Raw genomic sequence first — 72,089 nt, 5'->3', positions numbered from 1 at the left:
TAGGAAAGACTTGGCACAAGCTTTATAATTCTCTATGATTCTATGAACAAAAAATCATCTTTCATGGGTAAGATCAATATGATATATTAGTACATTTTGGGTCAGAATATTGCACTACAGATGTATATACAAGGGGAATGTTGCTTCATTACAAATAGACAAATTGATAATTATAAGGCTATTCTTTAGCTTCTCCATCCTTAAGACTTTTCTCCTTCATTTGTCATCACTAGTTTCCTCTTAGGGGTTTTCTTTCATTGCTCAAAGAACTTAATTACCTGAGGCACTCTTTTCTCCTTAGGCTTTAGGGGAGATGGACTGAATTTCAATGGGGAAAGCTTAGGCATGCCCTTCATTTTGTGCCCCTTTTGTTTGGACCTTGGAGACTTCTTTTTCTTGGTGGTTGCCATTTTCTTGCCTTTGCCCTTTGTTGTTGCCTGTCCTTTGGAATTTTTAGCTGGGAGAGGTTAATCTGGGTCCTCTGATGTAATTGCCCTATCCAAAACTAGTTCAATACACCTCTCTCATATCCACCACATGTATGCCTTAGGGTAGTCTCTACACTATAACAAAGCATACAAGTTATTTGAATTAGCAAGAGACTTTCACTATAAAAAGGATAAAGCACAGGAGACTTACATTCACCCCCTCTACATTCAGTAACTTTGAATCTATTATCCTTGAAGCATTTGAAACAACTCTCCAGCCACAATTATGTACATCATTTTGCAATGGGACCTCTTTAAGCAGAAACTTGAAAGGTCTCTGAGGATCATCAATGCTTTCAAAGCTAGTGTCCAAGTGGGTAGTAACAAGTCTAGCAGCACTGCACATATTAACTTATTAGCAAATATTATAAACTTTATCCAATAAAGATAAAATAAAGAGTGTTTATTGACAATACATCTTTGATTGGCCATGGATTCCTGAAAGAGAATTCATAAAAATGACCTCTCTTATAGGAATATCGATATAGATTAGGCTCCAGTGACCTCTGCAAACCACATCACAAGTGAGCAATAATAACCCTAAAGACAAATCATCAAGAGTTAGAATGTTGAAGAAAGTACCTTTCAATATATGGAAAAAAAATGTGATGGTTTGTGACACTATTGAAGTCCTTAAAAAACCTTGCACTATTTGAATCAGATTTTGAAAACAAATCCATTGAGAGAAGTGGATCAATAACAAATATACTCTTAGCAATATTAATGCTAAGAGAAGCAACATATGCCCTATATACAAAGTAAAGATTGAATAAGATAATGAGTACAATATAAGGACCCTTGGAAAATTTCATTATAAATAAAGAGAAGCAAAAGACCTTACCTCAAACAATAATAAACTATTGAATCTGTAAGTTAAGTATCATTTTTCTCAAATAGGATCTTATCCTCTGGAGAAATGCTGAGGTAGTCTTTTTTCTCATGACTAACAGAAACATTCACGACCATTTGGCCATACATTTTCCCCATCCTCTCATAGTTCACTAGGCCAAGAGTGAAAATCTTTCTCTAGTAGATCAAATCCTCATTTTCTATTGCCTCTTTCCTTTTCTCCTCCATGACAAATTCTTGCTCACTTGCCACCCTTGTAGCATACAAATGTGTAACCTCTTCAATCTTGGGTGCTGGTGGCTCTTTCTGCTTTCTCTTAGGTGGAACATTGAGGATTTCAAATGCCTTTTGATCAGTCTCGATGGAAGAGGCTTCAAAACTTGATCAGTCGATGGAAGAGGCTTCAAACCTATATCTAAGTCTGCTAACCATACTAAAGTCTTTATTCATTAATGTAATTCGATGTGCATGGGTAGCTGCAATATAAGCATAATTCATAAAATCTATCAAAAAATCCTTTGCTGCCACTTGCAAGCATAGGAGGGCAGACAACTGCCATTTCTTGTTGAGGCCATCCACAGAAGCAACAAGGGACAACCTATCAAATATCTCCTTGACCAGTCTAAAAAATGCAGCCTTAGGAATGAGGTGTCTAGTTGACTTTTGAGCTTTCCTCATCTTTGCAAAACACCTCTGCATGTAAAACCATCTTGACTTTCTCTTTTTCCTCATAGGGGCTTCCTTGGCAGGCTGAGATTGAGGAGAAGCTGAGGGCTCAAACTCACCAAATGACTTGTTCTCTGAGGGAAATTCACATGAACTACCAGCTGGTGTAATAGGGATAACAATTTCTTCAACTGTCTCCTCAACAGTTAGCTCAGCACCTTCTTTAGATGATTTATTCACCAATATCTTCCTTGCAGTTTGTTTTGTCCTTACCATTGAAACCAACACGGTGCGATCAGGAAGCTGAATACAAAGGCGACTTGATTCTCTTGCGTGATATGAAAGTCAAAATAATGCTTGGCCCAATACAACGAGATAGCGCTGATGTGAGGTCTACACTTTAACCTTATCGCTTCGTATCGGAGCCGCAACGATGCTGTCCCTTGAACCCTTTATCCCTACTTCTTATTTCCAATATAACGCAATACATAAAATGACACCCTGCATTGACATTATCGCTTCGTATTAGCCCTTGGACCTGTCTTCCTTCCCTTGCAAAAAAATGCCTGATACAATGTGATTTGGCAAATTTGATTTCCCCCTTTCCTCTATTGCTTTGTATTGGGGGACTTACTACAAACCAAGAGTGAATGAGTAGCACAAATATACGGCAATACTATCGGTCGTACGTAGTCATGACGTAAGGTTTTGTTGTACGAACGGCAGTGGTGACGTAAGTTTTGAATTCGCACTCCCGCCAAATGAGAAGTGCTTATATACTTGGGTTGCTTATATCCACATGTCACATTCTCATTCGCCCCGATATTAGGGTTTTTTTGGAAAGTTCCTTCTTCCCCCTTGTACCTATTTAAGCCCACTCAAAAAATTTCACTCCTTTTTCCTCCCCATTTCCTCATGTGCCAAATTTATTCCTCTCTCCTCAGCTCCTTTCCCTTCCTTATCATAGATGTCTGTCTACATCTCCGTCCCCTTATGGCTTAATCACAGATGCCTGTCCGTCCATAATTCCATTCCCCCGACGTCATCAACTACATCGCCCCCACATTCTGTACTCGTCCATAAATTACGTCCAATTTCATTCCCAACCCACTGTAGAACGTTCCATGCACGCCTGAGCAAATTCCCAAAGTCCATCCCTAGGTTTTTATCTTTCTGTTCTCATATTCACGTCTCCACGCGTATTCACGTCTCCACTCGCAAGGTTTTTTTCACATGCAAGTCTTATCACATGTGAGTCTTATCCCATGTTAGGTTTTTTTCTCTTCACTCGCAAGGTTTTTTCTCTCCACTCGCGTCGTCCACAACCAAAACAACGCGATAGGTATTAAAGCAAGGCTTTTGTTTCTCTCCACTTGCGTCGTATCAGAAAGACCCTTTACCACATCGTAATCACGTCTCCACTCGCATCGACCTCCACCAAAACAATCACTCACGTCATCCTCCACTCGCATCATCCTCCATTCGCGTCAACCTCCACTGAAATAACATGATAGAGTATATAGGAGGGCTTTTATTTCTCTCCACTTGCATTGTATTGGAAATACTTTGCTTGAGGTTTTTATTTTTCTTGCAATATTCTCTCATGCATGTGTCTTTGTTTTGCATTGTGTGTGTAGAATCCCAACCAACTTCTGAACTAGAACAACGCGATGGAGGAGTTTTGAGGCTGGTAAATGCTTCTACTCGTGTCATAAAAATTGATCTTCCAACATGAAGTGAGGGTTGTACTTCAAGAGATCTATACATTTATATTCGCTTTGTATAGGCAAGTAGTTTTCAGAGATATTGATTCAAGATATCAGGAACCGAAATGTCACACGTATATGCCTCCACATCTATAAAGGGGAAAAGAGATCTTGATCCCACAATGACAAAGGAGTCAGTTACTTACAATGTTTCAATAGCATCTCATATGTCAGTACAGGTGAAGGTTCAAGGAAGGCTTCAAAGAGGCTTCAAAGTCTCGTGTGAGGTCCCAAGGCTTTCTCAAATTATAGATGTTATAGCCTCTCGGAAGCTCTTGGATTTTCTCATAGAAAATAATATTGACCTTACATTCTATCCAATAGCTAGGGAGATTTTCAATCCAGAGTGGGATCTTGATCAAGTTCTTAATTTCTCAAAGGACTTTTGCAATGAAGATTTTGCAGAGTTTGAAGAGTTGGCATATCCTGTTGTTCAATTGGATTCCAAGGAGTATGTTCACACCCCTATTGGAAGGTGAGGCACTGAGAAGTCCTTGTTTACCAAGAAATGTGGTTATCATTCTTTTGATAGATTTTATGCAGCTGAGTTATGCTCTTTACACCCAAAAAAATGCAGGCTTATGCTTAAGTCTACTGCATTCATTGTATTTGCCCTTGTGAAATTGTAATGAAGAAGACCTAAGAGAGAGAATGAAAGAAGGAAGAAGATTGCAGAAGAGAGAGAAAAAGAGAGAAGATGAGAGAGAAAGACTAGGAAAAGAGAGAGAAAGAGGGGAGAGAGAGGGGGAAGCCATGGGAGCTGAGGGTGAAGGTGAGGACACAGATTTGTATTTATCAAATGGTCCCCTAATCAGGTCCTTCTACACTTAAACACCCCATCAGTGTAGCTGGGTATTCGCATGTGCTAACCCCGTGTAAGACCATCTAATCCCATTCTTTACATTCCATCCCGACCCGGAATGTTTTTGCCCTCAAAAACAAAAAGAGGATGTATTGGTATGGCTGGGTGGGGGGAGGGGGGTGAAATCTTGTGGAACGATGGCCTATGAGCATGTATGCAGTGTGAGCATGAGGGAAGAAGGTAAGTCAGTACAAGGATAGGCACCAATTCCAAACAAGAAGGGCTAGACAACACCGGATAGCACGCTGTCCCAAACAGGCATGTAGTGGAAAATTGATCATAACTTGCCATGGGCAACTCCAAATGAGACGTTTCGCATGTCAAAACGGAGCTCATTGAGGGTACTTTCAGCCCAGGTAGGTCATACATGGGTGCAATTAATGCAAGCCCAAAACTGTTCAAAAACATATGGTTGTCTACTACAAAACAGGCCCAAATCGAGTTGTTCTTCAGCCAAGGTTGCCGCCTCAAGGTGAGGGGACTGCACCAGGGGAGTGCTGATGTAGATAGAGCTTTTTTCAACCCCCGGGATCAAATGGATAACCTTCATGGTAAGCTTCACCAGCATACAAGTCATCCATGCAAGCGTGGGTCTCTGCACTACCACCGGGGTCAAATGGAAAGTGGTTATCCTTTCCCTGCATTGGGTTACCATCCACAAGTAAAGCTATAATGGTCATACCACTAGCTGTTGCATCGAGTCTGCCATAAGCATCATATGATTAAGCTCGGTCTGCACTTTTGGATGCTATCAATAACACATGGGGTTGTATAAGCTGAAAAGTGTATTGCATCAACCCTTATATGTGACATGTGTACAGACTGAAGGGTCTCCTGAAAGGACATGTTTTCTTGATCCGTAATATGAGCATGATCTTTAAGATCTACATGATCTTCTTTCTTGAATGAAAGTTTGTCTTGCTTTGGACCCACATCAAAATGGTCTTCATCAAGATCTATCCTATCCTTGGCATAATGATATTCAAATACAAATAGGAGTTTTGCATTCTGTGCTCTACATTAGTCTTGATGATCACAAGATATCGGCTTAGCACATCGATAGCATAAGCCCGCAGCATGCAGTTCCCGTATCGTATCACTAGTAAGGTGTCTAATACATTTAGCCTTAGATAGCAATCTACACACATGTTCATCACCATTGGTCAACTCAGTAATAGTTTTGACATGTTGCTCATAGTCATCTTGCTGCTCATGTGCAACATATGGCTGCCCATGACCATAATGCTCATGCTGTCCATATGGAGGGTCATACCAATGTGGCTACTGCTCGTAATGATACTCATGTTGTCCATACTGCATATGGTGATAATATGATGGAACCTAGAACGGGCCGGCACTGGCTCGTGCACTAGCCGGATCTCTATCTCACGCACTCAACAACCCCACGGCCTCGCGGCCAGGAGCGTTGATGACACATACATTGCCTTCCTAAATGTCTTGCGTTTGTATTACGTCGTTTGTAGTCCACTCTTCTCTCACCCACTACTCCTCAGAGGGAGTTCCTTACACATTGCCTAACGGCACGAAGCACAGACATAGGGGGTCCTCCAATGGCTGAATGCTGCCACTCCTCTGCGACTCTCCTACACCTTGGGGATTGGCCTCTCAATGCATCGCTCAACATATAAACATTCCATACAAAATCCACTCAAGGTACCATTTAATCGTATACAGGAATGTACCATTGTCCTTACTTCTCTTTTCCCTAGACCCCATGACTAGCCTATGGCTTAGGGTGTCCTGTCTCTCACTCAACGTGGGTCAAGGTCCTAATGAAAGCAATTGCTGTGCATCCAGGATTTCTGATACCTTTAAATATTTCCATGATTTATGCACAGTGTGGATGCTAAGTGCTCAAACAATTAAAAAATCAATATTGTGCACATATGGAAAACATCCTTTCAATGATTTCCAACTACCGTTCTTATGCGGCGTTGCACGAACCTAGCACCGAGGAAACCCTCGTGCTACTAGGCTCTTATTTTATAACTATTCACCGACCTATATGTCATGCAAACAAAAACAACAATCTTTTCATCATTTGACTCCACATTTAGACACACTTTAACCACTCTACCCTCCCATCGATCAAATGTTGCATTGTGGTATGGATTTATAGGGCATTTTGCCATCATTTTATGTGTAAAAAGCGGGAAAAACACACTAGAACAAGAAGGTGGGGATGAACTGAGGCAAATCCTCATGCTTCAGTCCCCACAAACATTCACAAACATTGTTCTTAATTTTCATTAATTTTCCGCACCCAAAATGCATTTTCCCCCTATTTTTAGTGATTTTTCTCTATTTTCCTTGTATTTTTCCTTATTTTCTGCATTACTTAATCACTGAAAATTCAAAATAGGTTATGGGCTGTGGCCCTTAGTTCCTTCTTGTAGCAAAATGAAAATTTAGTTGGTGTTCCTATTCATTTTCCCATTTTTATGCCCAAAAACATCATTTTCCCTTGATTTTCCATATTTTACATGTTTTAGTGTATTATTTTGAACCACAAGATGCATATTTTTCTGATTTTCTGATTATGATCAACAAGTACTCATGGAAAACAGCAACATAAACAATTTTTAGCCCACATGAACAACATTTTATCAATCAAAAGCCATGAAATCTCAAATTTCCTTTGAAAAAATTGAATTACCGCTTATTTGCGTGTTTCGGGTTTCATGTCCATGGCTGCAAATCTGAAAATCAGCAGCACTTCATGCTCAACACGATCACAAATCACCATTTCCAGCCCGTGGAGCAATCCGATCCATGCCGGACAAGCCTCCATCATTCTTTCTTCTTCCTTCCTCTTCCCACATGAATTCCCCCTTAGAAGAGAGAGAGGGAGGAGAGAGAAAGACTAGATTTCTATCTCAGCATTCAGGCCATCAATTGAGGAGCGAAGGGCGGTGATAAGATCAGCATACAGAGGGGAATGAGGGGTCAATGTCTGTTGAGTAGGTTGTTTGCAGGCTGCATGAGGCACCATCATCCATCAAGCGCATTTTTCGGCCGTTGAAGGCGCCTTCTTCCCCACGTTTTTCCTCATCTTCTCTCTCCACGATTGCTACATTTTTTGCTTCATAAAATTTGGGCCCCAACCTTCCCCAAAGGTCATGACCGTTTGGCCACTCCAATGTCCACCTCTTCAAATCTTGCCCAACTTCTTGGCCATTTTTCCGTCCGGGCTCGGAATTGAGCTCTGAAAAATCATGGGCGTCCGGCTTAGCATCCCGCATTGGCCAGTAGCTCGTGTCAACCCGCACGACTGTCTAAAAAATTATGAAAAATCAACAAATGTCACTCGGGCACCTTTAAAGCACTTTGGTGCTTAAAATCGTCCTAGATCGAGCCGCCGCCTTTGACGTTGCATATTTTTCCCTTGATATTCATAATTTTTAGCTATTTTTAAGCACTTCCCAGCACCTAAATTCCGCTCTTATTGGCGACCACGGGATAGGGCGACTCAGCCCGTCGAATCCACGAACATATCTGCACATAAACAACCAAAGAAGCATCAAGCTGATACAAAACAAATATATAATAAAACTCAGCACAATGCTCCCCCTACCCCTGGACAGAACCAAGGCATGACATCCACAAGGAGTAGGCCTAGCATCATCTAATAGAAGATCCAAAGCGAGTCACTAACCAACTGCTCCAACATAGCCACACTAAAAAAACCTATCAAAGAGGTTGCCCTAAGTGGTAGACTGAACTACTTACCAACTAAAGACAATACAACTAGGAGTTCCTACAAGGCGAGGACTCCTATAGCCTGATCAAGGAGTATTTTTTTTCAGTACATTTCTTCTTTTAGGGTTTTATTTTATCAACATACTTGGGCATGTAAAAAGGAGGGAGCTGAGCGTAGTGACCCAAGGAGAACAGGGCATCGGCCTCAGGACCTGTCTCGGCACCCAAGAACCTACCAAGCCCTCGCAAGGCGACACTTAATCCTTTTCTAACGCTCACTTTTATTTTCGCTCCAACCTTCCTTGTTTTGTTAATTTTTTTCAGCAAGAAGCCACCCCTAGGAAGACAAGGTGTCGGCACCGGGTCTGACTCGTCCCCAGGAACCTACCAGGCCTCTGCAAGGCAATGAGCAACTGCTTATATATTATCATTTCTTTTCTTTTCTTTAATAGGGGTTAGAACCCCTTTTTACACACCTTCGTATTTATAGTCATCTTGTAGGATGTTCAGGATTTCTTGGCATCATCATTTTTATCTTCTGGCAGGCTTCTCTAACTGCCTCGCTACTAACAAGAACTCCTAGAACGGCTGCCTAGCAGGCTAGCAGAACAGGGCCACTGGACTTCCTTCTAAAACAGGTCTTTCAATGCCTGACAATGTCTTTACAGGAGGCAATGACTACTCCGACCTCCCTCAAACATACTTAGCCTAAACCTGGGACTTCATGCCTTGGTTGCCGGTCCCCAACAAAAATGTATCCCCTCGATAAGCACAAATACACATATAACAGGAAAGAAAGGTACTCGCAAAGGAGAGGTATCACCTGGATTGGCCACAAGAAGCTTCCATCGCAGCAAAGGCTCCTCCAGGCTCCACCAAATTCCACGAATCACGAAACCTGTCCAGCACAATACTCAAAACAAAAACCCAATTAAACGCACCCGCACTAGACAGGGAAATGGCCCTCTTGGCCTAATGAAATCAAACATGACTTTGCTACAAAACTGAATCAGCCCTCTTGGCCTAATGAAATCAAACAATACTACACATAACATCCTCCTGGAAACAACTATGAAAGACATCAAAGCATACCATTCCCAGGGGAACAGAGGCTCGTAGCCCTAAACTAGGTGCATTAAATTATGACCCATCCCTCCTGCGTATATCGCAAGAGGTGTTCGCATCACATGTCGTCTAATCAGTCTGTGGGTCCAAGTTAATAAAGGCAGATGAGTCTCGCCTACCCTCTGCATCACCCAGATCAACCATCATCTGCCAAAGAGGGCATGTTCAGAAAGCATACCCCACAACCGACCAGGCCCTGTCTCACCATCAATAGATATATCGGGACAAGGGCCATAATTAAAGAAGAGGTCTTATTCATACGCAAAATTAGCCAAAGAATCGGCAAACTGATTCCAATTTCGTGGAATTAGCTGAAAAGACACTCTATCAAATTCGTCTAGCAGGGCTATGGCAGTATGATGGTACATGCAAAGGATGGGGTTTCGTACCATGTATGTCCCATTGAGTTGATTTAAAACCAACTGAGAGTCCCCTTTCACCAACAACTGGCGGATACCACCCTTCTTTGCAATATTCAAACCCATTATCAGGGCTTTGTATTCTGCCATGTTATTGGTAAAATTCACCCCGAGATAAGCAGCTAACTTCATGACAATGCGTCGTCGGGGTCCTCGGATGACAACTCCTACACTTCCTTTTTTACATGCACCCCTGGACGCCCCATCAAAGTACAAGGTGTACGTCCATAAAGGGTTTACATATCCCGCCATCCTGAACTCTAATCGTAATTATGGTAATCAAAATTCAGCATATTCAACGGGTGGACTGTAGGCTCCATCCCTCCATCATCATTGAATCCAACAGGGATGCTCATCAAAATTTGTAGGCAGTGATGGCAGAAGACCTTGATCTCCCAAATAAATGTCCCGCCTTCTTGCTCAGTCACCTTATATCCTCTGCTCCACCAAATGAGCTTTCCCTGATGATACCTCTGTTCTAAATATGGGTGTTCTAAATAAGGGATCAGACGACCCATCAATCTCTATCATGATTTCCTTGCAGATGTTTGATCGATCTCGCCTAGACCTGCAAGGCAGTCATAGTATTAGTGCAATCAAAAATAATAAGGTTTAATCTTATTAAGATTAACCTTATTTTTAAATTCTATCCCCTCAAGGTCAGCTAACAAGACTGTGGATTTATTCTTTCCTATTCTAACGATCCTATAGGGCCCGTCCCATTTGGGCTCTAGCTTGCCTGGAAATAATTCGCGTCGTGCGTCATAATACAGAACAAGCTGTCCTTTCTTGAAAGTGTATTTCTTGGCTTTGAGGTCGTGTAACTGCTTCATTCGGCGCTTCGCCACTTCTTGGTGCAATAAGCTCTGCAGCTTAAGCTCATCTAAATGTGCCAATGTCGTCAAGCGCTCAAAAAGTGTGTCTTCATCACTCAAAGAATGATTGATGGCAAACCGAATAGTCGGCAGCTCAATCTCTAAAGGCAAGACACACTCCTCCCCATATACTAACTTGAACGGGGTATGGCCAGTGGCTCGTTTGAAAGTCGTATTATAGGCCCACACTGCCACGTATAACTTTTTATCCCAATCCCGTTTCTTTTCCGACACAATTTTGGACAGAATGCCCACAAGCTGCTTGTTGGTGCTTTCAACTTGCCCATTGGCTTGCGGATTATATGGGGTTGTCTTGTTATGCTTGATTTGCCATATCTCTGTCAAACCTTTGATCACCTTATTCAGGAAATGGGTTCCGCGGTCCGACACTAATTCTTTCGACGGACCAAAGCGGCATATTATCTGCTCTAAAAGGAAACTAGCAGTTTCTTTAGCATCATCCTTTCTTGTTGCACGTGCTTCTGACCACTTTGTGAAGTAGTCAGTTGCTACAATGATATACCTCTTTTGCGTAGTTGACGATGGAGCAATAGGACCCACAAAGTCTATTCCCCACTTCTCAAATAGAAGTATCGCCATAATAGGGGTAAGTGGTCATTTCCTATTCTCTCGACTATCATGTCATTGGCAAATATCGCATCTCTTAACATACGCAAACGCATCCTGGAAGATGGCAGGCCACCTGCTCTTAAAGCCTTTTGTGCTGTAGGCCGTCCAGCAAAATGGCCACCGCAAGCAGAATCATGGCACTCTTCCAAAATGAATGGCACCTCGTCAGGCATCACACATCGGCGATAGATGTCATCAACCCCTTGCCGATATAATGTACCTGCGATCAAGGCAAACTTTAACGCTTGCTGCTTAATTTTCATTCTCTCAGCTTTAGATAATTCGGATCCCGCCTCTCCCGTTGATAAATAATGCGTTATTGCAGCATACCAGGAGGGAATAGATGCCGTATCTATTTTAAATAACAACTCCATGTCACTACCTTCAGCCACAGATTCTTTCGGCTCCCTAAAGTCCACAAGACATTCCACGATGCCTTGCAACCTTGGTAGCTTACTCCTGATTTCATAATCAAATTCCTGCAAAGTGATTAACCACTTCGCTAGACGATCAGGCGGCTGTAGCTTATTCATCAATAGTCGAAGTCCCTCCGCCTTCGTATAAAGCACGACTTTCTCATAGAGAATATAATGCCTGAATTTCTTGGTCCCAAAGACCATTGCTAAACACAATTTCTCCATGTAAGTATAATTGATTTCGGATACTCCCAGCTTTCGGCTAGCAAAAGCAATCGGGTGGTACTTCTCTTCCCAAATTTGGGCTAAACAGCAGCTGATACTATACATGGTGGCTGTCAAATATTTAGAACACCTCACCTCTTTTAGGTGCTTTTAAAACGGGAGCTCTTGCTAGCTCTTGTTTCACATCCTCGAATGCTACCTTACAAGGGTCACCCCATACAAACGAACAGCTAAAGGACAATAAATTTGTAAGCGGCAACGTTCTTTCTACCAAGGCGTTTATGAATCTACGGTAATAACCAACCGAAGACAGAAAGCTATGAACTTCTTTCGGAGTGCGTGGTGGACCCATGGCAACTATAACTTTGACCTTCTCGGGGTCTGTCGCAATTCCAACCGAACTGACCACATGACCCAACAATAGCCCATAAGGTACTCCAAAAACACACTTCCGTGGGTTTAGGGCGATGCAAAATTGTCTACAACGCTCAAAGCATTTTCTTAAAATGATCAACTGCCTTTCTCTCACGGTGGCGGCCCCTAAGTCATCAATAAACACCTTCAACTCTTTAGGGGATATGTCACCGAATGTCTTATCTGTTGTTCGTTGCCACGAACCAGGCGCATTGCATAAACCAAAGGCCATCACATGGTACGCAAAAGTACCAAATACAGTAATAAAAGTTGTTTTCAACTTGTCCTCTTCTACAATTGACATCTGGTTGTATCCTGCAAAGCAATCCATGAACGAATATATTTCCCTACCCGCTAATTGATCCAAAATCTGGTCAATAAATGGCAACGGGTAGTAGTCCTTAACTGTCTGCTTATTCAGCTCCCTAAAGTCTACACATAATCGAATTTGATTATTCTTCTTCTTTCTTATCACAACTGGCGAACACCATTCCGTGTGTTGCACAGGAAAAATCAAACCCGCTTTCCGAAGCTTTTGTAACTCTTCAAACAGCCCGTCCCTCAGTTCGAAAGGTATACGCCTTACTTTCTGTCGTACAGGACGACTGCCCTCTTTCAAAGGAATTGTATGAACAGCAAGACTAGGAGGAATGCCTCTCAGCTCATCATAACTCCAGGCAAAGATATCACGGAATTCCTGGATCAGGGCCACATAGTCCTCCCTTTCTGCTGTGCTGAGCATAGAACCTAATTTGATTGGCCGTGAATCATCAGGCGTACCAAGGTCTAGCTCGATAACATCTGCATCTCTTATACGATCTTGGCCCTCTATCGGCTCATTCAAAGTGATCTGATAGATGTCTTCCGTGGTGGATCCCTCTTTGGACTCATCACTCGATGATGTCTCACTGGCATATAAATCTTCTAATGTCTCCAATTCTGTAGAGGATAGACGAGCTCTCTCACTCTGCCGAGACTCAGGATAAGCATCAACCACCATACGCTGGGCACCTCTGCCGAATATTAGTCGACCGGCTAGTATATCTACTTGGCAGTCCGCTTGCAAGATCCAAGGTCGTCCGAGTAATACTTGGTAACTTGGACGGCCTGCAAAACGAATCACCCTAAAGTCCAACAGGCATTCTACATTTGCAACAGCGACATGGACCTTAGTAATGCAGCCTTCCGGCTGTCTCAAACTATCATCTGCCATTCTGAGAATTGTGGAGGTATCTTTCTGGATCGCAAGACCCAACCTTTCCATCAGTTCAGAACTCATAATGTTAACCGATGATCCCATGTCGACAATGGCATAATCTACTAATATCCCATCGACATAGGCTGCAACCCTTGGGCAATGCTTCTCAGCATGCTCGAACCAGTCATCACCCACTCGCGCAATACCCAAAGGTTCTACGATATACCCGGTACGTAGGATCTTTCTAAATTCCTTGCGTACTCCTGGGGAAAGCTTAATAAGCTGTAGGAGATTCACATCCGGCTTGACTTCACAGAGAGAGCTCGCCAAATCGAATTCATGATAGTTAGATAGAGCTCGCTTTTCATGCCAAACCATCCGCTCTTTAGGTCGCTGAACCGGCTTTATTACCTCTTTTTTAACTTTCACCTTCTTCTTTGGTGGTTCCCTATCGGCTTTACTTTCTACGGGCTTCAAAGGTCCCCCTTCCATGGCAGGATCCAAAACTTGCGTTCCTTTGTCGCCTTGTTTAGGGTTTCCGTCGACAGGCTTATCCTTGTCGGCTTCTCTACCCTTTTGACCTCTTGTAAGAACAGCTCGTAGATTAGAGGTTTTAGCATCATTAACGCATACAGCCTCAATCAAACTAACCCCACTACCACTTGGTAGCTCCTCCACTGTAGTCTTTGGTCGTTGAAGTATTTGTTTAGGCCCATCTTCTCGCTGGGAATCATTTCCTTGCGCACGATGATTAACAGGCCCTGGCTGCCGACTACCTCGCTGGAGGGAACTGATCTTACTCCAGCAAGTAGCTGCTAAATGGCCGGATTTTCCACAAATGTCGCACATTGGGCAATTTCTTGGATAGTGTTGCCCACCACACCATTTGCAACTAAACCTCGAAGGTGCACCCTCATCTGGGTATCTACTTCCTATCAAATTTTGTTGCTTTTTGAGGAAGTTGACATCAACGGCTATTTGCCAATACTGCTCCGTAATCATGTCGGTATAATGCTTCATCATGTCCTTAACCTCACCAAGAACATTGGAAGCACTCGACTCATAGCCTTGGTCATTACCGTGTCGTTCCATCGGCCTAACAATTCGATTAGGCACTGGTTGTTGAGCCACAGGCATGGTATTAGAATTGACCGCCTGACCTCCACCATTTGGAGCCATTTGACTGCCCGTAGGCATCGACATACTAGGGGGAGCGGGTAATAAAGGGACATTCTGCATCATGTTCCCTCTCCCATTAGGGTTAGCCATCGCTATCCCTTGGCCACTACTGCCATTGGCCATCGCCACATTGTTTCCCAATACTAAACCCATATTCGAATTGCCTCGAGAAGCATAGGCTGCTTGTAGTCGGGATTCCACTTCTTGTGCTCTTGTAATGGCAGTATCTATATCCCCCAAGGGGACACTACTCAACTGCAATTGGATATTAAAGTCCAAACCATGTAGGAAATATTGCAATTGGGCAGCTGCGGGGATAGGAATAGAGGTGTCCAACTTACGGAAAACTTCTTTTATTTTCTTCGCATAAGCATGAATATCCTCGTGTGGTTCTTGGCGGGTCACGTTGAGTACACGCAACCAATATTGCCCACCCCTTTCAGGGGAAAACTCCCTTCAAAAAGCTCCATAAAATGCATCAATATTCAATATGGTTCCGGCTTCTAAACCATGATACCATATGGCAGCTCTTCCTTTGAGAGTCATGTTGAAGAACATCATTAAATGTCCTTCTTCTTGAATGCGACAGTTAAACATCAGCTTTTGAAACTCCCTAATGTGGAGTTCCGCATCTTCCTCAACTAGCCCATTCAAAATGGGTAGCGGGTAACCTAGAGCCGGCAAATCCGTCATTCCTGCTGGAATTGCAATAGGTTGTGCCATGACGAGGGTTGGATTTGCACTAGGAATAGGGGACGGTGGGGTTACACCTCCCGCACTTGATATAGACTGGCTTATGGCAGAAAGGGGAGCACTAGAGCTTCCACCTTCTCTTGACTTACTGCTTGTGGCCCCTAGACCACTAGATCCACTCCCTCGTAAGGGTTCAACACCGCTATGCTTAGGGGAATATCTCCTAAAAATTTCAGCACGTCGCCTAGCTCTTTCGTCTCTTTCTTGCTTTTGGATTTCTGCTAGACGATGCTTATCGATAAATAACGGATCAATTATAGTATCCTTTGGCATAAACTGCTAGTTGGTCCCTAGACAACCAAGATTCGAGGACCGCCACTTTTAAGCGGCTCCTGGCAGACGCACCACTGATGGAACCTAGAACGGGCCGGCACTGGCTCGTGCACTAGCCGGATCTCTATCTCACGCGTTCAACAACCCCACGGCCTTGCGGCCAGGAGCGTTGATGACACATACATTGCCTTCCTAAATGTCTTGCGTTTGTATTACGTCATTTGTAGTCCACTCTTCTCTCACCCACTACTCCTCAGAGGGAGTTCCTTACACATTGCCTAACGGCACGAAGCACAGACATAGGGGGTCCTCCAACGGCTGAATGCCACCACCCCTCTGCGACTCTCCTACACCTTGGGGATTGGCCCCTCGATGCGTCGCTCAACATATAAACATTCCGTACAAAATCCACTCAAGGTACCATTTAATCATATACAGGAATGTACCATTGTCCTTACTTCTCTTTTCCCTAGACCCCATGACTAGCCTATGGCTTAGGGTGTCCTGTCTCTCACTCAACGTGGGTCAAGGTCCTAATGAAAGCAATTGCTGTGCATCCAGGATTTCTGATACCTTTAAATATTTCCATGATTTATGCACAGTGTGGATGCTAAGTGCTCAAACAATTAAAAAATCAATATTGTGCACATATGGAAAACATCCTTTCAATGATTTCCAACTACCGTTCTTATGCGGCGTTGCACGAACCTAGCACCGAGGAAACCCTCGTGCTACTAGGCTCTTATTTTATAACTATTCACCGACCTATATGTCATGCAAACAAAAACAACAATCTTTTCATCATTTGACTCCACATTTAGACACACTTTAACCACTCTACCCTCCCATCGATCAAATGTTGCATTGTGGTATGGATTTATAGGGCATTTTGCCATCATTTTATGTGTAAAAAGCGGGAAAAACACACTAGAACAAGAAGGTGGGGATGAACTGAGGCAAATCCTCATGCTTCAGTCCCCACAAACATTCACAAACATTGTTCTTAATTTTCATTAATTTTCCGCACCCAAAATGCATTTTCCCCCTATTTTTAGTGATTTTTCTCTATTTTCCTTGTATTTTTCCTTATTTTCTGCATTACTTAATCACTGAAAATTCAAAATAGGTTATGGGCTGTGGCCCTTAGTTCCTTCTTGCAGCAAAATGAAAATTTAGTTGGTGTTCCTATTCATTTTCCCATTTTTATGCCCAAAAACATCATTTTCCCTTGATTTTCCATATTTTACGTGTTTTAGTGTATTATTTTGAACCAGAAGATGCATATTTTTCTGATTTTTTGATTATGATCAACAAGTACTCATGGAAAACAGCAACATAAACAATTTTTAGCCCACATGAACAACATTTTATCAATCAAAAGCCATGAAATCTCAAATTTCCTTTGAAAAAATTGAATTACCGCTTATTTGCGTGTTTCGGGTTTCATGTCCATGGCTGCAAATCTGAAAATCAGTAGCACTTCATGCTTAGCACGATCACAAATCACCATTTCCAGCCCGTGGAGCAATCCGATCCATGCCGGACAAGCCTCCATCATTCTTTCTTCTTCCTTCCTCTTCCCACATGAATTCCCCCTTAGAAGAGAGAGAAGGAGGAGAGAGAAAGACTAGATTTCTATCTCAGCATTCAGGCCATCAATTGAGGAGCGAAGGGCGGCGATAAGATCAGCATACAGAGGGGAATGAGGGGCCAATGTCTGTTGAGTAGGTTGTTTGCAGGCTGCATGAGGCACCATCATCCATCAAGCGCATTTTTCGACCGTTGAAGGTGCCTTCTTCCCCACGTTTTTCCTCATCTTCTCTCTCCATGATTGCTACATTTTTTGCTTCATAAAATTTGGGCCCCAACCTTCCCCAAAGGTCATGACCATTTGGCCACTCCAATGTCCACCTCTTCAAATCTTGCCCAACTTCTTGGCCATTTTTCCGTCCGAGCTCGGAATTGAGCTCTGAAAAATCCTGGGCGTTCGGCTTAGCATCCTGCATTGGCCAGTAGCTCGTGTCAACCCGCACGACTGTCTGAAAAATTATGAAAAATCAACAAGTGTCGCTCGGGCACCTTTAAAGCACTTTGGCGCTTAAAATCGTCCTAGATCGAGCCGCCGCCTTTGACGTTGCATATTTTTCCCTTGATATTCATAATTTTTAGCTATTTTTAAGCACTTCTTGGCACCTAAATTCCGCTCTCATAATAGCCCTGTTGCTCATGTATATCTATTTGCTACTGACTATTACCAAAACTTTGGCCATATTGTTGCCCATAAACATGCTGCCCAAGATTGCATGATGACTGTCCAACATGACTACAATGGTGTCCTTGCATCCTAGGTTGACCATAAATATGATGAGTGGCAAGTCCATGAGCATAGGTATCAGCATGATGCTGGTCATAATCACTGGCTTGCTGCTCATGCATTGCATAAGAATCTCCATATGCATGCTATTGATCAATGTTATATGAGCTACCATATACATGTCCATGATCATGACTTGCATAAGAACTATGTTGCTACATGAAGCAGTGCTTGTAAGCGTAATCATGATGTCCATTACCATGTGCATGCTGCCCATGTGCACCTACATTAGGGCCTTACTGCCCAAAACTGCCATGTGCATGCTGCCCATTGCCATGTGGATGCTTCCCACGTGCACCTGTATCAGGACCTTATTGCCCAAAATTTGCATTTAGCCGTTGCATATAGCTTCCACTATGGGGGAGGTGCTGTCAATTGCCATGTGCATGCTGCCCAAAACTGCCATGTGCATGCTGCCCATTGCCATGTGCATGTTGCCCATGTCCACCTGTATTAGGGCCTTGTTGCCCAAAATTTACATTTTACCTTTGCATATAGCTTCCACTACGGGGGAGGTGCTATCCCAAGGATGGGTTAGAAGGGTTCATCACGGGTGAGGGGAGGACGGGCTCATCATGTCACATAGAGGGATTTCCTAGCTCATAGGTGCTATGGGGAAAACCATAGGTGCTACCAAAACCTTGCTGGCCATGTCCCATCTCCAAGGGGGGAAGGCGATTGGTCTCACGAGGAGGACCATGCTCCTTGGGCTGAGCCGAGGAGGGTGAGTGGGTGGAGGGTGCCCATGCGCTCTACAAGTAAGTCCACCTTAGCCATCATCTCGCTATGATGCTGATCTTGGCGGTTTTCCACCTCCCTATGGTGGTGTTCCATCTCTCGATGTCGCTCATCATGATGGGTCTCATGTTGACATAGTGTGTCATTAAGCATAGCAAAATGGTCCATCTTGGGGGCCTCTTCTTCAAGCATGTCTTCACAATCCTCTTTGGCAGAGTTAGGATCATTCATAGATGCATATGAATCTCTAATATTGTGCTGGAAGTCCTCCTAGGTCTTGGCTTTACCCTTATGACCTGCCATACTAGGTGCAGTCTACCGGACCCCTCGTCACAAAAACTACAATATCTCGAGCTAGGAGCTCCGATCATCAAGCTGGAAGTCCTCCTAGGTCTTGGCTTTACCCTTATGACCTGCCATACTAGGTGCAGTCCACCGGACCCCTTGTCACAAAAACTACAATATTTCGAGCTAGGGAGCTCCGATCATCGAGCCTCTTGATTTGAAATGGAGCCCTTGATCCCCTCTACGAGACCATGCAAAAATATTTCTCACACTAAATATGCAAAATTTTCTGTAATTGACTTTTCAGAGCTGAGACACATGATATACCTATCTCCCACTGAACACATCCACCATACATCCATCAAGTCATACATGTTCTCTGCCAATACATGTGCATTTAGCCATCATACATCCACCAAGTCATACATTTTCTCTACAATACGTGTGTATACATCCATCATACATCCATCAAGTCATACATTTGTTGTCCATACATATCCAATCTGCTTGGATGTCAATGATTGGGGCTCAGGCCACCAATTTAGAGTACCGATACCTCCACATCTGTGCGAATGAGATCATCCATGGGGTAGAGTTCAAAGATTACCCTTCCCTTGCAGGTGACACCCTTCTTGTTGCAGACATGTCCTCCAATTTATACTCCAAGCATGTGGATGTGTCCAAATTTGGCCTGAGAGCACAGAACACATTGGTTCTTCTGGTGTAACTATTGTGATTGTTTGCAAGGACCTTTTGGGTAAGGTTCATCATATAACTCTTGTAATGCTAGACTACAAGATCCATGCAGACAAAAATACTTTGTACAACACACTGCCATGCTTTGGCATCTATGTTTGTGGCCTTGTGTTTGATGATCTGTTGGCCAAGGGAGGCCTAGAGGCAGCAGAGAAGTGCAATATTGAGAAGGCTAAGCTTATGGAGCAATGTAAACAATCTAAATATTGCAATATTCTGGAATGTGATAGAGGTGAGAGAAAGTGCCATGTTCCAAGTGTGCTTATGAAGCTTTTCCAAGAGTCTGTCTTCTGTTTGCAGCCTCAGGGAGACTTCTACGCCCATCACTCAATCTTTGATTCCATGATTGCTAGTGTATTCCTATCCTATTCCATGTGCACTCTGCTTATACTCAGTATGTGTGGCACCTCCCACAGAATCACAAAAAGTACTCGGTCTTTATACCAGAAGATGATATTAGGAGTGGCAAGGCGAACAGTGAGGATATTTTGCTGAAGTTCTCTCCTACTCAGATACAAGAAATAAGAGAGGTAGTCATTAAGTTGATACCTGGACTAGTGTATGTAGATCCACGCCAACGACTCCCACATTTCAAGGATGCATTTGATCTCACAAGCTTCTTCATTCTTCACAAACTTCTTCTTCTTCTTCTGGAGTGTGAATAGTTACATTTTCAGGAAAAGGAATAGCAGGCCCTTGTTTGCCCTTCGGATCCCAATCCAACATAATCCTAACCTTGATACCCAGCACTCCCTATCTAAGTAAAACATGACGAACAACAGAATCAATGTAGAGATTAACTGGGTGACCGGATGCAATCATGTACCCATGCTTAAACTTCATGGACTTAGCTCTCTGAGCTTTGAGTTTGCCACTGACAATGACCTCACAGCCCTTAGCACCACTTTGCATAATGAATCTCAAAACTCCATAGCAGGCCCTTTGAATGGCAAGTCCACCCAAAAGCTTGTACCACAATGACTCAGCTTGGGCAATCGCACAAAGCCCATGGTTGTTGACCTTCTCAGCATAAAGCTCCACAGTTCCTTCATGGAAATTGAACCTCTTCTGAACTACAAAAGTCAGTTCTCCGATTCTACGTCCTTTCTCATCGAGAACATTCTGAGTCTGGTGGCACGGATGATGATCTTTGTGTACATGGGAGTGACGCGGACCTTGATGCCCGAGTATCCATCTTCTTGGGACCTTCACACCCTCAACTAGTGCATACGGTAGGTCACAGTTGATGATCTACTAGCTATGCACACATGCAACCTGCTGTGCCTCCCAAAGAATTATCAAATGAAGTACTACTTCTACCACATATTTTCATGGCCGTAGCTCTTGTACGTGGCAGAGGATTATAACAAGAAGATTGTTGGATATGTCCTCGCCAAGATGGAGGAAGAATCCTTAGAATGCCATGGCCATATCACTTCATTGGCCGTGCTGCGGACTCACCGCAAGCTTGGCCTGGTGACCAAGCTGATGAATGCCGAACAACGAGCTATGCAGGAAGTGTTTGGGGCAGAGTATGTCTCTCTGCATGTGCAGAAGAGCAACTAAGTCGCCTTCCATATTTACACAGAAACCTTAGGGTACAAGATCCATGATGTGGAGGCTAAACGAATTGCCATTTTTATCCCCTTGCCTCCAATCTATCCAAGCCTCGTTCCATAGCTTATTTGGTCTTCAAGAAAGCTGCCATCCCCCTGCAGTACTCCATCACTGCTCCTCACAACTCCTGTTGTCCATACTGTACCTATCTGACTAGTTTTTTTATAAAAAAAATAGAACTAGATGTGAGAAAAGAGAAAGAAGAAAGGACCAAATACCTATGCTCTGATACCAACTGTAATGAAGGAGACCTAGGAGAGAGAAGGAGAGAAGGAAGAAGACTACAGAAGAGAGCAAAGGAGAGAGAAATACTAGGAGAAGAGAGAGAAAGAAAGGAAAAGAGAGAGAAAGAGAGAGAAAGAGAGAGAAAGAGGGGAGAGAGAGAGAGAGAGAGGAAGCCATGGGAGCTGAGGGTGAAGGTGAGGAGACATATTTGTATTTATCAAATAGTCCCCTAATCAGGTCCTTGTACACCTTAAATATCCCATCAGTGTAACCAGGTATTCGCATGTGCTAACCCCGTGTTAATCCCGTGTAAGACCCTCTAATCCCATTATTTACAGAAATACCCTCTTAAATATGATGAAAAGCATGAAGAAACCTTAAAATTATCTAGTTGTTGCCTTCTTAAAGTGATAGTTGATGAAGTTGATGTTGAGGAGCAACTAGACACCTAGATGGAAGCACTAGTTTCAAAGGACCTGGATGTTGCTAAATTTAAAGTAGAGATTGTAATTGAAGAAACCACTATAGAGGTTGATGAGCCATCTGATAGTCCTTCAAGCCTTATTGTTCCATCTTTGCCTACTTTCCCAATTAAAGACAAGCGATACATATTATTGTCTGATCTCCAAGCTCTTTTCAATTTGAGAGAAGATTATTGCTTGGCAATTATTGCAAAGGCATGTGTAGATGCAAAAGGCATGGTGGATGTTGAAAATGAGTCCAAGGAGGACTTACTTAAATTAGATACTCAAATATTTGATGATATGTTTATAAATGCATCAAATGCTTTATCCTTATGTTTAAGCAAGGTTAAAGATGTTGAGAGAGAGTTACTAGCTTCTGACAAAGAGTTTGACCAATTTCAAGAGAAGCTTGGAATCTCCAATTTTGGAAGGGAGGAGTCAGAATATGTAAAGGAGATCAAGGATATCAAGGAGACATCAATCAACTTATGGAATCCAAGCAAACTTGAGAGTGATGAAAATCAAATGGTAATGCATTCTTTTGTTTTTGTGGAATCACATACATATTTTCGTTTTTTTCATTCTGACTATTGCTTTTACAGTTGGAGATTGCAGATGAGGATAATTTCTTGGGAAGAGCCAAAGGATCGAGAGTTGGTGGTAGTTCCCTAAAGGATGTTTCACTTGGGCATTACATATCGAGGATTGATCCCAATATTCTGTTGGTTTTGCATAGCATTTTCTTAGAGGAGGCCTCATGGCCAATTGTCTGTGTTAAAGCACTTACAAGGCTTATTGGATACTCGGGTTTGCAATAAAATGCGCACAAAGTTATGTTTTTGGAAAAGACAGTAGCCGAATATTTGGTTATGGTCCCAGCTGGATACTTCATTGCATACTCATCTTATGTTTTAGCAGCAAACAAAATAGATATCAAATCCATAGCTAGATATAAGAGAAGAAAGTTTTTACGTTATAGAGGACAAATGCCCGAGGAGGAAGAGGATGTAAACGCTCTTAAAAGCTAGCCATGTATATAACATTTTGAAAATAGTATCGGTATTTTAGATTCCACCGTATTTATTATGTTATTTGAAGTTGTCTTCGAAAAAACCAATTGAATAACTCTTGAAGAGCATTGGTTTTTGTTGCTCCTCCTCCATGTCTAATGCTCCAAAAGAAACACATTTGTGCTTGGTGGTGAGATTTCTCCATACTTTGGCTACTGTACGTTGCTAGGGGCCCTTGCTCTTCCACAAAAAAGGCCCATGAATAAGAAGAATATGATGTGACAACCCAACATGAAATAATCAATTTAAATCATTAAACCTTGTTTTTAAAAGAAAAAGGTTCAAATTTATGTCCATCTTACCAAGTAGAAAGTAATATCCTTTTCTCCCCAAGCTTCCTTGATTGCTTGAACAAGATTCACAATTGACTCCAACACTCCTACAATGCATTCATTTGTTTACTAGTATGATTTCTTACATAGAGACATTTGCTAATACCTCTCTTGTTTTCCCTGAGGCTTTTGGATCCTTTCTTAGGTGAACTTGACCTCCATGAAAACCCATTTTTGATAGTAAAGCCTCACATTTATCAATACAGTCATCTGACAAAGATATTGGGTTTATTGAATACGCATAGTCAAGATGCAATCTGAGTAACTTATCAATTATTCTAATCTCTGCATGTAATGTACAAATATGAATGTTCCTTAGAGACATTGGGAGAATAGGATCCCATAAGCCATCCACGTTTTTGAACTTACTCAAATCTATAGAGTTTCGAGTCGGGGCTCTTCTTGCTAGTCGCAAAGTACTCCATTCTTAGGATCCCAAACTCTGTTGAGATTCAGCAATCACACTCACTAAACAGCCTCTTTGTATGGAGCTTCAGGGCCAAGGACATGCAGGCTAACCTATCCCATATGCACAGTGGTGCCTACTGCAGTTTCCTACTTTCCTATAAAGCATTGTACTTGCTTCCTTTTCTTAATGCAATGATAGTACTCTTTTCTTTTCAGTGAAGTGTCAATGTCATTGCCCACATACACACAAGATTGTGTTTATGAGTCCAAGTATCAATCTTGGAACCTAATTCACTTGTGTAACAAAGAGTGTCTTTGTCTTCTCCATCATGAGTCCACACTTCTCCTTCCATCCACCATAACTCACTGCCATGCTCTAGATCCCGCATGTTTCTCAACATGGTATCAGAGCCCAGTCGGGCATGGCTCAGCTCAGCTTAGCTCTCCTCTGCCCTCTCTCAGCTCATGTTAATCTCTGGTCAGCTTAGTTCCATCCCATGACTTCATCTCCCAACTCTACCCTCACTTAAGCTTCCATGGCAGCCATAGCCAGCAACACCCTATCAGATTGAGCTACTTATATCTCACTCCACAGGTCAAATCTCTTGGAGCTTCCTTCTGGAAAAGTATTCTCCAACTCAGAAAGCTTCCCTGTATCACATCAATCCATGACATTTGGCTATCTGAAGCTCAGCATTGTGAAAATTCCTAGTCACTGCCATAGTCTTCAACTGTGACCTGCAGGACATACCCTCCATGGAGCCTTTATATCTCTCTCTGTAGAGCATATCTTCATGAACTTTCTTCTAGACATATCTTCCTCTACTTAGGGTGCTCCCTCCTAGCACAATAATCGACCACATTGGTGATCTACAGCCCTGGCATTGCAGACATTTGACATCGCTGCCCAAATCTGCGCCGTGTCTGTTCATCCACTCTGCATGCGCCATACAGGCCGCGATCTTGACGAGTAGGATAGGGCTTTTGAAGCGTTTGAAGTAAGCTTCATTTCCATAAAAAAAGTTTCGGAAATGATCAACCATAGCTCTTGCAATCTGCAAAAAACCAGGCCCCTATCTGAAACCCTAAACTGTCAGCCATAGCCAAAATCTCTCAAGCTTCTTTTTTCCTCATTTTTCTCACTCCTGACACTAAACCAGGCTAAAGCCCACTCTAATGCACTGACCCAGCATCAAATCAAGGAGGGGAAGGACCTGAGAAGATTGAAGAACAACCGAACGATCCCGAACAAGAAGAATCAAGCTCAACATCAACACTGACATAGTGTGTTTTCACACTGTCATTAACTGTGTCTCTTGACACATTGCAATCTGCTCTTCTACTGATAAAATCTCAGAATTCTGGTGTTGATTTGCTGCTGATCTTGCAACCTCAACATGGGAAAAGACTCTCCAAATGCTCGATTCAAAGGAGTCGGGTTCCATGCTTGGCAAACCCGCATCAAGCTCATCCTGATGAAGAAGGGTCTTTGGGCCATCACAAATGGCAAAGAGAAGAAACCTCGAGATGCGAACCTTGCAGTTACTTGGAAGAAGAATGATGACAAGGCACAAGCCATCATCAAACTGGAATTGGACGACAGCTACATCCATCATGTGGATGCCTGTGACACGTCCCATGACACTTGGGATAAATTGGATACCCTATTTGGTGCACAGTCAAAGTCGTCTAAGTATGGTCTATTAATTGAATTTTTCCGACTGATATGAAGCCTCATACATCCCTGGCATCCCATCTGAACTACATGGAAAGCCTGCTTACTCAATTTGCAGGAATAAAGTTAAAAATGGATGAAGATGTCTGTATTGGTGTCTTGTTAAAAAGTTTGCCTCCTACTTATGATAATGTATCAACCACTCTAACTAACATGCCTGATCCTCAACTTGTTGATATTAAAGCCTCTCTGCTAGAAGAAGAAAAGAAACTTAAAAGCAAAGAAGAGCCCAACACTTCAAAGGATGAACAAATGTTATATGTAAACAACAGATACAAAGGTAAAAAGGAACCGCTCTTTTGTGACTTCTGCAAAAGGACTGGACATACTGAGAAGTTCTGTCATGCTAGGAAGAGGTCCCAAAAGGCCTATCTTGCAGCTGTGAAAGAAGAAGAAGACCATGGACCAAAAGATGAAGAAGAAGATGAAGATGAAGACCACCAGGATCGGAAGGACAAGACTCATCAGTCCTTCTACTCTCATTACTCTGATAGACTGTTTTAAAAGTCTTGTACTTCCTTGCCCTAATGCTTCCTGCCATAAGCTTTGTAAACTCCTTATGTAACTTGGCATTACAGTCCCTGTACACTTTATGAGGCCCCTGTTACAGCCTCTGGATGTCCATCATGTTTTGGTGCCCACACTTAGCCTTTTCTGCGACAGCCTCTGGTGTCTACCATGTTTGTGGTGTGCCCACACTTTGCAGGTGGTTCTCATTACAGCCTCTACACACTTTGTGCCTTTCTAGTTGTGATTAAGGAGGGGTGTTGAGATTCAGCAATCATACTCACTAAACAGCCTCTTTGTATGGAGCTTCAGGGCTAAGGACATGCAGGCTAACCTATCCCATATGCACAGTGGTGCCTACTGCAGTTTCCTACTTTCCTATAAAGCATTGTACTTGCTTCCTTTTCTTAATGCAATGATAGTACTCTTTTCTTTTCAGTGAAGTGTCAATGTCATTGTCCACATACACAAGATTGTGTTTATGAGTCCAAGTCTCAATCTTGGAACCTAATTCACTTGTGTAACAAAGAGTGTCTTTGTCTTCTCCATCATGAGTCCACACTTCTCCTTCCATCCACCATAACTCACTGCCATGCTCTAGATCCCGCATGTTTCTCAACAAACTCTCCATGCAATAAATACAAGGATATTTTGCATTGGCCCCATTACTTACTCCAAGCATACATTTGATAGTTTTTAAGTCAGCACTCATGTGCCATTCCACATTAAAACTACCAACACCATCGACTATCAACATTTCACCTTCACTTTGAGACTTTATAATATCAGGAATGCCTGAATGAGAGAATAACCATTTCAAGATTTCATGACTTTCAGTTGGGCAGCACCAATCCACCAAAGCTCCATCTCAGATTGTATTTTAAATTATTGCTCTGGCTTCCTGCCGGTACTGTAATCCAATGCCCTATTCATGATACAGATGCTGACTCTTTCCATCTTTTGTCCCTTTTGAATCTGTGCTTCATCCAAATTTAGTGCAAATTTCAAAATACCACAACATTCTTGGACAATAAATTTATACATATGGACCATTGCAATCTAGACTCTTTTAAGATCAATCAAAATATTATTAAATGTGTTGTATTCAAAAAAGGCCTTTGTTTTATGTTTTTCATAGGGCATGGATCCTTCTATATGAATATACTCCCCAAAAACATCTGGAATCCTACAATTCATAGCTATCCTAGCAATTGAAACTGCAAGAGGCTGAGGCAAACCAAATGCAGTTATTCTATGACATTTAAGATTTGTAAACCACAATTTAGAGAGAGCACGATAACCTCTACGACTGATACCCATACTGTCACATGTCTCCACTATTTCATCTGGTTTAACTATTCCTTTTAAATCTTTCACTAACTCTTTCGGAGTTTGGCTTCTCAAGTCTACATTTTCAAGTAATTTAAGAATCCTTATAATGTCCTTCTTTGTCATGGTTTCTTTAATAAGCTTAATACTCTCATCATTCTCTCGAATATTAATACCTGAAATATTAGAGACACATCTCTTTGCAAGATTTAGTCTCCTTTTCTTCACCCGACTACACAAGTCCATTATATTTTTAAGTGATTTTTTTCTCTGTCTAAACCCTATTGGAGTTTCTTTCAAGCGTAGTAGTTTTTCTTGCAATGACTGATTAGAGTTTTCTAGATTATCAACCTTGTCCGTTAGCTCAGAAGTAGTTTTTTGTGCCAATGTTAATGCTTCCTTCATTTCATGCATTTGTTCTGTAAATGTAAAAGATGCAGAATATAACCTCATGCAATAGGCAAGCATCCCATGACAACCATCTCCAACATACCTTATGAAGTTTTGAATATTGTAAAAAGGAGGATGCTTACTTGTAGAGGGGTCCGAAGGATAAATATTTCCATCCATCCATAAGTCTACATGCTTCTTTCCTTTGTAATCACAACCTGTTAGCTTCATCCTTGTCCAACAATGCTTGATGGTGTATACTCCTCCAAGATGAATAGACAGGATCTAACTGAATAGTAAGTTTATACTTGCGTGGTGGGGCTACACTTGTATTGCTAGAAGAGGTACTGGTAAACATTTTGGTACCCTAAACGGGACAACAATATCATAGAGAAGTAAATAAAAACCACAAGAAAGAGAGGTGTAGAAAATGAACATCAAGGAACACAAACGAGCGACGTCTTTTGGTGCGAAAATTCAAAAATACAAGATTTTGCAATTTTCAAGAGAATAAGACTGAAAAGATGACACTTAACGTCCATTAAAGATTGAAGATATTTAGTACCTGACCTCTTAAATGAATCATATATTCTCTCATTAATCACGTCCATGCAGCCAAATTTGGAGGGTTTTTCTTTTCTAAACCTCTTCTAATTAGCAAGTTAATCATTTTCTTACGAGTGCCATTTTGAAACATTTTTGGCTCTAATGCCTTCTTCTCTAGTTTAGCTATAAATAAGAGGCATGGGGAGTAGTTGAGAGAGGTTCGAACAAGAGGGGAGATGCCCTTCTCAGGAGTATAGAGCAAGAGGGAGGAAAAGAGACGGAGGTAGAGGGATACCCCCCGTCGCTCCCCCCTCCCCCCCTCCTCGAGACTGCGAGAGGGAGCTAGAGAGAGGGATAATTAGAAAGAGAGAGAGGGAAGAAGATCCCGAGAGGGAATTAGAGATGGGTTTAGAGAGGAAGAGAATTAACTCAGCCTCCCCTTGTCTCGATCTTCAACTCAACAAGCTGCTCTCATGCTCTCCCATCCCGAATTCATTCCACCTTCTCTATCCTTTGAACTCGCTTGTTCACAAACTATGGCTCCAAAGCAACGAGGCGAAAAGACCATGAAATCCACCGCAAATGGTCAAAGAATGGGCATTGCTAGAGATATAGAAGTTCTCAAGGTTTCCGAAATCGCTACTACCAAACAAAACATCGGGTGTGGTGAACACAGGCATAAGCAAAGAAGAATTTCCCAATGACATCATGCCAAACCAGATTGTTCACAACTCAAAAATAAGCTATTATTTTCATATTGCCACATAAAATAATGTGTAGATAGATTAATTGAGATTATAATTCATAAAATCATGATAGAAATATTTGCAGGAGGTTATTGCACGAAATGAGTAAAGGATATTATGTGCACTCGAGATTAGTAAAATAGCTTGATATACTGATTGACAAATGCGACAATGGTTAGGATTTGATTAATGCTTAAAAAGTAAAAGTCTATTTAAAGAATCTTGTAAATCATCTCGTTAAATTATTGTTGCAATATTTTTCTAAGTACCAACTAAAGGAATTTCACTTATGTTGGGTAAGTTAGCCCTAAACAGGAAATTCGCATCTTGCTTAACAATGTTGAAAAGATTTGTACTCAACGCTTCTTTATGGGAAGAAAAATCCTCATTAGAATGTAAGGTTACCTTGGGTTAAGGATCTACCTTGGCCGTGTGAAGCTATGAACCGCATGATGGTGTGATTGTCATTGTTTGAAAGGATTGTTTGTGTTTGCTAGAATCTAGATCTCCGATTAAAAACATTGACAAACAGGATAAAAGGAAAGATCGCGCTAGGCTACCCTCAAGCTAACTGCTGCAAGATGCTACTCCAAGGGGGTCATGATTATCACTTCGAGAGTCTTAAATCGACTCCGTGTAGTGGAAAGGTTTGTCCCTAGGGATAGTATCAAGCAATAGGAAATGTGGATGCCAGGGGGGGATTTGGCCATAAATTTGGCATTACTCCTAGAATCTAACAAGCCCTTCGTGACCTAGGATGGGATCCTAAAACCCTAATACTAGTTATATGGGAAGAATCTTGGTGGACAGAATACCCTTGTGGAATTCTGTATATCTTTCATAGGATTGAAAAAATGGAAATTGTAAATAACTTCTAATATAATAAAGTAATTTGTTTTTTATTCAAAGGTTATTTGAATTGTATGCATGTCCATGAAATAAATTATGTGAAGGAACCTGTGATTCAACGGACTAATTAAGGAAGCCGGTTGTATATGTTTCAATAAATGTGATGTAGGTAATTAAAAAACTAAAGATGATATCGTCATCAAAGGAAAGCAGGTGGGTGTGACCCCTGATGGGTTTGTCCAATGGTAGGGTAGTCTCAGTTAGTTGGGAGCTTTTCTAAATCAGTGATGGAAATAGAAAGATGATAAATTGACCAACTAGTCGTTAGGTAGAACCGACTTGAATTGTTTTAGGGGGCTGGAATGGGATTTTGCATTATGGGAAAGAGGGTTGATGCACCGAACTCCCCTCTATCTCCCATTCTCTTTGAACCAAGTGCAATGGCAAGTGCATCGAGTAATCGTGTAGGAAGTGGAAACTGGAAATTACTGACGCTAGTTGGATGTTAGGAGATCCGTTTGATTTTAGGAACTTGAAAATTCAGGTTGATCCTAGTGGGTTTGGCCGAAACTCTTCCATTGCGATGTAGACTCAGTAGGGCCTAAGTGACAAACCCGTGATATGCGAAGGGAGCACCGGTGGGGCGACGTCATTTTGGAAAACCTACTGATGGACTACTAAAAGGTGCACCTTGGATTGAGACTGTTGGCCGATACCTCACACTTCTACATTTGTATACCTCATTCGTCTTAGTTGTTGGGTCCTTCCCAAAGTTATGGCCATTTAACTATAGTAGCCTTGTTTAGGAGAACATTTAAGATTTTGATAGTTTTTCTACAATGATGGTTCTTTCTTCTCATGGAGGATTGCTCGTTGCTTTATGAAGAATATTCTACCACACACTTGGATGTGAATGGTGGATTGGGTCATAGAGGTGGTTTGAATATTACCAAGGGAGAATTACTTGAATTATAAGACCATTATAGCTCCTCTCGAAGTATCAAACTACAATAAGAGATGTAGAAGAGTCTACTATAATCATCCTTGAATCTTCCTTTATTTTCTCACATTAAAGAAATCATGGCTGGTTCAAATATTGAGTATTATTTGGCTATGTAAGAGGTATCTTGTGACAAAGAGAGTGGAATCTCTTGAAATAATAAGGGTTTATCTAATCCTACGTAATGGGAGGGACTTCTAACTGAATGAAAATTACTATATAACTAGAAAATACAAGTCTTATCTATGTGTGAAGCCATATCCATATTGTATATTCATGTGTAGCATATGATACAAGGAAGCCATAGCTTGTATGAAGAAGAAGTACAGAGAGTTGGCACCATGATACTCACCTCATGCTTAATGCTATGGTGTCCAATGAGTACACATCCTCAATGGTTGGTGGGAGGTTTAAGCCTTTAGAACTCCAAGTTGGATTCCTCAAGTGAAAATGATCAGAAGCTCTTTACAAAGGCAAACTCTTGCCTTTTACATGGGCCTCTAGTTCTCTAAGTTATTTTAAATTCTTTCAAGACCTAAGGTTGAATTTTACTTTTATACCATCTCTCAAAGAATAAGGTTAATATTCATTTTTTACTAACATAACTCTCTTTTGTTCTTCCTTCTCTTAATCCATTTGCACTCCAAAGCTTGCATCCTAACATTGATTCCCTCTCAACTAGTATTGAAGGGGTGTTCAATGTTTGTGGGAGCTCTTTCAAGAAAGGAGTGCATGGAGTGAAGCTTTTTTGTGAAGGTCTAGGATTCAAGCTTCTTATTTGGCATTAATGCTTGATGTTCACACATTGATAGAGGTATTATTCTCATCATTAGGATCTATATCTGAGTCAAGAAGGTGCTTTAGCCATTGAGGCTCGATTTTAGGTTGTAATATCCTACTTTTGATAGTGGTTTGGTAGCCATTTGTGGCTATCTTTGAAGCAAACAAACTTGCCTTTGGATGCTTGGGAAGAGATATGGGTTGCCTCTTACCCACCCAACCTCCAATCCTCACTAAGAGAGCTAAAGAGGGGCACCACCTAGCCAAAGGGAGGATGGGCTAGGGCATCCCTTTCCTCAAAGAGAATGGAAAGAACCAAAAACACAACTTCACGAGAGAGAATTTGTAGCCCATCTTAATGGAAATGAAGATGATGGAAGGTTAAGAGATGTGATGGCTCCTAAATTCTCCCATGAACATATATATAACATGAGAAAATAAGGATTTCCCACCAATAGAGCATATGGCAAGTCTTACTTAATAAGTTTAAGTATAAATGTAGAGGGAGAATTAGAAGAGAGTACATATGATTTAGACACCATACTAGAATATGAGAGAGAGAGAGAGAAAGAGAGAGAGAAGAGAGGGAGACAAGAGGAGAAGAGGTAGAGGAAGCTTGCCATTATGCTACATAATAAAAGAGACTCACTCATAGCTTATCTCAAAGAGATGGACTAGCATGAGGGTATTCTAGAGTGCTCTCATATGCTTGACATTTTTTTTTTTACATCTCCATGGGCTCCTTATATAGCCTCCATGAGGGATTAGATTAAGCTATTTTTTTTTATTAACATAATCCTAGATGATGCATGGCATTTTTGAAAATATGGAAAATAGTGGATGGGACAAGTCCCCACCTTGGTTATCATGCAAGAAGCCAAGGGTGGTGGTAGACAAGCTAAAGAAAGGGAGCTAGATTACAAGAGGTGGGTGCCCAAAGCACATTATTATAATATATTTACAAGAAGGATAAAATGGGAAGCTGATGTGGTGAAAGAGAGAAGAAAATTGCATGTAGCCAATAGTTTGTGCCTTCGTAACTTCAAATCGGTGAAGAATCTGAAAAAAGTTTCTTATGCAACTTTGTAGACCAGGTTGAAACCGCGATGGGGTAACGCATGAATTTTTTTGAAATTTTCTTTGCTTTGGGATTTATTGAAATGATAAAAAATGACTTCCAAAAGCTGCTTTGACTTTAGTTTCTCATATATATATAAATACATATAAGTATGTGACAGAGGGAATCCATGCTTGTAAGCTTTTGTGTAAGATCCAAATGACACCATGATGTGAATATTTACTTGTGTATAAGGGTGAGGTGTCCTCTAATGATGGTGATAGATTCCAAATCTTGGTGATGCAGGTGGAACGCACGTGTAGTTGGAGGCTAATCCTTTGAAAAAATCTATGCACTCACTCAACCCGTAGGTGTAATCCATTTCCATCTTAACCCATCCCTTTTACCCTTTACATTGACATCCCTCCTAAGAACTTGTTCCCCCACTTGTTAGAGTTATCATAATTGAGAAGCAATAATGTAGCATACCTAGTGCTTGAAGAGTAAACCCAAAGTGATATGGTAAGACTCTTGATAGGGTTTGTGGTAGAAATCCAGTTTGTAAAAAACCCAGATCACTAGTTTGGACTAGGATACTTCTGAATTACTTCTATCTTTGAATTGTACAAAGATTTTGATAAAATTTTCATCTGAGAGAATTTTCATACTTGCTTATGATTAATTTTCAAATATTATGTAGGAGGCTGAAAGTGATTTGTGAAGGCATATTGCATGTATTTGGTCTTAGATGATAGTTTTATGCTCAAAAGTTAGCCATAATACTTGGGACATGTTGCAATATATTCATATGCCTTTATAAGAATTTTGAGCTTATAGTTGGGTATAACTTAGTATTTTTGGTGTGCCATACTTTTATCATTATGGATTCTTTATCGAATTTATACATATCCTAGCACATATGGTTCGCCTATTTCAAATTGGATTTGCATTTGATCATAGGATTCATGATCCAGTCTTTCAAGATGATAATGTCACTATTTTGAAAGTGAAAAAGGATTAGGTTGTTGTGATGATTTTGATATACTATTGGTATCTATTAGCACTTGAGGGGTTCACTATATGCATATCCTCTATATCATGCGCATTCAAAGCCTATTTATAAATACCTTTATCTACAAAATTTTCATGAATCAAACACAATCTTTTTTTATTCAATTTTTAATAAATAACCCCTTTATATGACACCCTTCTATATATTAAAAATGTATAAAAAGTATATTTTAAAATTTTCTTTTTTTGAATTCATGTGATACAATGTATAGTTGCGAGTGACCCTTGTCCCTCAAATATTATCAGTTTTCACAAAACAAAGATTCTATCCTTGGGATAGGGAGACATCCTTGAGTGGATCCATGGATATGGCTTTCTAATAGTTCAATTTAGCCAAGTTATCTATTACTTGGGATGCTCCTCCAAGCATGAAGCTCATTGGGATTAGGAAGACATCCTAGATCCATGGATATACCTTTAGGACAGTCAATTTGGCCAAGTTATCCATCACTTTTGGGGGCCTCAATTGATGCATGCAACTCCCTCACAAAACACCCTATATATAAATTTGAACGTTTTTAAAGTTTTTCCTAAACTTAAAGATAGGAAGTCTCCAATCTCATGGTTTTATGTCCTAGTTATTAGAGATTAAATTACTTCTTGTTTATTTGTTACTATTTCCTTGGACAAAGTCGCTCAAACCTTGACTTACATATGTAAATTTTTAAGAGAGGTGAAGTCTCCAAACTTTGCTACAATCGAGGTATCATTGGATTCAACACTTTTCTTTTATGGATGAGTTCTCAAAACTTTCTTAACGTGCTAGAGACCATACTCATTGCATCAATCACTCTTTCTAAAATCAATCTTATCCTTCAAAAACAAGACAAACTAGGCAAAATTAAAAAAGATATTTAGAGCATTCTTATAGCATGTAATGTCCCCATTACTTAGTTTATTTTAATGTGTCTATACATTCCAAAGAAAATTGATTTATATTGCACATTTTTAAAAGTAACTCTAATTATGAAACTGACTCTCATTATGAAGATGATTGTTCTTATTAATGAGGTATTATATGCCAGTTCATGGAAGGAAGACTTGGGAGACCTTCCCAAGACTAGCTTATTAAGACTATGTTTGTAGTATAGAACAACAAAAAGAACTAGCCTAGTGGATAGTCACTTGGCAGTTAAGTGCACTTGGGTGACGATATTGCCAAGATAGGTGACCTCCCGGGAAGATTCTCCTACAAGCTAGTGGGAGCTTCTCATGCACAGCCAACGGTGCCAACGAAGTCTTTGTAGTCCATTGCCAAGTATGCCAAGGCCAAGATGCCAAGGTCTATGCCTTGGTCGCCACCTTGGTCGTGAGCCTTGGAGTGAGGGAAAATGGAGCCCCTCCCTAAGTCATCAATGACATAGTCAAAAACACTAAAAGAAAGTATTTCCTCTTTATAATCGATGACATCATAAAAAACACTAAAAAGCAAACGTCCTCCTTTTACCCCTCCTGCCGGTTACTATATAAATAGAGGTAGAGCATCACATTAGCAACACACATAGACACAACAACGATCCATGCAGAAGTCTCTCTGCTGGTTGATGCAACGAAGCTCTATTGCAACTAGTCGAACCTCTCTCTCTCTCTCCACACCTACGTGGGAGTGCTGCTTGAATCCATCGGCTTCTTCCATGGCTCCCAAGAGATGTCAAGATGCTGAGCGAGATCACACTTAGAGAGCTCCCCAACACGAGGAAGTAGCTACTATTGAGGAAACTCAATATGATACTAAAGCGTAAGCAAAAGTTAATCCCAAATACATTCAACTCGAAGGACCCATTATTCCACAACAAATGGTGGTTGCCGTCATAAACCATAATCACGATGGATGGTAACCCTTATAAAAGAATACTCCCAGTTTTTCTCAAGATTAGGACATCTCGATTTATCTAAGAAGGGAAGAATGTAATGTTCCCATTACTTAGTTTATTTTAATGTTCTTATACATTCCAAAGAAAATTGATTTATGTTGCACATTTTTAAAAAGTAACTCTAATTATGAAATCGACTCTCATTATGAAGATAATTGTTATTATTAATGAGGTATCATATGCTAGTTCATGGAAGGAAGACTTGGGAGACCCTCCCAAGACTAGCTTATTAAGACTATGTTTGTAGTATAGAATAACAAAAAGAGCTATTCTAGTGGATAGTCACTTGGTAGTTAAGTGCACTTGGGTGACGATACCTGCCAAGATGGGTGACCTCCTAGGAAGATTTTCCTACAAGCTAGTGGAAATTTCTCACGCATAGCCAACGGTGCCAATGAAGACTTTGTAGCTCATTGCCAACTATGCCAAGGCCAAGATGCCAAGGTCTATTGTAATATTTCCGCATGAAATATTAAAGAATTTTAACCACTACATGCCCGCGCAAAAGTAGTGCTAAGTCATTTCCTGCAAAACGGAATAATATTAGTGGCTAAGCCCTTACCCCACATGCTTCAATAAACAGCTCACCGGATCGAGCATAGGAGGCCGAGGCTAAAAACTCGCAAGACCACACACGAACACCCTTCATGGGAAAGGCAAGTGGATAGTGGATAAGAAGTTTGCAAATTTTTTTTATGATAACCCCCTCCCCTTAGTCGATGCATGGCAAGGAGAGGGAGTGTGAGAAAAAGCATGAGTCGTGGAGGGCATGGGGAGTGGCATGCAACCCGACTCATGAGAGGCTATCCCTCCCCCCCTTACTCTATATAACCTCCACCTTAAGCTTGGGGGGAGGAAGGAAGAGAGAGAGAAGACAGTTCGACATCCGCCAGGTTGCCACGCTGCCGCCATATCCGCCATGGGCTGCTGCTGTGCCAGGCCGCCTCGCCTTCACCTGCGCCATCATCATCACAATCATTATCATCATCATCCTCCTGCTTGTCGTCAATCTCCTCCTTCCCAATCATTTCCTCCCCACATTTCTGTCAGAAGAAGAAGCTTGAGAAGCTTCCTTGGAAGCTTCTAACTTTGAGCTTCCATAAAGCATGTTCTCATGTGCATTGCGGGTTTGTCTTAAAACCCCTTCCGTAAAGACAGTGTCCTACGCAAAGGTGAAGATATCGGGCGGAAAGGGATTTGCAACACGTAAAGAATCCAAGGGGAGTTGATGAACTGGAATTTGACTTGTCAATAGCTCCCAAGAAAATGGCAAGAGGCGCTCACGTGGGAGTTTCTACCCCGAGCACACGTGTGGACAATACCTCGAATCCCAATGCCCAAGTTCTTAGAAGATTAATTCCGCATAAAAGAAATGCATTAGGCACGTTTAAATTTCATGGGAAGAATGCATTCAAACATGTTTTTAACACACTTACTCGAGTTATATACATTTGGAAATTTTAAATGCAATTATCCATTCGTTTACAAAGTTAGTGCATGTCATGCCTTTGAAAAATGCTTGCACTTCCAAGTTGCAATCTCCTTGAATGTATAATTCATAAATTAGAAGAGGGATCGTGCTAAGAAGGATAGAGCTTGTCGCATGTTGCACTTATGATTTAAATCCATGAACGTGATTCGTATAAAGGCTAATCTTAGACGCCATTGAATGTTGTCCAAGAATTGCATGGCATGAAAAGGAAACCATGATCTTGCCTGTTGCATGCAAGGATGCTTGCATTTTAAGTCGGATTAAGTGCCGTAGAACGGATTAAGTCAACAATAGTCTTATGACATTCGTCATGCATGAACTTCTTTTATCAAAGTTGTTTTAGAAGAAGATGCATTTCATATTAAATCTGTAAAGAGAAGGGCATGCTCGAAGGATACTACATTAGAGTTATAAATAATAGGGAAGTCGTACCGCCCGTGGAGGGTGGCATCAAAATCCACCCCTACCCTTCGAGGGTATGCCATGTAGGTAGGGTTGTTCCGCTCGAATGGCAGGGTGTTACAAAATGCCATCCAGGCGAGCATACTGATGTCGCATACTCGCCTCCTCCATAGGGGTTGGCTTTTGTAGCCCTGTATAGTGTGTGGGACTTCAAAAACTTTGTTCTGCCAATAATCAGCCGCTTCTGTGCCCCAAGAGGTCGGGGTTTTTTCTCGCTCTTCCAACCATCTTTGCCCCAACCGGCCACCGATTGCGATCACCTCATCCATCACCTTGAGCGGCAAGACCCTCCGCAGACTGTTGGGTAGGAGAAAACTAAAGGTGAATGGATCCTTTCCTTGTTCTTGTATCTCCCACAGCACCAGTTCTGTATGGAATCCCGCGGAGATATCATCAGGGCAAGGTGGGAGGGGTGCAGATGGCAGCACGGCTGGTTTGGCTCTCAGCTATTTCCTGGCTTCCTCTACTAGCTTTCTGCGTCTTTCCCTAGATGCGGCTTGTATTTCCGTAGATGGGTCCTCTTGTGGTGGCTCTTAAGACTGCGGCAAGGGGGGTTGTGAAACTACATCCTCCCTGAATCGGTTCATGTTGATCTCAAGTTCTACTTCCTCCCCCTGCCATTCTCCCTGTGGTACTTCCTCTTCAAATCCAAGGGCGTCGATTTCCTGGGGGGTTAGGCCGGCCAGCAATAGGTATTTTCGTTGCTCGTCCAAGCTCAGCCTAACCTTCGCAGGTAGGGGTGGCATCTGCAATCCAGTATGTAAGGCTCTACGTGTGATGCTAAGCTTTCTTTGCGTCACCTCCAATGACTCTCCTTGTGTTGAGCGGGTGGTGTCTAGGATGGTGTCGAGGAAAGCTTTTTGTTGGGCACCGAAGGCCACTTGGGCAGCTTCTGCCTTGCTCTCTGCAATGATTTTCTCCTTCTCTACCAGAGCAAGGCACCGTGCCAGTGTCTTCACCCTCTTTTCATTGTGCACAGCCCACTCCTTTGCTCTTTTGTTCATCTCCCCCATGCTCTCTCCTTGCTTTAGGGTTAGTATCATGAGTTTTTGCTCGTGGTCCTCCAACTCCCTGACCAGTCTCTCTTGCTCTTCTTTTTCAGAGTTTAGTTGATTTGTCAGGCGCTCAATCTCCTCTTGCTGCTCCTCTATGTCTTGTTTTCTCTCCTCATCCCTGGCATTTAGCTCAGCCACAAGCGCGTCAACCTGAGCAGATTTTGTAACGAGCTCTTGGTATTGCACTATCAGGAGCTTGTGCTTGTTGAGATATCGAGCTCCACTCGTGATACGCCAGGGTGACCATTGTGTATTTATGTCACCAACTTGTCAGTTGCAGACGCGGTTGGTACACCGCCCATGAATAATAGCTACATGATAGCTATCCTTATCTACTCTAGTTGTGGCTCAGTTAGTATGCCACCTTAGTTAGTTCAGTTTGATTTGAGACCCATATATAGGGTTCTTCTATTTCTTTGTATGAGAGTTCATTTGGCTTACACAACTAAGAAGAGAAAAACTGTTTTCAGCCTCCACCCTTGTGTGTATTCCCCCATTGTGCAAGCAAGAAAGCTACAAGTGAGACTCCTTCCTTCTCTCCCACAATCTTGACATGGTATCAGAGCCTTGTTCGTGGTAAGGAGCTCAAGAAAGCAAGCCAAGCTCACGGTGGTCTGGTAAGAGGAGCAGTGTTGCTTTCATTTTCTATTTTGGGAGCAGATCTCTGCAGGTAGCACAGCCGGAAATTGCAGGAGTGCATTGTCTCAGGTTGAGACGCCCTTCGCGGTGAAGCAAGAGGGCAGTATATGCTGCGGGAAAGGGCTTTAGCCCTAGGCGACCCTGTTTTTTTGATTTGAGGCCATTTCGGGGCCTGTTTTGGAGGCGGAAGTTTTCTGCACGCACTCAGGAAAAGGCCCAGTTTTATGCTGTGCAGCCACTGTTCTACAGGTCGGTGAAAAGTTTCTGTAGAAATTGCATCGTATGCTTGTGCGCAGAGACATTGGGAGTTACAGAATCATCCCTGTTGCCTGTTGATGCAAAATCGTCACTAGGAAGTGACTGTGTGGTCAAATACCACTTTCGCTAGTTTTGCAGGTTTGCCCTTGTGAGGGTGAAGCTGTGTTTTTTGCAGTGACAAAATTTTTTGTAGTGTTCTGTAATGGCGTCTGATTCTCTTTCACAGATTGTCACTGAAAAGCTTGACAAGAACAACTTCCAAGCATGGAAGTTTAGAATGACGAATTTCCTTATGGGAAAAGGATATTGGGAATTTGTTGCAGGAAATAAAGAAGAACCAGTTCTTCCTGATGTTCCCAATCAACAGCAAATGCAGGCATTCAAAGCATGGCATGAGAGAGCCAGGAAAGTTATGTACTGGCTGTCTATCAGTATTTCAGACTCTATGATTGTGCATATTCAGGATGCAAGTACGCCAAAGGAGGCATGGGATACTCTGTCAAAAATGTATAGCACAAATACGCAAGCCAGGAAAATGCAGCTCAAGCAAGAGTTGCATAATGTGCAAAGAGAAAGTATGAGCATCAATGACTACCACATGAAGGTGAAGAAGATTGCAGATGCACTTGCTTCCATTGGGTCGCCAGTGGAAGATGATGATTTAGTTTCTGTGACCTTGAATGGTCTAGGAAAGGATTATGCACAGTTTCGGACATCCATTTCAGTTCGTGAAAGATCTCCTGATTTTGAGGAGTTGATTGCTCTTCTAATTTCTGAGGAGCAGAGAAATGGTGGTGCATCTTCTTCAGGAGGAACTTCAAAAGAAACTATCTTCTACTCAAATGCTGGAAGAGGTAGAGGCAGAGGTAGAGGAGGCCGATTTGGAGGCCGTGGTAGAAATCAGAATATGCAGCAAACTCAAGAAAACCAGTCCTATGGAGGAGGATGTGGTAACTCTAGAGGAAGGGGGAGCCAAAGAGGTCGTGGTGGATGGCAAAGAGGCCAAAATGCAAACAGTAATGTTGAATGCTACTATTGTGGCAAAATGGGTCATATGGCTAAAGACTGCTATAAAAAGCAGAATGACATCATGAATGGAAAACTGCAACAAGGAAATTATGCATCTTCTAGTAGACAGGGTGATGACAGAAATGAGCATTTGTTTATGGTGCAGCACATGAACAATTCTGTGACAAGTGTAGAAGAAAGCAACGATGTGTGGTATGTTGACTCAGGTGCATCAAACCACATGATAGGTCATGCAGAATGGATGGAGGATGCAAGGAAAATGGAAAAACCAGGATTTGTGGAGACTGGTGATGATACTGCACATCCGATTGTGCAGATTGGAAAAATTCCTTTGTCTATGCAGGATGGGAAAAAGAAATACTTGTCCGATGTATTTCATGTCCCGAATATCACCAAGAATCTGGTTTCTGTTGGTCAAATGGTTGAACAGGGCTTGCAGGTCTGATTTAATCCTCATGGATGCTTTGTTGAGGATATGAAAAATAAAGGTCGCTTGATAGCAAAAGGGAAGAAGAAGGGTAGAATGTTTACGTTGGATGCAGACATGTCTGAATTGAGTGCAGCAATGTTTGCACATGGGACCGGTGTAGTTGCAGATATTGATATCTGGCATAAACGCATTGGTCATGTTAATGTACAGCGACTTAAATCAATGCAGGCCCAAAATATTGTTGCAGGATTGCCTAAATTCAAGGTTGCAGAAATGCATAAGGTATGTGAAGCCTGTCAGTTTGGAAAACAGGCAAGGAAACCATTTCCTAGACATGTTCAAGAGAGTAAGAAGCCATTGGAATTAATCCACTCTGATGTGTGGACTACTAAGCTGCATCTCTTGGAGGCTGTCATTATTTTGTCAGTTTTATTGATGACTATAGCAGAAAAGTTTGGGTGTATTTTATGAAAAAGAAAAGTGAAGTTTTTGGGCATTTCAAAACTCTTAAAGCTATGGTTGAAAAAGAAACAGGCCTGCAAGTAAAATGCCTAAGGTCAGATGGAGGGGGAGAGTACCTCTCAAATGAGTTTGCAAGGTTCCTGCAGGAGCATGGCATAAAGTAGCAATATTCATGCAGTCATACCCCACAGCAAAATGGAATTACAGAAAGAAAAAACAGGCATATTGGAGAGGTATCTCGTGCCATGCTTAATGAAAAAGACCTGCCAGATTTTTATTGGGCTGAAGCAGTTGCTACAGCAGTCTACATAATGAACAGGACTCCCACTGCAGCAATACATGGAATGACTCCAGAGGAGAGGTATACTGGTAGGAAACCAGATATTTCTCATTTGAAAATTTTTGGTTGCATTGCCTATGTACATGTGCCAGATGAGTTGAGATCCAAGTTGGATCCAAAAGCTGAGAAGTGCATCTTTATTGGTTACTCTCTGCAACAAAAAGGGTATAGATGCTATAACCCTTCTACTCGTAAGTTTACAGTGAGCAGAGATGTTGTTTTTGATGAGATGAGTAGCTGGTATAAACCAGTAAATGTGATTGATGATGTAGATGCACAAAATGGTAATGCTGCACAGAATTCACAGCAGCAGTCACAAAATATTAGTGGACCTGGAGCGTCCTCTAGCAGTGGTTCATATTCTTCGCTATGGACAGGCAGATTGAGATCAGGAGAATCTTCTCAAAGTAATGCAGATAGTGGTATGCAGGTATCACGAAAAGGAAAAGAGAAGGTTGATCAGCCCATGTTTGATGTGAATGCAGGTCACTCTTATGTGGATGGTGAATCCAGTGGCTCAGAACAGAGCATTGATGATGAGTTGGGTATTCCTTCTATTGTTACACCTGGAGTAAGGAAGACCAGGGATGTTTTGAGAGCACCTGGGAGTGAACCCACTTTGCGCAGGTCTACCAGAGTTAGGTATCCTGTGGATAGGCTGAAATATGATGGATTTACAGCCATTCACTATGCATATATGGTCAAGGTGATACAGGAACCAGAACCCACTTCTTTTGAGCAAGCCATGGGAAAAGAAAAATGGGAGAAAGCCATGGATGAAGAAATGGATGCCTTGGAAGCAAATGCTACATGGGAATTTGTACCTTTGCCTAAAGGTAAGAATGCAATTGGCTGTAAGTGGGTTTATAAGGTGAAGCACAATGCAGATGGTTCTGTGAACAGATACAAGGCAAGATTAGTAGTCAAGGGGTATGCACAAACATATGGCATTGACTATGAAGAAACATTCAGTCCGGTTGCAAGGATGGCAACCGTAAGAGCAGTCATTGCTATGGCTGCATCAAAGGGATGGTCTTTACATCAAATGGATGTAAAGAATGCCTTCTTGCATGGTGATTTGCAAGAAGAGGTCTATATGGAGCAGCCACTAGGTTATGTGCATGCTGTTCATCCTGAGTTTGTTTGCAGGTTGAAGAAAGCCTTGTATGGCTTGAAGCAAGCACCTAGAGCATGGTCTGACAAGATAGGACAGTATCTTGTCACTATTGGCTTTCAGATTTCCAAGGCAGATTTCTCACTTTATGTGAGAAAAACAGAGAAAGGTATTATGCTACTTGTCATTTATGTTGATGATTTGATTATGACAGGTGACAGTGATGAAGATATCCTTCATGTGAAAATGCTATTGAAGCAGAAGTTTGAGATGAAGGATTTGGGAGAGCTGCATTATTTCTTGGGCATTGAGGTGATTAGATCACCAAGTGGGATACAGCTCTTGCAGAGGCAGTATGGATTGGACATGCTGTCCAAATATGGGATGACAGGCTGTAAGCCTATTTCAGTTCCTTTGGAGCAGAATGTGAAGCTGAGCGCAGATGCAGGTGAGCTTCTGGAAGACCCTACTATGTACAGACGCATAGTAGGAAGCTTGATTTATATGACTATCACCAGGCCAGATTTGAGCTATGCTGTTGGATTGGTAAGTCAGTTTATGCAGGCTCCAAGGAAATCGCATTTGGATGCGGCTAGACGCATACTCAGGTATGTGAAGTCCACATTGCAGTATGGACTATTTTATGAGACTGGGGTTCAGATACAGCTGCATGGATACACTGATGCTGATTGGGCTGGTAGTATTTCTGATAGACGATCTATCAGTGGATATGTGTTCTCTTTTGGGAGTGCTGCAGTCACTTGGAGCAGCAAGAAACAGCCTACAGTTGCCTTGTCGAGCACAGAGGCTGAGTACAGGGGTGCAGCAATGGCTGCATGTGAGGTAGCTTGGTTGCATAAGCTACTTTATGATATGCATCAGTCTACAGATGGGCCAATTGTCATTTATTGTGACAACATGAGTAGTATACACTTGGCAAATAACCCAGTCTATCATGCTAGAACAAAGCACATTGAGGTGCATTATCACTATGTGCGAGAGAGGGTTTTACTAGGTCTTATTGATCTAGTTTATGTCAGCACAGAGGATCAGGTAGCTGACATATTTACGAAGGCATTGGGCACAGAGAAGATGCGCAAGTTCAGAGACCTGCTTGGTGTGAAGGAATTGGGATTGAGCTCGAGGGGGAGTGTTGAGATATCGAGCTCCACTCGTGATACGCCAGGGTGACCGTTGTGTATTTATGTCACCGACTTGTCAGTTGCAGACGCGGTTGGTACACCGCCCATGAATAATAGCTACATGATAGCTATCCTTATCTACTCTAGTTGTGGCTCAGTTAGTATGCCACCTTAGTTAGTTGAGTTTGGTTTGAGACCCATATATAGGGTTCTTCTATTTCTTTGTATGAGAGTTCATTTGGCTTACACAACTAAGAAGAGAAAAACTGTTTTCAGCCTCCACCCTTGTGTGTATTCCCCCATTGTGCAAGCAAGAAAGCTACAAGTGAGACTCCTTCCTTCTCTCCCACAATCTTGACAGTGCTCTCCTTGCATCTTCACTAGTTCCTGTGTTTCATTTTCCAGTTGCTGTCTCCAATGCTCCTCCCTGTCATCCTTAGCCTTCATTTCTTGTTTGAGATCTGCGATCTCCCTTTGCTGCATGGCTATCATCCTCATTTTATCCAGCTAGAAGGTGGCTACTGATTCCTTCTTAGCTGCCAACTCAGCCACGATTATCTTGCGTTCCTCCTTAGCTTTCTCCAATTGGGAGAGCAGCTCGGTGACGTACTCGTCGTAGTTAGTCGATGGCATCATCGTTGTGTGGATGGGTGAGGTTGAGGCTTCTACCTTCTGCCTTTTAGGATCTTGCCTGGATTCCGCATCACTAGCTGGCCTCTTTTATCCTGTGGCCGTGGTTCCTGTGCTCTATCCCTGGGCCATCTCTTTGTTGATGAAGTATTGCATCCATGCTATGAAATTTGACACGTCGGCACTGGTTGGGATGCTAGGGGTGATGGTGGTGGGTTCAGTGGAAGGCACCGGGAGGGTAGGAATTGGATGAATTGGGGCCTTGCCCTTGCCCTCAGTGACTACAGGTGGCACGATCTCCGGCACCTGAGTGCTAGACCCTAGCCTTTCTTCTCTCTGTGGGCTCCAGTTTCCCAATTCGTCGGCTCGGCTTTGTTGCTCGATGGACCGGCATGTGGCTTTAGCCAGGTACTCTTCCTCCTTCCTTCTTAGTTCTTCCTCTTCCTCGTCCGCCTTTCTTCTCCTTTCCTCCTCCACTTTTCTCTGCTCTTCCTTCTTTTTCTCTTTTTTTTCTTTTTCCTTTCTTTTCTTCTCCTCTGCTTCCTGTTTCGATGCCTTCTTTGCTTTCTGTAATTCTTCTTTTTTCTTCTCTTCCTCCTGTCTCTTCTTCCTCTCTCTCTCCTTAGCCTCTTTTAGGGACTCTTTCTTTGCCCTTTCCAAGTCTTCTCTCTCCTTCTTTCTGCCTTCGTCATCCTTCTTCTTTCTCTGCGTTGTCTTCTTCTTGGGCTTCTTGCTTGTCTTTTTGCTTGTCTGTCCTTCCCCTTCTTCCTCTGTCTCAGTTCTATCGATGGACCTATCCTTGTCCTGGTGAGGAGGCGACCTTTCTGGCGTTTCTCGTTCTCCTTTTTCTGCATCCTGTGCTTCCTTCACTGCCTCCTGAATGAGCGCAGTCAAGACACCTCCATACCCGATGAAGGAGGCTTTGGAGGAGGCTTTCTTTCTGTCTGTGGCTTTAGAGGCTGGAGATTCTCCTCCTACTGGCACACTTCCTAGGGCCAATGCTTTGGCTGCCTGGTCGATCATTTTTCGCACATACCCGTTCCATTCCACTTCATCTAGGATACGGGCTGCTACATTCTCCAGCACGGGTACGCTAATTCGATGCATCAATGAATTGTAGCGTTGGCTAGAGAAGAGCACATGTATCAGCTTGGCTTGCATCCTGGCTTCCGCGTCGGGGATATCTTGGATGCTTATGCCGTCATTTGTGAGCACATCTTCCTTCTTCATTTTAAGCATGGCATAAACATCCATTTTCTATTTCCTCTTTGTCTTTGGCACCAACCCCAAAGCCTTCTCCACCAAGGCTGGGTCTAAGCGGACATGGACCTGCTTTGCATCTTCTCCTCTGCCCACCATCACAGTACCACATTCTTGATCTGGGTTGTACATTCTGAGGAGCTCCACGCACTACAGGTGGTCCGGCTCCTGTGAGAACTTTTCAAGATACTTCATGAGGTTGCATTGTTCAACCACCCTCCTAGCTGCTTCCTCCTTGGCCACCACAACTTCTATGTTGTGGATGGTTCGAAATTTAAGCTGACTGAAGGCGCGGTTCTCTAGGTGGATGTAGTATTGCTCCCTTTCCTCGTCTGTGAACAGGAGTTGGTGGGCGCGGTCTTGCTGCGACGTTTTATATTCCTGCCATAAATCGTAACTTTCATTAGTGCTTTCCACATATTAGTTTACTGATTGCTGGAAAAGAAAAACTCTATGCTTTTTGGATGAATTCATTAAGAAGTAATGTAGATTTTCCTTTTTAGACTTGGACTTTTTGCCCTTTACTTCAAAGTTTTCATACCCATTTTCCTACCCCATCCTTTTTTCATCATATATGTTTATGTTTTTCACTGATTTTGCTTTGATTTACCCCCTTTGATTCATTTCTCATCTGATTCATTTCACCTTACCCCTCCCCTTCCATCTTGAGAAGAATCCTTCCTAGGATTGAGGGTCAAAAGGTCAAGGGCTTTCAGCATATTGGGGTAGGAGTTACTTGTGAAGGAGCCAAGTATACAAATTTGGATTGTATTCCAATTGAGCTACACGGTCCAAATCAAAGGGTCAAATTGCCACGTGCGTGATGTATGTGAGAACATCTATGAGGAAGTCACCAGAGTCGACACGGCTAGCAATGTGTAGCTCTTCCTCAGTCAACAAGCGATCGAGGTAGGGGTGTCCTTTGAGGTGTTCTTCCATGGGTCGGCCCTAAAGAGTGGTTAATACTCTATACGAGGTGGGCACGACGTAAGTGGGATCATACTTTGCTGTTTTGATGGCGCGGCGTTGCTCAACATTGGTCATTATGCAATATCCTTCAACTTCCCATTGCAACCTAAGAGCGTACCACTGTCTCAAAAAGGGTGATCCAGTATCAGTGAGTTGTGATAACTTCGCGATTTCTTGGTCAGTGATAGCAAAAGTGGTTCATGGATCGTATGACGTGATAAGGTGCTATTTGATGGCTTGCTCCTTGGAGATTTCGCTGTTAAGCAACTCAGCAGAGCGAGAAGCTTTTGTGAACGCGAATTCAAAGGTTTCCCAAGAGCAAGGCATCTTTTGCACTTCAATTGCAAAGGGTTCTTCTAATAGACCTAAGTCCAAGCGGTCGTAGCTTAGCACCAGTGACATGAAAGTGTCATCTAGTCTTTTAATACAATCCATCACGTCATCCCCGGTGTCCTTAGCGAGGTCAGCGGCTAGCGCTAAAAAGGATTTTCGTTCATAGGAGGGCATAAGGCCGACAGGTGGTTGAGGTTTGACAGAACAAGAACTTGTGACAATGAAGATGGGTGGTTGGGAGGGTTTGTGGTTGGGCCGCTTGGATGTTGAGTGGATTAGGAGCAGCCACGACGGCCGGGTTGTTGCATTCAAGTTGGAGTTGGGGAGGCGGATTGACTTCGGCGGATGATGACTCTTGTGACGGAGCTTGTGGTTTGGGCCGGTAGGCTTGTGGGACTCTCTTGGGTCTAGGCGTGGATGAGGAGCACTGCAGCTTGTGGTTTTGAGGGTTTATGAAATGCGGTTTGGTCAAGCTTGAGGGCGGTGTATGAATGGTGCCTTTGGCCATGTGGGCCTTAGGGATCCACAACCAGGTATTTCCCTCGTAGTAGCCTTGCACACGTAAGAGGGCTTTAGGGACCCATCTTTGCTTGATTTTGCAGTGCTTTCTGTGACTACATCTTGGCCTCCTAGGGTTAGAGTTTTTGGTCCTATGAGGATAGGAGTGTCGACTCCTAGGCGGCGGTTGCGGCTGCTTGGGTTTCCATTGAAATCTAGGCTGTCGAGCCTGATGTTTTGCTACTGTGGGCTATGATTCCTGAATTATGGGAGGTGGCGGCTGCGGACTACCTCCTCCATAGATTTGGTCATGGAGAATTCTATCGGTGGCTTTGCGGACGGTGATGAAGTCGCGCAGCCCTTGCTGAAAGCTGTGACAATGCGAATGTTGCCTATTGCAAGGTGGATGCACTGTGACTCATAATCGACATTGCAGTGAGTCTGCGTTTTGAAAGTGCGCCCTAGCAGCGACTCCGTGTCTGCGTCTTTAGCATTTGGCAACACGTAAAAAATCATTGCGACAGTTTCAGAATCAATAGAAACAACTACTTTGCACTTGCCGAGGAGTGCGTAGGAATGGACCCCATAGGGGCTTAATTTAGCATTCGTGGCCTAAAGTGGTGGGCTACTAAGTTTGGTCCAATGATCGTGAGTTAGGACATTGAATTCTGCTCCCTTATCGATCAAAGCATTGAAAGCGCAGGTTTGTTTTGCAGTGAGTGTTATATGGAGGTATGCGGGCTCTACGGCTTCCTCATCCTTGTCCTCAATCTTAGTGATTGTGGCCACTCGTACTTTGACAGGCGGTTCTAACATTGGGGGCTCGTGCAAAGGATGGGTGGGAGGGTAGTACTTCTTGACACGACTGCCATTGAAGAAGCATATTCCCTCACCGTCTAAGGTTTCGAGTTCGACATTGCCTGTGCGGCTAATCACATGAACTTTGAAGGGTCCAAGGCCTCGAAATTTCATTTTCTATTTATGTCCCTTAACAGAGTAGAGGAGCACTAAGTCGCCTTGTTCAAAGTCACGCTGCTTGACATGCTTGTCAAACCAACTCTTGTGACGGGCCTTCTCACATTTAAGTGCATGGGTGGCTAGAAGCCGGGTCTCTGATAGGCGTTCAAGCTCGACCAGACGTTGCGTCCATGCCTCCTTTCCTTCCCATCGTTCTTGAAGGGTTGTTCTCAGGCTAGGAACAAAGAATTCTAAGGGTAGGATTGCTTCTGTTCCAAGGTCAGCCTGAACGGGGTTTGACCGACAGCCGTTTTATAAGCTATATGGTAAGCCCACAAGGCCGTCATAAGTTTGTTGTCCCAGTCGCTACGTGAGGCTGAGACTACTTTGGTCAGGACATTGACGAGAGTCTTATTCGTGGATTCTGCCTAACTGTTTGCCTGAGGGTAGTATGGCGATGATTTACGATGGATAATGAGGAAGGTGGACAGGAGATGCGCTATCACTTCATTGACGAAGTGCGTGCCTTGGTCACTGACCAGTTCGATGGGGCAGCCGAATCGTGAGATTACTTGCTCCCATAAGAACTTGGCAGTCGTCCTAGCATCATTTTTACGTGTGGCTCTTGCCTCTGCCCATTTCGTGAGGTAATCCATGCCACAATGATGTACTTGGCTTGTGAGTACTGTGCCGCAGGACTGATGGGTCCTATGAAGTCGATTCCCCATTTCTCGAAGGGCTATCAAGCAATAATTGGGGTCAACTCCATCTGATCCTTGTGAATCGGGACTTTTGTCCGTTGGCACTCGTCACAATGCTTGACAAATTGCATGGCATCGCGGAAAAGCGTGGGCCACCATAGTTGAGACTGCAGCACCTTTCGTGCTGTCGTGTCTCCGCTAAAATGTCCTCTCGCAATGCCGCTGTATGCCTTCGAGAGCACACCGTGCATCTCATACTCACATACGCATCTACGCAGCAATCCGTCTTGCCCCAGCCTATAGAGTTGACCTGCAATCAGCTGATAGGGCCGGATCTTAAGGATCAAGCGCCTAAGTCAGGATTTTTCTATTGGTCGCTCAGGTAATCCATGCTCAAGCACTTGGACTATGTCATCCGCCCAATATGGTGTTAGATCAGCCTTAAACAAATCTCTCTCGCTGGACAGGTGGAATAGATGGGCATCGGGTAATTCATCAATGATGCCTTGTTTAGTGGCTTCTCAGTGGGAATGCATGACGTATGGTCAGCCATGTAGTGCTGTTTTCCTTTCCGCACAACCACGGAGAAATCGAATTCCAAGAGCAGAAGGAGCCATCGAGCTATGCATCCTGTACCACAAGGTTTGTTTACTAGATAGAGCAGGGCTTGATGGTCCACGAAAAAGATGAAGGGTGTGGCCAATAGGTAATGCTGGAATTTCTTCACAGCAAGCACCATGGCTAATCCCTCTCTTTCTGTTGTTGAGTAGTTCATTTCCGTCTCAGTGAGTTGTCTGCTAGCAAAGCTCAATGGATAATCTAAGTTGTGCTCACCAGGTTGGCACAACACTGCCCCCATGGCAAACTTAGAAGCATCGATGTGCACGTGGAAGGTAATGGTCCAATTTGGGGCTCGTAGAATTGGTGCCGTGGTTAGAGCCTTTTTCAACTCTTCGTATGCTCGTTGGCATGCCTCGGTCCACTCGAAGACAATTAGCAGCATGTACAATGGTCTGGCGATCAACGCATACTTTAGTACAAACCGTCGATAGTACCCCGTATGGCCTAAGAAGCATTGAACTCCCTTGTAATTAATTGGGGGTGGAAGGTCAACAATAACCCTAACTTTCGAGAAGTCAGTGGCAATGCCATTCTTCAACACTACCTGCCCTAAGATGCATCCGTGCTTTACCCAAAACTGGCACTTTAAGGGGTTCAAGGAGAGACGATATAAGCGACACCGTTCAAAGACTGCGCGGAGTTTGTCTATGTGTTTGATCTAGGTCGAATGGACACACAGGTCGTCGACAAAGACTTCTAACGCCTTATGAAGCATGTCCTTAAAGATGGTGCACATGAGGCATTGGAAATTGGCAAGGGCGTTAGTCAACCCGAAGGGCATGACTATGTAAGCAAAGACGCCCCACTCAGTGGTGAAGGAGGTCTTATGCATGCCCGCAAGATGCACTTGCACCTGGTTGTACCCTGAGAAGCCGTCCAGAAAACTGTAGGCTTCCTTGCCTGCCACCCTCTCAAGCATGTGCTCGGTGTATGACAATGGATAGTTGTCCCTCTTCGTAGCAGCGTTCACCTTCTTGTAATTGACACACACTCGGATTTTTCCATTCTTTTTCATCACGATGACTATGGGTGATACCCAATCTGTGTGCTCAATTTTGTAAATGAATCCTGCTCTCATCAGCTTGTCAATTTCCTCTTTGACAGCATGAGCGTGTTTTGGATTCATAGGGTACAGTCTCGCTGCTTGACCGCGCTTTGCGTCTGGCATCATGGGTATGTTGTGAGTCATGACACTTGGGTCTACCCCCTTAAGCTCTTCCAGGGACCAAGCGAATACGTCTATGTACTCTCGCAAGAGAGCGACAAGACTAGTTTCTTCTTCCTCAGTCAAGTCATTGGCAATAAATACTGGTCAGGGTGTTTCCCCTTCCTGGACCAGATTCACCTCCTTGACCTTGGCTGGTCCCTCGATTGGTTCGTTGGTTTGTCCTTGACGTTTGGCACCTAACAGAACTACTACCCTATCCCTTTTTTGAATTTCGTGAAGCGTTTAGGGAGGTCCTGCGGTTTTCGTTGTTCTTCCATTCGCGTATCCCTGGGTTGTTTTACCTTTTCCTGCCTTAACTGTCTACGTCTCAGGTGGATGGGTAGGTCCCCCTTCGTGCGTCTAGTCGTGGGCGGCCTAGGGATTTCTGGATCACTGTCCAAACTAACCTCCAACTCAAAGTCAAACTCCACATCTTCGCTAGAAGAGGTAGTCTCCCTTGGTGGACACAGTTCAGATGGTGATTCTGTCCTATGGACCGGCGTCGTCCCTGGCTGGGCTAAGCCTGCTTGTTCAAGGTCTATGGCTCCTACATGTTCCAACCAGGCACGATCACATTCCCTGTGCATGACCCCTCGCTCTATCCTAAAGATATTTCTTTTATGCGGCTTGGATTCTGCTCGTATTTGCTCTACTTCTTGTCCTTCAGTGTCGTATTCTACGGTATCTACTTCACCCTCAGTTCCACTGAAGGATTGGCAGTCTTCGTATTCGTCGTTAGAATCCCCTTCATCAGACTACTCATCCTCTCCTAGGGCTTAGTACACCTCTTGTCGTTGGTCAGGGAGTAGAGCCTAGTTATACATGAGGTTTAAGTCATGCAATCTGGTCCATTGCCACTTGGATTCACCTAAGAGATCCTGTAGTGGTTTGAAGTTTGCAACTGAATTGCCAGCTAGCTTGTTTGTCAATTATTCCAGCATCTCCTGGAGTTCCCTTTTGTTAGTTGGGACTTGAAAGTTGACAGGCTTAGGCTTTCCCCGAAGGGTTCCTGCCATCATGCAGACTGGTAGGAGAGTGTGTTGTTAGGCTTGCCGATCGTTTTCATGGTTTGCTCATACGTCTCATGGTCTGAGAATGGCAGGTCAATTGTAGCAAGAACATGCATCCAATCCCGCTCATCCTCTGGGCATGGGATATACTTGGTCAAGGGCCCGTAGGACTCCTTGACCTGAGTGTTACCCTTGAGCATCGCAGAGATGGCGTCTAGGTCAACTAGTGAGGTCTTCCAAGTATCCATCTCTATCCTTATGGCATCCATTCTATTGCCAAGGAAAATCAAGCCGTTACCCCAATCTTTGATGACTCTAGCATTGCGCATCCAGGGTCGGCCTAATAGGATATCGTAGTCCACTCCCTTCATGACTATAAAGTCAATAGAGAATTGGACGCCTGCAATCTTCACTGGCCAATTCTTAAGTACCCTGAATGGCTTTACTCTCATAGTGTTTGCTAGTGTGACATTAAACCTAGCAGTTTCGACAGGCGGGTTTCCCCAAGTCTGAAGCACTATGTGACTAAGCACACTAACCCCAGCTCCCGTGTCTATGATTGCCTTTCTTGTTGTGTCGCCTAGGGCTAGGACCGGTAAGACTGTGTGCATCTCAGAACCTTCCCAGAAGGCATTGACGTGCAAGGATTTAGGCATAGAGTGCAGCGTCAAACTCGATATTTGCGTTTCTGCATCATGGTCTTGAGGGTCTGCCGTGACCTGCTCTCGTGATCCTTCGACCCACTGCTTAAGATCTTTCCATAGGGTAGGATGTTGCCTAAGTAGATCTCCCAGGCCAAGTGTTACAGGGGTAGTCACTAGCGTGCTCAGGAGATCTTTGGATACTCATCTCTCCCTTAACCTGGATTGTCCTGGCCACTAGCCGTGACTGATCTGCGGCTCTGTAGCCTCAAGGCTTGGTCTTAGCGGCACTGCTTGTGGTGCGGTTGCTTCTGCCAACTTAGGTTGAGGTGGTGATATTGGTGTGCTTACACTGGAGAGATCATCGATCTCGTCCTCCATAATGGGCTCAGCGTCCTTGAGATGCTCTTAAGCCTCCTTCACCCATTCCTTCACCTTTTCTATGGCCTCTAACTGTCGCTTCGGATGCCGGTATTCCCCAACTTTAGCGCTTCCCTTTTCCGCCATCTTAGGGGCTGAAGTCTCTGCCTCTGCGTCTGAAACCCTCTTTCTAACAGGCAGAGTCGTAGCACTCTCAGTTTTTAGTACGACTTTAGCCTCCGATCTCTTCTTTTTCTGCCTGCGGCTTTTCTTCCCTATCGAGGCTGCGTTAAGATTGCTAGGTCCTAGCAGAGAGATGATGGTCTGCTTCGTTTGGGCTCGGGTCATGACCCGCAACGGGATAGGTGTAGACTCCCCAATGAGGTTTTCGACAGCAAACAGCCCCAATGGGACAGATGGTATGTTGGCTGAGCTAGAAGATGGCTTTCGCTTTGGGCAATCTATGAAGAGATGGGTGATTCCGCACTCTACGCACCTTTGGTCAGCCTTGTCTCTGTTTTGCTGCTCTCTTTCAGGGCAGCGTGATGAGACATGACCGGGGTGACCACAAGTCCAACAGATGATTGGATCCTGCATCTGCCCTCCTATGCCTCGACCTCATCCTCTTCCTAACACCATCACCGGCACGGGTTGATAGTCCATGAGGACAGTGTTGCCCTCGTCGTCATGCGAGACGTAAGGGTATATGTAAGTTTCTTCCTCACTTGGCTCTTCCACGTAGTGGACTGGTCGGTGGATGGGTCATGTAAGGGCCATGCGGTCTGGGGATGCCCGTAGGATTTATTTCCATCCTAGGAACAGCTGGCTTCATATCGTTAGGCGCGGGAAGGGCCAATGGGGCTCCCCGTCCAAACAATGGCTGTGGCCTGTTCGCTAGGTAAGGTTGGCCGTAGGGTTGCGAGTACGGAAGTCTTCTTGGTAATCTACAATGCACGACATCATGGCCAAATCTATCACAGTTAGCACAAGGTCTTGACCTAGGGTCTTGACACTCGGACGATAAGTGGTTTCTGCCACAGTACATGTATAATTGGATGTGTGGGCGTGTTGGTCATCTCAACCTGTCTTGCAACTTGGCTAAATCCATCTTGACATCAGCCAAGCCTTGGTCTGTCTCGGTGGCCTTCCCCTTATCTTGGGATGATGGGATTGATTGCTCACCAGAGGCTGACGCTCTCTCTGAACCTCGCGAGTTGGTCTCCTCTATGTTCAAGCTCCTGGAGTTTCGCTCTTTCAGCTGATCATCGACTCTGATGGCTTCCTCAAACACTCTAGCTACCGCGTCTCGCTGCAAGCTTGAATTGCCTGCCAAAGCCATATATAACTCCTCGTCTCGAATTCCGCTGATGAATACAGTCGAAACTACTCTTTCAGCCGGTCGCTCGCCTAGAGGGATTCTCTTGAAGAGACTTCTCACATGGGTTACGTAGTCGCGGATGTTCTCCTTCTCTTTCTGCTTGACGTTCATCAAGCGTACTAGTAGGTTATCGGAGTATCCAGGCTCGGCAAATCTCTTAATGAAGAGATCCTTGAGGCCATTGAAGTTGGCTCGCTCTACAGCATCTAGGCTCGTATACCACGTCCTACCCTTTGTCACCTAGGCAAAGCCTGAACGCTTACGAGCATTGAGTTAGGTCGTTGAGGCTGTTGGCTTCGTAGACTTGCTCAAACTGCTCAACAAAACTGTATGGGTCATCATGGGGTTGGTACTTGTCGAGTTGCTTGGCAACGATCGGTATTTTGGACTGGCTCTTTGAGCCTTGGTTCGCCCCTAGTCCTGCGAGCAGCGATGCCGCTAGTGCCGCGGCGCTTTGTTCTGCAGTCGTGTTATCTAGCAGTCGCTTCATGAGAAGCTTGCTCAACGTCAAGTCCCCCTTTAGGGCTCTCTCGTGATCTGTTCGATTCCTACCTGCTAAGTTCAACACTCACTGCACCTCGCGCAACTCCGTACTTTGCCTTTGGCTTCTAGCCTACTGATCCCTATTGTATTTGGCCATGCTTTGCAATGCTTTGCGGGCTAGCTTTCTCTCCTCTTCTAGATCTGTGATGATAGCGTCTGCAGTCCTACCACGATGCTCATATCGAGTGTGTGCATCGTAACTGCTTACCAGCTCTGAATAGCATCTGGGAAGACGTTCAAATCGAGTTTCTCATTAGACCAATAGTTTGAGCCTTCCTCTGCCATTGTCGAGTTGTCTTGATCCACCAAGCTATTGATCAGGTTCAGTAGACTTGTTAAATCCACATCGTTGGCGCCCCTTGCTTGGTCCTAATCTGCGCTTTGATGGTTTGTCTATGTCTTGGGTCCTCTTCTATTGGTGGGTTCCTTGAGTGGTTTATCTGAGTGAGTTCCTTTAGTTATTGAATACAAACCTCAATTTATGATCACTTAGTGCATGTGTCGTTTCTCATGCACTTGTGGTCAATCAAGCTTTCAGCTTTCTTAAGTGTACTTCAAGTGCGGAAATTCAATGTGAGTGCAGCAAGCAATTCCTCAGCGTCTTATGCACTCTCACTTGTTTCGGGCCTGCTAGGCTTGTAGATCAAATTTCTGGCTGTTTTGTCAAGGTTTAAGGTTTTCTCGTATGTCGCCTTGTTCGTTTCGGTCAATCAGGTTTTACAGCTCAGCGGCTCGCGTCTAAGTCCTTGGGTCTCGCAACTGCCCACTTCTAGCTGCTAAGCGGCTGCGCGCTACGATTTTTTCCTATTACGTGTGCCAGAATCAAGTTCTAAGCGCCCAAAGGGTTTCGACAGTTTGCGCTGCTGCGTATTTGCCGGGTCAGGTCAAATTTCTGAAAAATTTGATAAAAAGTTGCACTCGGACCAACTGGTCTGAATTGCAGGCTCCGAGTAGGTCACTCAGACGGGCTGAGGCACAAGGTCGAGGGTCGAATTTCAGGGTTTGACTCGGACGGTTTTGATTCGGATGGGCCGAATAGCAAATTCGGACAAGGTGATTCGGACGAGCTGAGGCACTTGGGCCGAGGACCAAATGTGAAAAGTGGCCGAGGGCCGAACTTGAGGCTCGGACGGGTCGTTCGGACGGGCCGAGGCCGAATGTGCCACGTGGCTGAAAGTTTGACTCGGACGGTCCGAGGGTCCGAAGGCCGACTAGGGTTGGGGCCGAGTGGCCGAGTGACAGGGGCCAAGGGCCGAGTGGCCGAATGTGCCACATGGCCAAAAGTTTGACTCGGACGGTCCGAGGGTCCGAGGGCCGACTAGGGTGGGCCGAGTGGCCAAGTGATAGGGGTCGAGGGCCGATTCTGGGACTCGATGGCCCAGAAAAGGCCACTCGGACGGGCCGAGTGCGGCGTGCGTAAACAACGCAAACACAAATTTGATCGATTCACAAGATGTAAGCAAATGCAATGGCCATGCACTTCTAGATCCTATCTAGGGGAGTAGAGGGAGAGATTAATATACCTGAATGGGCCGGTAAGCGCGTCGATGATGCGATCGAATCGATGCGGGCTGGAGCTCTCTATCTCTCTCTCTCTCTCTCTCTCTCTCTCTCTCTCTCTCTCTCTCTCTCTCTCTCTCTCTCTCTCTCTCTCACTGAAATGGCACAAATGAGCTCTCCCTTGGCCTCCTGGCTCTTATACCCCTTCCCAAGTGTGGTGTTGCTGCCCCCAATCACTCACTTGCCGATCTTAGGCATCACTAGCGAGCATTTTACCCATTTTTGCATGATTTTTGCCATGTTTTGAAACAGTAAACCTACCCTTCTCCGGTTCGATTTTCTAATTCTAACCTATGCTAAATGCAACAAAAATCAAAGGCAAAAAATTGAAATAAATTCTCCATGTTTTCCAATCATCAAACAACCAAAATATCCCAAAATACTTACTTGTTTTGAAGATCAAAAACACCCAAACTTCCTACCTATCTCAGGCTCCGTTTCGAGGACGAATCCCCTACTTCGATGCTCGATATGAGGTGTGCAAGTGCTCAAGCTTGAATCCGTTGGTCCCGGCAATGGAACCAAAATGTAGTGGGAGATCACGCTCAACCGCCAAGACCCACGGACCGCTTATTGCTTCAAGCATTTCAAGCGAGCTCTAATGGCTATCTCTCACCTAGCCGACGCACCGTCAATCCTATGTGTGTAGTGAGCTTACCTTGATGCCGATGTGATAGCCTCCTCCCTCGCACACCTTGGTAGCTCCACGATTCTTGATGCTAGCTCAAGCATCCTCAAGCCTCCTCCATCTCCAAGCTCCATCCTCCATAGTCGCGCGCGTGAGAAAAGAGAAGAGAAGAGAAGAGAAGAAGAGAAGAGGAGATGGTGAAGAGCTTCACCCTCTTGATCCCTCACTCCCACACACTCACTCCCTCACACTCTCACACTCCCTCTCTCAAGAGCACACACAAACAAGAAGAAGAGAAGAAGAGAAGAAGAAGAGAGCTCTTGTTAGCCACACACCAAAGAATGAGCTTCCATTCACTTTTTAAACTTTATATACAAACCCTAAAATCCCATGGGCACCCATCCCCTTTTTTACACGACCGGCCATTGTGGCAAGGTCTTTTTTCCATTTCCCTCTTCTAGCCTTACGCCTCTAGCCTATGCCCATCTAATATTTTACAATTGGCACAAGAGGGAGCTTGGCGCTCTTTTACAAGAGTTTTTCAATTTTTTGAGGCGCCTTTCATTTAAAATTGCGCCTTTGGTATCGGCTTAGCTTTTAGAGGTCGCCTGCGTGTCTTTGCTCTTCTTCCTTGCTTTTTCTGCTTTTTCCTTCATTTTCCGCCATTTTCCGCCATCTCGACTTGGGGTTAACACCTGGAGGAGAGGCAGCATCAGTTACCCCCGATTGTCTGCCTGACCCTATTCAAGGGGGTTGTTAGCCGCACCGGGTATGTGGACTGAACCCACCGCGAGAGGTCTCTCCTGGGTGCTACTTGGAGGAGGAGGACACTTGAGTGCTAGGGGGGGATCTGGCCGTAAATCCCTTACCTTCCGGTCCTGCACAAGAGGCCCGCATACTAGTCTACGGGTGGAAACTTGGAATAGTGATCCCTGAGGATTGCTGGATTGCCTTTCGGGTGGATTATGGATTGCCTTCGGGCGGATTATGGAATAGCCTTCAGGCTGGATTATATGTTGTATTTCAAAGACTGATAAATAAGATCAATTGTTAAAAAGGAACTTGTCTGGCATTGTTTTTCTATGTCATTGCTTAAGTTACGTAAAGGAACCAGTGACTAATTGGCTAATTAAGGAAGCTATTTTTCCTTGTCAAACTAAATGTGGTAGGTAATTAGACAACTAAAGCAACCCCGAGGAAAGTGCGGTGGATGTGGCCATGGGACCGTCCTACGGATGGGTGGTCCCAGTTGGCCGGGAACTTTTCTCGAAGAAAATTGATAGCAAGGAACGATGACTTAGAATCTAGGATATTAGAGTCCCGATTTATGTTGTTTCAGGGGAACGGAATGGGACTATGCCTTACGGGCAGAGAGGTCGAGCTTTGCATCCCTCTCGTTTCCCATTCTCCTTGAACCAAGTGCAGCATGAATCCGCTTCGACCCTGACATTTCTGCGTAAAGCAGTTCTCTTGGGATTCGACGCTAGCTACCGTTCTAGGAATTTGACCACTAGGTAAACCCTGATTCAGGTCGGTCCTAAGTGGGAACGGTCAGAATGCTTCCACTACGTGGCAGACTCGGGAAGACCTAGATCGCAAACCCCATGACATTGCATGGGAGTGCCGAGCGGCGCCTTCTGGATTCTCTTCCCAATGGGCTGCTAAGACATGTCCTACGAGTGAACAGGTGGATACGTTACATCTATGCCTTGGTCACCGCCTTAGTCATGAGCCTTGGAGTGACGTTGCCTGATGACGAGATGTGTGGTGCTCGCCCATATATTTGTTAAATTGGTATCCTCATGCTATAAAAACGGAGCCCCTCCCTGACATCATCAATGACATCGTCAAAAATGCTAAAGAAAGTGTTTCCTCTTTATCATTGATGACATCATCAATAACGCTAAAAAGCAAATGTCCTCCTTTTACCCTCCCCTCCCGATTACTATATAAACAGGGGTAGAGCATCACGTTAGCAACAAACATAGACACAACAACGATCCATGTAGAAGTCTCTCTACTGGTTGACGCGATGAAGCTCTACTAGAACTAGCCAAACCTCTCTCTCTCTCTCTCTCTCTCTCTCTCTCTCCACACCTACACGGGTTCGCTGCTCGAATCCATCGGTTTCTTCCATGGCTCCCAAGAGATGTCAAGATGCTGAGTGGGATCATGCTCAGAGAGCTTCCTAATGCAAGGAAGTGGCCACTACTGAGGGAACTCAATACGATACTGAAGTGCAAGCAAAAGTTAACCTAGAATCCATTCAACCCTAAGGACTAGTTATTTCACAACATACCATGGTTGTGGCCATAAAGCATAATCACGATGGATGGTCAAATGAAGATAATCAGGTTAGTACATAAGATAAGGATCATAACTAGTTAGAACTTACTTAAACTTATAAAAGTATGTTAGTACTATCAAGTGCTTTTCAGAAAGAAGGAATACGAAAACTAACAAAGAGGATAGATTCTATGCATTGCATGCAAGTGCATTAAAACTATTTTATGGTTATGATTGCTTTTGGATTTTTGAATGATGAATTATGGTTCTTATGATTCCGGGCTTGCACAGCCGGATGAGTTGTGGATTGTGGTGGTTTGGGACATTGGGGTCCCCAACCCAATGCTCCCTAACACTCTACGGAGTGTATAAAAACTCACTTGTGAGTGGGGTCCTATGCTCCTGAGGGAGATATGTGTTTTTGGTTTTTAATCACTCGAGCACCTGAGAGGGTAAAGGGCCGAGTGGTAAGTGCCCATATGTAGGACGGCTCTAGAGGCTCAAGGAAGCTTAGAGGGGCTTTGAGCCAGTAAATTCCATGTTGACCATGGATGGAGTGCGATCACATATAGCCCAATCCCGAGGGATTGGAAGGTCCTAATCCTAGGCTAGAGGTGTCTTTCTATGGAAAGATGATTTTGTATCACTTTGTGGACTAATGGTGAAATAAAGTATCTGATTTCTGAATTGTTTATTATGTGCTAAAGATTGAGTTTAAAGAATCCAGATTAACAAAGTAATAAAAGGAAGCTGATTTTATATGTCTAAACACTGTGGTAGTATGATTTGCTAATTAGAAAACTAAGAAAACCCATCAAGGAAAGTGGGAGGCTTCGATCTTGATGATTGGACGCCTATGGCTAGGTGGACCCGATAAGTCGGGTAACTTTCCAATACTAGATAGAGCTGATTAAATCATGACCCTCCCAATACTGGTAGGATTAGTTACTAGGTTTAGCACCATTTTAGGGGTTCGGAGCTGAGATTTTACCTTATGGGTAGGGGGATTGAGTTACAGTCTCCCCCATCTCTCACTCTCTTTGAACCAAGTGCGGTGTTAACCTCACTCTACCTTTGATTGATTACAAAGTGGTTTTTCTTAGGTGCCAGGCATTAAATTGCTATTGAGGGTGACTTGTCCTTGTAAAGTAGAACTGAGATTCCCATGTTCAACTAAGTCCAAGGTTTCTCATGGGGAGACAGGATGGTGATGTGCATGGATATGAATTTAAGTCGACTACTAAGAGGACTTCTTCGGGTCTATTGGAGGAGGCACCTCACACTAGCATAAGTGAGAAAAAGGGGGTGTTTGTCAAGTTGATTGCGACATCTTAACTATTGAGAAAGTTGATGGGGGATGGGAGCTTGAAATGCTATAGGGAAAATCATATAGATCATGCATTGATCTAGTCAAAAGAATATAGGTCTCCCATCTATGGATGGTCCTAACGAGGCATTGGATTTCCATTGCAGTGGTATCTAGGTGGAATTGTTGGTATTCCCACTTCAAAGAGATGTGTTGGTTGTAATAGTGGAGTTGCAAGCTTAACCCATCATAATAACTAACATCCACCTCTCTCCCTTGGCTTTCAGTTTGCATGTGGCCTCAGCAAAGGACATTGGTAAGCTTACAAGAAGCATCTATTTGAAAGGTATTAAATTAGTTGATATCTAATAGAATCTTAGCCTAAATGAGAAACAAATGGAATGTATAGTGAGACTTTCACAAAGATTTAAAGCAAGTTGGCCCTACTTCCTTTGATATTACTAGTTTGCACCTTCCTAAAGTGGTTGAAGGTTTGGGAGAAGGGGAATAAGGTGGGACAGCAAGAGGAGGCATGACAAAGAATTTCTATGCAAGACTTGTTTACATGGAAGCAATTTCCCATGGTAAGACTATATTCCTAGTGGAAGAGAATGCATAATGTCTAGAAGGTGATGGCATCTAACCAATTGGATTTGCATCTATAGGGAGTTATTAGTTACAAACACTCACTTAGAAGTTATCTAATAAAGATCTTGAAGGTAACATCATATCATACTATGCCCTTTGTCAAAGAGAGGAAGAAATGATGGTTTGTATATTCTGGGAATTTGTGTTAGTTCACCCTATTTGAAGATTAGTGAAGGATTTTTTGAGGTTTCCAACCTTAATAATCGCTTGAGTATGAAGACAATAAATGCACCTAATTTAGATGAGAAAACTCTAAAATTAGTTCATATTGTAAGAGATGTGAACCTTAGATTCATATTTTGCCCTCACATTCATATGGAAAATCAAAAGTGATGTGTCCCATAGAGCTAGGACTAACCTACTCCCAACAAATAGGAAAAGGGAGCTTTTAGAGTCCGCAAAAGTTTTGACTAGAAAACTAGGAAAATATTGGATCATTAGGCTTTTTGCGAAAAAGTTGTATTTAGTTTGATGCACCACTATTCTAGTGCTTATAAGTATTTTTCTTTTTGATAATATATTATATTTCTCCATAAAAAACATTTCTACTTTATCTAATACTATTCAATTTTTATTTATTACATTTGTCACCTACAACTTTGAAGTTCTTGTATTTTCATTTTGCAAGGTTCTTGTTATCCAAATTCAAATATTTGAATTTCTTCATGATCTACATGTGAAAACATCAAATCTTATTTTGACCTCTTTGAATATGCACAAACTTCTCATAGATGTGACTTTTTGGTTCTTTTAATCCTAGGAAAGCATCACCACAAGATTGTAATCAAGATTACCTCTCTTGCCTCTAGACTTGACCAAAGAACAACAAAAATGGACTCAATTTTCATATCTCATTAATCAATCTTTAATGATAGATAAGTAGGAGAGTGTCATGTGTCATCAAATGGCACATTGGACTTTGAAGTATATGTATCTACTTTAGCAAAACATACCAATTTTCCTTGAAATTTTAAAAACCTATGTCTTGAAGACATTTAAAGTGGAAGATTTTGTGATCAACGTAACAATTTGTTAAAACTCATTTGTCACATTATGTTTTTCTATTTTTTTATTTCAAGGTCTTGCCATTCAAATTCTAAACTCAAAAATCTTCCGTAGAATTCAAACTTACATTTTGTAATATCAACTCTCGTCTTTACTCTTATTCGATTTAATCGTCTTACTTTTTGTGTCTATATTTGTCATACAAACTATTGCTCCTTGCTTCTTGGATCTTTAATATAACTTCTTTGAATTGACTACCCAACACTATATAATCTTTCTCATTATACAACAAGTAGGAGAATGATGTATGGGAGTAAATAATATGTAAATTACATGAGTAGGTGACAATGCTTACATGTTGCATGAACCCTCAAAAAGAAAAAATGAAAGAGGGACAATATTAAGTTTCCTTACAAAGGACACATTCAAGTTTTTAAGACACAAAAGAGAAATTGACCTATCTAACATTCAACTCATGTGTATCGATACCTTGCATATAAACTTCTTCCATCTCACAAGCATATTCACAGCAATGCATGTTGGAGCTCAGGGTTCTCGATGATTCCCTAACTTCTTTCAAAGAATTTTATTTTTGTTTGTTGCATAATGTCTTGTTCCAAAGAAAATTCAAGTGTTTGAAGGTAAGACTTTGAACACCTATCCTTGATTCGCTTGTGATTGACAAACACATCAGAATGAGAATGCATGAGCCTTCAAGTCTAATACTTTTGTAGATATACAAAGTTTATTGAAGATTAAAAGATTAATTAAGCTAGGACAAAGATAATGTAATTGGAGAAAATGATACGAGATTTGATATTGATGCACTTTTTAGATCAAATTTGAAGCTTAACAATAAGATGTGTAATAGTGGCATAGTCATTTGCAAGATATACATCGATTTGGGTGAAATAATGAAAGGATATTTTAATAAATTTTGGCAAAGAGTAATCAGTGGTTGCCTTCTTATTTGTGCTAAATATTAAGTGAAAACTAAATTTGGGGTGAAGTAAGAATTTAAAGTCTCATTTTTTTCCCTATCCAAGGTAAACCATTGCATGAAATCTTATGCCTAAAAAGATTTGGCCATTTGGAGTGTTGTGTGTGTGTGTGTGTGTGTGTGTGTGTGTGTGTGTGTGTGTGTGTGTGTGTGTGTGTGTGTGTGTGTGTGTGTGTGTGTGTGTGCGTGTGTGTGGGCATGCATGTGCATGGGCGTGGGCATGGGCGTGGGCATGCGCGTGGGCGTGGGCGTGCGTGTGCGTGTGCGGGCAGGCGTGCGCAAGCGGGCGGGCGTGCGCATGTGCGTGTGCGTGTGCGTGTGCATGTGTGTGCATGTGTGTGTGTGGGTGTGGGTGTGCGCGCGCATGTGTGTGTGTGTGTGTGTGTGTGTGTGTGTGTGTGTGTGTGTGTGTGTGTGTGTGTGTGTGTGTGTGTGTGTGTGTGTGTGTGTGTGTGTGTGTGTGTGTGTGTGTGTGTGTGTGTGTGTGTGTGTGTGTGTGTGTGTGTGTGTGTGTGTGTGTGTGTGTGTGTGTGTGTGTGTGTGTGTGTGTGTGTGTGTGTGTGTGTGTGTGTGTGTGAGATTGAATAAATCACATTACAATAAATAATCAATCCAAGAGAAGACATAAAATAAAATAAATAATATATCTTCATTGTTATGAGAAAAATACCGTCATATATTTTAAGGAATTACACTTTATACAATTAATGATTGATTTGAGTACAATAAAACATGCTTTAAAACTTTTAAAATAGAAATGAATACAATTTTGAAGACATAATTAAGTAACTAGAACAAACACATCAAATGATAAAAAAGGATAAATGAATCTAAAAAATAATTTGAAAATCATAATCTCGCAAGGCTTATTGAAGGATAAATTTCCATTGAAACAACTATAAGTATACAAAATTGTCGTAATCCATTGAAGGTAGTCCTTGGGAGTAGCTTTCCGAATCCTGAGTGGATGAAGGGTCAAGCTATTACTTTCATCCATACAAAATATGAAGGCAAGAACCTTACTACCTAATGCATATTTTAATTGTGGTGAGGAACTTTATGGTTAACCCCATAGAAAAAAAGACTAGTGAATTCAAGACGAATTTACTAAGAAGGAAACCCTGAAGAAACTAGCCAAGGATATAGTTTTAATTTAGAGCTTTGATAGAAGATTTTAAGACCGGAAATATCTCTAAGTTGAAGAAACGGACTTAAAGCTAAGAAACTTGGTTACAAGATCTCGGAAGTTAGAGATCCCAAAATCTAGATACCCTTAGTTAAATTCCAAGGGGAAGAGTTCATTATGTGAAATTCAAGTGTCGATTGCTACTAGATTAATCATCACTTGAAAGTTGCATGATTGATTGAAGTCATAACTTCTTGAAGATATCAATCTTGTTCGTGATCTTCTTGATTAGATCCTAATTGAATTAAGTATTAGAACATATAAAAATTGAGGAGCCCTATACCTCCCCCAAGGATAGGTTCCAAATCCCCATACCAAGAGGGGATGTTTTTACTGTCGTGGAAGCATGGACCGCTAGCTTCGATGGCAAGAGGTCTCCCAACAGGGATGATATTAAGTAGGAGGTGGTTAGGGTGCTAGGGGAGCTCTAGCTAGTAGATCATTTTTGCTCCTAGGAACTAATTGGTCCCCTGTATGGCCCGAATTCTACTTGGGACACCTATAAATGCTAGGTATAGGTGGATTTGATATGGGTGACGTACAGATGCATTGGATGAGGCAACATGTGAAATTGTAATTTTTCTCATGTATGGGTGGAAGAACACACATTACGGAACATAACCAATGAATTTGTTTTATTATGATTGTATGTCCATGAGTAAATTACGTAAACGAATAATTGTGCATAAAGGGATTTTAATTAATGATGATGTTTTTATATGTTTCACATAATGTTGTAGGTATTTAGATAACTAAGAACTTCCATAGAGGGAAGCAAGTGGATGGATTCCTGACGAATCCAGTCCTATGGCAAGGTGGTCTCGGTTAGCCGAGAGATTTTCCCAAGAACAAACTCTAGGAAAAAAATCTAGGAAGGGTCGATTCACTGACTTACCTAGGGTTTGGTCTCAGAATTCGAACTATAAATTATCTCAGGGGAAAGGTATGGCGGCTGTGCTAGAGCACTGCAAGGGATTTCATAAATCCTTAGTCTGCTACTAGAAAAAAAGGGTTGTACTCCATGAACCAAGGGTAATGGCAGTCGCTCCTTCTAGACAAGAAGCCTCTCAAAGGACACCTCCGGATGTGAGCTAGTTGTTGATAGGTGACTGTTAGATAAATTAGGAACCTTTAGAGGTTCTATGTGGATAACGGTAGGACGCTTCCCCTGTGGGGTAGACCTAGGGTTAACTAGCTGGACAAAATCTAGTCATTCTTCTCTATTTTTAGAGGGGTTAGAACCCCTTTTTACACACCTTTGTATTTATTTATTTTCTTGAAGGTATTTAGGGTTTCTTTCCCTTTATCATCTTTATATTATTTTTTTCTGGCAGGCTTCTCTAACTGCCTCACAACTAACAAGAGTTCCTAGAACGGTTGCCTAGCAGGCTAGCAGAACAGGGTCACTAGGACTCCCGTCTAAAATAGGTCTTTCAATGCTTGACAATGCCCTTACAAGAGGCAACGACTACTCAGACCTCCCTCAAACACACTGAACCTAAACTTCGGGACTTCATGCCTTGGACGCCGGTCCCCAATAAGAAACAAAAACCCCTTAACAAGTACACAAACACATATAGCATAAAAACCGCAGTACTCATAAAAGAAAGATATCACCTAGATAGGGTCACAAGAAGCTTCCACGCAACAAAAAGGCTCCTTCCAAGCTCTTCTTCAAACCTATCTAGCACAGAACTCAAACAAGAAACCATTAACTGTACCTGCACTAAACAGAAAACTGGCCCTCTTGGCCTAATGAAATAAAGCACTTTACTACAAATCTTAATTGGCCCTCTTGGCCTAATGAAATAAAACAGTAAAACCTCGCAAAACGGGCCCTCTTGGCCTAATGAAATAAAACAAAGTAGCACCTACACATCCTTCCTTGGAATAGCACAGATATACAATAATAGGCTCCCTCCCAAGGAGGATAAACAGGCTCGTAGCCCTAAACTAAATGCATAAGGTTATGACCCATCCCTCCTGCATAGATAGCAAGAGGCGTACGCATCTGCCATATATTGCATGTTCTGATAACATACCCCACAAGCGACCGGGTCCTGTTTCATCATTGATAACAATATCTAGACTAGGACCACAATTAAAGAAGAGATCTTCTTCATAAGCAAGATTTGCTAATGAATCCACAAACTGATTCCAGTAACGTGGGATCAGCTGAAAAGACACTCTCTCAAACTCCTCAAGTAGGGTCATAGCAGTCCGATGATACATACAAAAAATGGGATTTCGCACTGTGTATGTCCCATATAGCTGATTCAGGATCAACTAGGAATCCCCTTTTACTAAAACCGACGAATACCACCTTGTTTGGCAATATACAGTCCCATAATCAAGACTTTATACTCCACCATATTGTTAATGAATCCTACCCCGAGATAAGTAGCTAACTTCATCGTAACTCTGCGTCGGGGATCTTGGATTACTACTCCAACACTTCCTTTTTTATTAGGGCCCCTGGACGCTCTGTCAAAATATAATGTATACGTCCATAATGGGTTTACACAACTAGCCATCGCAAACTCCTTTATTCGTAATTATGGTAATCAAAGTTTAGCATATTGAGAGAATGAACTGACGGCTCCATCCCACCTTCTTCATTGAACTCAACAGGGATACTCGTCAACAACCGTAAGCAGTGATGGCAGAAGACTTTGATCTCCCACACAAAGGTTCCGTCTTCTTGCTCAATCACTTTATATCCTTTGCTCCACCAGATGAGTTTCCCCTGATGGTATCTTTGCTCCAGATATGGGTGCTCCAAATAAGGAATTAACCGACCCATCAACCGACTTTTAAACTTTTTCGTAGGTCTCAGATCATTCCTAGCATGGACCTGCAATGCATTTTCTTTGTATTAGCATACTTAGAAATAGTAAGGTTTAATCTTATTAAGATTAACCTTATTCTTAAACTCTACTCCCTGTAGATCAGCTAATAGGGCTGTAGACCTATTCTTCCCTAACCTAACAATCTTGTAGGGGCCATCCCATTTAAGTTCCAGCTTCCCTGGAAACAACTCCCTACATGCATCATAATACAAAACCAGTTGTCCTTTCTTAAAGGTATACTTCTTCGCTCTTAGGTCATTCAACTGTTTCATGCGACGTTTAGCCACCTCTTGATGTAATAGGCTTTGCAACTTAATTTCATCGAGGTGTACTAAAGTCGTGAAACGTTCTAATAGGGCGTCCTCATTACCTAAACAATAGTTTATTGCGAATCTAATGGTCGGTAACTCAATTTCTAAGGGTAAAACGCACTCCTCACCATAAACTAGTTTGAACGGCGTGTGGCCAGTGGCTCGCTTAAACGTGGTATTATATGCCCATACTGCCACATACAGCTTCTTATCCCAGTCGCGTTTCTTTTCAGATACGACTTTCGATAGGATACCCACAAGCTGCTTGTTGGTACTTTCAACCTGCCCATTTGCTTGCGGATTATAAGGAGTCATTTTATTGTGCTTGATTTGCCAAGCCTCAGTCAAGCGTTTGATCACCTTATTCAGGAAATGGGTTCCACGGTCCAACACTAAATCTTTAGGTGAACCAAAACGGCATATTATCTGCTCTAAAAGGAAACTAGCAGTTTCTTAAGCATCATCTTTCCTTGTTGCACGTGCTTCTGACCACTTTGTGAAGTAGTCAGTTGCTACAATAATATACCTCTTTTGCGCAGTCGACGACGGAGTAATAGGACCCACAAAGTCTATTCCCCACTTCTCAAATGGAAGTATCGCCATAATAGGGGTGAGTGGTCTTTTCCTATTCTATCGACTATCATGTCATTGACAAATATCGCATCTGTTAACATACGCAAATGCATCCTGGAAGATGGTAGGCCACCAGTAACCTGCTCTTAAAGCCTTTTGTACTGTAAGCCGTCCTGCAAAATGACCTCCGCAAGCAGAATCATGGCACTCTTCCAAAATGAATGGCACCTTGTCAGGCATCACACATTGGCGATAGATGTCATCAACCCGTTGCCGATATAATGTACCTGCGATCAAAGCAAACTTTAACGCCTGCTGCTTAATTTTCCTTCTCTCAGCTTTAGATAGTTCAGATCCAGCCTCTCCTGTCGATAAATAATGTGTTATTGCAGCATACCAGGAGGGAATAGACGTCGTATCTATCTTAAATAACGACTCCATGTCACTATCCTCAACCACCCACAGATTCTTTCGGCTCCCCAAAGTCCACAAGACATTCCACAATACCCTGCAACCTGTTCAAATTCATAGAGGCAGATAGATGTCAGACAGAGTGAAGCAGCATGCTTCCTCTCACACACTTCATTATTCATTCAACACTCTATAGTGAAAGTACAACCTAAGGTCATAAGACCATTCACACCAGTAGTGCACCGACTTATTTAATGTACCTAGCTACTATGGCTAGACTAGCTGTGTCATCGGTCAACACACATAAATGAGCTTGATATTCTAACACTCCCCCTCAAGCTCAAGACAGCATCTGAACTCCAAGCAGCTGTCTAAAACCACAGAACTTATCTTTACCCAAGGACTTGGTAAAGATATCCGCCACCTGTTCATCTGTCTTTACATGCATAAGATCAACGCGTCCTGCGAGAACCATCTCTCTGATGAAATGGTAGTGTACCTCTATGTGTTTCGTCCTGGCATGATAAACTGGATTCATAGCCAGGTGTACACTACTCAGATTATCACATAGTAGCTTCATTGGAGCATCTACTTGTATGTCCAAATCAGCCATAAGCTTGAGCAGCCATGAAATCTCGCATGCTGCCAATGCAGCACCCCTGTACTCTGCCTCAGTACTCGATAAAGCAACCGTAGGTTGCTTCTTGCTGCTCCAACTAATCATGCCGCTACCAAATCCAAATGCATATCCACTTGTAGATCTGCAGTCATATGAGCAACCTGCCCAATCCGCATCTGTGTATCCAATCAATGTCAAGGGCTTATCTCTGACATAGAACAGCCCATAGTCTACAGTGGACTTAACATACCTCATGATGCGTCTAACTGCATCCAAGTGCGGCTTCCTTGGTTTCTGCATAAACTGGCTTATCAGCCCTACAGCATAGCTCAAGTCAGGCCTAGTGATGGTCAAGTAAATCAAGCTGCCAACCAACTGCCTGTATATACTCACATCCTCTACTTCAGCCCCAGTGTTCATGTCCAGCTTGACATTCTGATCAAGAGGTGTATCCAACGGTTTGCATTCAGCCATTTTTGATAGCCATTCTTCAGTCATTCCTGATGAAGTGGACACAACCCTCTGTCCCCTCAAACCCCCCTTCCAGCCTTGATCTCTTATCCTCTATTTTCCACCAGCGACAGTGGCGAGGTTGGTTCTGACAAATGGTCTTTCTACCATTCCCTTGCTCAATTCGAAAGAAGAAAAAAAAAAACAAAACAAAAAACAAAACAAAACATATCGGTCATGGGAGAAAAGGACTTAGGTCCCTGTCATGCCGACCTATTCTTCGAGAAAAGGTGGAAACACCCTCGGGAATAGGGGAAAACAAGAAAAAGAAAAAAAAAAAGAAGAAAAACAAAACAAAACAAATCTGTTATGAGAGAAAAGGAAGCAATTCCCTGTCATAGCAGGCCTCGTTCCAAGAAAAGGTGGTAAACACCCTTGGGCGAGAAGCTGGCTGTGGAAAAGGTGGTAACACCCAGCAGTCCAGAAAGTGGAGTCATTAATTGATATTTCCAGGATCCAATTCCGAAGCTGCCTCCCTTGGTACGCTATGTCCTGGGTCTCTCTGCAAAGCGTCTAACTGTCCTCTAGCAGACGACATGTTCCTATCCAATACAACGTTCGATTTGATAGCTACCTCCCTGGGTACGCCTCTTCAACAACTGATGACGCGATCTTCATCGACAAACAATCGAGTGATGTGAGCTTTCATCCTAACCGGATGGGGACGTGAGTATGGGCTGCCCTCTTATATCTATCACCAGAGAGTGAGACAGAGGGTGGGGCGAGAGACCAGTCTTTTCCCTTCAAATCAAATGAGAGGTGAGTAGTGTGAATGAAGTGTTGCACGCACGGGATGGGCCTCTCAATGCACAAAGCACAATTTGTTTCTGTGCACTACACTATAAGGCTCCCTGGCCTTCCTTCTCGCACCGTATGCCGGCACAGGGCGGAATGCACAGTTGCACCATCAAATGCGCACACGGCATACAATCTTTGCACAAGCGACTGTGAGGATAATATCAATGGGTTTCAGGAAAAGGCTGCCCTTCTGTATCTATCAACCGAGAGTGAGACAGAGGGTGGGCTGAGTGTGACTGGAGTTTCTTCAATCAGTTACCGAGAGGTGAGATTGAGGGACGTTACGACACTTGGAGTTAGGTATGTTCCCATTTCCCTGTGCACCCACGGGATGGGTCTTTGCCCTCATCACAAGACACATCACCCTGTTCTGTACACTGCACTGTAAGGCTCCCTTGCCTTTCTCCTTGCACTTATGCCAGACGGGTTGGACGCACTAATGCACCATCAACTGTGCACCCTGGCATACTCCTTCTGCACCATTCCCCCCTTGTCGATTCCTCAACCGGGTATGAGATATGGGTTTCAATCCTTTTTCCTCGAGTGATATTAGTCATGGGGCGAGTGACTGTTCTTTCATTTCATTTGAGTGACTGCGAGTTGAGTGTAGTATCCCTCATCATCATCGACGAATTTCCTGCGATTCCTTTAATCAGCTACCTCCCTGGGTGCTGCTGCATGGTCCCTGCCATGAAGGACGTGCGCTGTAAAGATGCCTTGGTCTCTCCAGAAGCCGACAACCACACTGGACGTGCCATCGACACTCAACCTTGATTCTTGACGAAACGGGCCAAGTTTTTATAACCCTACACCTTCTGTTTCTTTGTGACAGTCATGTTTTAAGTATGGGGACGTTA

The 72,089-nt window shown here is 43.1% G+C and overlaps 1 pseudogene; it reads right to left on the bottom strand.

The window, feature by feature from the left end:
• Positions 1–18,072: 18,072 nt before the first annotated feature.
• LOC148024968 (small ribosomal subunit protein uS3x pseudogene) lies at positions 18,073–55,827 on the bottom strand (annotated as a pseudogene).
• Positions 55,828–72,089: the final 16,262 nt, after the last annotated feature.

The sequence above is a fragment of the Lygodium microphyllum genome, chromosome 15 (genome assembly GCF_053477565.2).
Source record: "Lygodium microphyllum isolate KBCC chromosome 15, Lygodium_microphyllum_v1.1.10, whole genome shotgun sequence".
Lineage (NCBI taxonomy): Eukaryota > Viridiplantae > Streptophyta > Polypodiopsida > Schizaeales > Lygodiaceae > Lygodium > Lygodium microphyllum.
The sequence above is the reverse complement of the archived record's forward strand: the minus strand, read 5'-3'. Positions and strand labels throughout refer to the sequence as shown.